A 72,089-nucleotide genomic window follows, 5' to 3' on the forward strand; every position below is an offset into this window, starting at 1 on the left:
AAAGTTCAGCCTGACAATTTCCAATTCAAATTCTGCACTATAAGATTTTTTTCTTTTTAACTTAACTTTGTTAAACTTACTTTTCAATTTTATTTTTTATATTTTTTTATTGTTGGGGATTCTTTGAGGGTACAAAGAACCAGGTTACATTGATTGCATTTGTTAGGTAAAGACCCTCTTATAATTGTGTCCTGCCCCCAAAAGTTGTGTCACATACCGTGAACATCCCATTTCCTTCCCTTCTTCTCTCTTTCTGCTCTCCCCTTCACCCATCCTCCCCATGTACTAGGTAATTGAATTGAGTACATTGGATTCTTCATTCTCCATTCTTGTGATGCTTTACTAAGAAGAATATATTCTACTTCCATCCAGGTTAATACAAAAGATGTAGTCTCCATCTTTTTTATGTATACCATGAATAGTATTTCATGGTATACATATACCACAGCTTGTTAATCCATTCCTGGGTTGGTGGGCATTAAGGCTGTTTCCACATTTTCGCGATTGTAAATTGAGCTGCAATAAACAGTCTAGAGCAAGTGTCCTTATAGTAAATGGATTTCTTTTTCCTTCTGGGTAGATGCCCAGTAATAGGATTGCAGGATCAAATGGGAGGTCTAGTTTGAGTTCTTTGAGGGTTCTCCATACTTCCTTCCAAAAGGCTGTATTAGTTTGCAGTCCCATCAGAAGTGTAGAAGTGTTCCCTTCACTCCACATCTATGCCATTATCTGCAGTTCTGAAATTTTGTGATGTTGGCCATTCTTGTTGGGGTTAGATGAAATCTCAGAGTAGTTTTGATTTGCATTTCTCTAATAATTAGGGACTGTGAGCATTTTTTCATATGTTTGTTAGCCATTTGTCTGTCTTATTTAGAAAAGGTTCTATTCATCTCTCTTGCCCATTCATATAAGGGATTGTTGGGTTTTTTCATGTTGATTAATTTGAGTTCTCTGTAGATCCTAGTTATCAAGCTTTTGTCCAATTCAAAATATGCAAATATCCTTTCCCAGTGTGTAGGTTATCTATTTTCTTTGGTCACTGTCTCCTTAGCCATACAGAAGCTTTTCAGTAAAACAAAGTACCATTTATTTATTTTTGTTGTTGTTGCAATTGCCACAGAAGTCTTCTTCATGAGGTCTTTCCCCAGGCTGATATCTTCAAGTGTTTTTCCATGCTTTCCTTGAGGATTTTTATCATTTCATGCCTGAAATTTAGGTCTTTTATCCACCTTGAATCAATTTTTGTGAGTGGAGAAAGGTATGGGTCCAGTTTCAGTCTTTTACATGTAGATATCCATTTCTCCCCACACCATTTATTGAATAGGGATTCTTTCCCGTAGTGTATGTTCTTGTTAGTTTTATTGAAGATTAGGTGACTGTAAGATGTTAGTTTCATTTCCTGGTTTTCTATTTGATTCCAAAAATCTATGTCTCTATTTTTCTGCCAATACCATGCTGTTTTCATGACTATGGCCTTGTAGTACAGCCTAAAGTCTGGTATGCTGATGCCCCTGTCTTTGTTTTTATTACTAAGAACTGCCTTAGCTATAGGGTTGGTTGTTTTTTTTTTTTTTCTGGTTCCATACAAAATGAATAATTATTTTTTCCAAGTCTTCAAAGTACAATATTGATATTTTATTTTTTAACTGAAAAAATAATGATTATATATATTCATGGTGATATTTGTATACATATAATGTAAAGTAATCATAGGATAATTAGCATATCCATCACTTCAAGCATTTTTTTCTTTGTGTTGGAAACATTCAATAGCCTTCTTTTAGCACTTTGAAACTGTATTGCTTATAGTCATCCCACAGTATATAGAACAAGTTTATCTTTTCTTTTTTTAACAGGTCATTTTAAAGATTTTACAATGTTATCTTTTTTTTTTTTTGGTCCCAAATTATCCAAATTTATTGACAATGTAAACCCATAGATTTAAGAGACAACATGGTAGAAAGAAATTAACGAAAACCTAAGTAAGATATACTGAGTTGATAAATCAAAAGTCAGCATTATTATTTTTTAATTAATTATTTTTTATTAAATCATAACTTTGTACATTGATGTATTTATGGGGTTCAAGGTACTGCTTCAATATACATGTGAAATGTGTACATTGAACTAAGTAACACATCTGTCACAATTATACTCATTTCTGAATAGTTTTGAAATGTACAATTGCATCATGCGAGGTGAGGTCCCCGTATCCCCTCTCCCCTCTCTCTCCTCTTCCCTTCTACTTTTGATTCTCCTTTTTCTCATGCCAAAAATCTCTGATTCTAATAACACCAACATAATTGCTACTTTTATTTATACTAGAATATGCATCCCAAACGTACAGAATAATGATACCACCACTACCATAAGCAATTTTATGACAGAGAGCAGTTTAGTATTTTTTTATATTTTGCTACTGCTTTTTGTACTTAAGTTATATTCCACTAGGTTGTACAATTACATGATTGTGTTTAAAATCACTTGAATTAGTTCTCTATATATTTGGCCACTAACCTAATATGCAGTTATGTTTATTTATTTAATTTCACTTTCAATAGTTAGGGATTGCTTTTAATTTAAAATGTTTAATTATTGTATAAAGAGATTAAATGATTACAAAATCAAATCACCCAAGGAAGGTGTATTTTGAGAAGTCTAACTTTTATCTTTATTGCTTCTACTCTGTTTTCTCCCTCAAGTGATAAACTTTTAAAAAACGTTTTTGTCCTGGTACTCTGGGAAGCCACGGTGGGTGGATTGCCTGAGGTCCAGAGCTCAAGGCCAGCCTGAGTCAGAGTGAGCCCTCATCTCTAAAAATAGCTGGACATTGTGGTGGGCACCCGGCTACCTGGGAGGCTGAGACAAGAGAATCATTTGAGCCCAAGAGTTAGATGTTGCTATGAGCTGTGACACTACAGCACTCTGCCAAGGGCAACATAATAAGACTCTGTCTCAAGAAAAAAAAAGTTTTTGGTTTAGCCTTCTGTTTTAAGAATACATAAACATTTCTTTATAACCTCTTATCTTAGATAAATGTTAGTGTACTATGTATGCTTTTCTCCACCTTCTTTTTTTATTTATTAATATGTTCTAGCAGTCATCTTGCTATGTAAGAAATAAGACCTTACTATTACTTTTGAAATAGTAGTATAGCACTCCATTGTGTGGAAATATTACAGTTTATTTAATCAGTTGTTAGTTTTTATTTTTTAGTTAATAAAAATGAATAGTCTTCTGCACACATCTATCATTAATATTTTGTCTCATTTGATCAATCTTCTTTTTGAATTGAAGAAAAATACAGATTAAAAAATTATTTTGTATGTCTCTAAACAACTATAGTATGCTAAATAACCACAATGCTATTATCACATAGAACATAATTAACCAAATGGCAGTTGGTTTTCAGGAAGTGCAGGAAGAGAGAGCCATTACTTTGGTGATAAAGACCAAAAACTTGGGCATGGCAGTGTGTAGGGAAAATAGGAAATTTATTCAAGGGCTATTTACAGATAGGGTGGTTAGTCAGCAAGACTTGGTGGCATAATGAACATTTTTATTGTGGCTATTTTAAGGTGCCTTGAATTTTATTTACCCTTCAACAGGTAAATAAAATCCTGTTTGATCATGTACCCATTTCTTTTCTATTACTGTTCATATGACTTTTATTTTTAAGCCTATACCTTCAGGACAGAGAACTTTTGAGGGAACCAAAAGACAGGTAGAATATGGAACATGTACCCCATTTGTCACAAAGACTCTGGTCATACCAGCAAATTAAAGTAGAAAGACCGTAACTCAGGAAGTATGCAGTAAAATGATGGTCTCCAGCCTAATCCCCACCTTCTTGAGTAAGCGAAGTATGTAGCTCTGTGCATGACCAGTTCAGGCACTCTAGAAATTCTCATGACCAAATGAGTCTGTAATTATAAAGGCAGTAGTACACTGGTGTGTTTTAGAGAACTTCCACTAAGTTTGACATTAGCAGTAAAGGACCAAATGAATACTAAGAAATAGAGAAGAATTTTCTAAAACAAGAAACAAGAAACATGAATTGGCCATGTAGGTTATCACCTCATTCATTTACTCATTCTGCAGTTTTATCACCCAATAAAAATATGGTCAAGTGTTTGACTGAGTGTCAGTGGCTGTCCCAGATACTAGGAGTAAGACCAATGAGATGTGCTCTTTGCCACAGAAGAACTCACAGACTAATGGGGAAGAAAGCTATGCAGAAAAATCCCCAGTAGATAGAGTAGACATATGTGAGAGGTACAAAAGGAATCAGAGATTCCTTCCACTCACTCAGAGTGGGGTCGGCCAATGGGCCATGTAGGATGGTCTTCACTGAACAGGTGACTATGCGAGAGGTATATGAGGTGGATTTCACTTGATGGATAAGAGGAATATTGTGTTCTGGAAGTAATATCCTACATACAGGAAGAAGCTCTGAGAGATTGGCAGTGTGGATATACCACTATCTGGTTCCTGAGTGGAGAGTGAAATGGGAGTGGATGCAAATGGGGGGTGGGAAACTAGGTTGACTGCCACCTCAAGAGTATAGATGAGGCCCCCAACTAAAGAGTAAAGGAATAACAAGGGCAATTTAGGATGTAGAAGTAAAAGAACTTAATGATAGATTAGATATAAACTTAACAAGGGAAGGGGTCAGGAGTGAATAAAAGGCTTTTAGTTTTGACCATAGGCTAGGAAATGAAATACTGGAGAAAAAGAAGCTTTACTGGGGGCCAAGGCATCAATTAATGAGTTAAGCTTTGTGACAACAAATATATGCTTCTTAGACACAGGTGGAATGACTAGCAGGAAACAGGAGCAGAGAGGTGAAGAAAGCAGAGAAGAGAGGTTTTCTGTGTTTGAGAGGGGTACGACTTGTACTCAGGGGAAATGTCTACTTTAGAAAATGCCGACCATAGAGCTACATGCATACCGACTTTGGGGGAAGGCAGAGGAACTCTATGGGGACAAAAGAAACTTGGAAGTAGTAGCTAGCAAAAATATAGGGGAAGAATCAGGATGGAGAATTCTCTGAAGCCCAGCTAGGAGCAAAGAACCAGGGAGGAAGGAATCAGGTGTGACAAACACTGTAGAGGAAGAAAGATGGATCAGGAATAAAATAATGATTTTATTGGGCAAATGAGGATGTAACTTATGATAGTCACAAAATTTCAGCAGAATGTGGGATCAGAAACTTGATTTCAGTTTTTGAAACTGAGGGGTGAATGAACAATCAATAAGCCTAAGAACAATGGGTACCATTCAGTAAATGCCTTATCTTTCGAAAGGGTATTACTGTGCTATTTTACTCAAGGGCAGGAGACTTGCCGAAGGCCACTCAGATAGTCAGTGACGAGGTCTGCATTTTCTTGGGGGATTGTCCAGTTTCAAAGCTGGCACTCATCATGTTTTCTTAAAGATTGCCAATGAAAGGATGAGGAGTTGTTGGTGACCTGTTAGGAAAGAAGTGTCGAGGGAACGTGTTCTTTCTAGGAGGATAGAGACTTGAGCATGCTTTTAAGCTTATGAGAGAAAGCCAATGGAAGCAGAAGGGGATTAAAGTGATTAATCCCCTCAGGTTAGGAACTTGCGCCTCTCTAAGAATAAGCAATTCATATACCAGTACTTATTTTTTCAATTTGCTCTTCCTGTCTCTAAAAGGTAGCTACCAGGAATACCATTAATGTTTTAGTTCAATTACGTTTTATCTATGTTTAACTTTAGATTATAGCCAACAAATCTTTGCCAAGAGATAGCTGACTGAATCTATGTATAGAAATGCCACCTCCACAACTGCTGTGTCTGGAGATGTTGCATTGGGGCAAAAAAAATTGCCCCTTGAGCTGTCTAAACTTGAACAACCAGTTTGGGAACTACCTCCCCCATTCATTTATTTTGATTTGATACCGTTTTGAGGGACTCCTCCCAGCAGGTGTTCAGAAAACCCTCAAGAGGCCAATTTTTCCCTTGTCTGGGGTATTGAAAAGTACATTGTTTTGAACTGGAGTTCTTCCAGACTGTCTGAAAAGTCCTATGTAGCCACTAGACAGTTACAAGTTAAATTTTGGAGGGGGGAGTACTAACAGTTAGGGTGGAGATTTTCTTCTTTTTGTCAGTTTTTTAAAATCTCTTCAGTAGTAGTAATTGTGGGCTATTTTACTTACTGGCTCCAGCTTTTGTTTTGATTTTCCTTTTTTTTTTTTTTCATTTGTGCCATTTTTTCAGCTTTTTACATTCCTTTTTCATTTGGGGGACTATTACCATGCTAGTCTGGTACTCCTACTGTGTGTCTCTCTGTGCCTTTCCTCAGTGGTCATTCCTATGTGTGGATCATGAACATTTTCAGAATGCAGAAGGACCTGGGGAAATTTTGTAGCTACACATGCGCTCACTGCTTTGAAGAACCTCCTAATACAGCCCACAACCAAATTGCCCCATCTCCTCCAAAGACAGAGGAAATTGTGCTTAATATCCATGGGGAATCAAAGGTAAGAGTGTCCTGTTGGGATATTATTTCCCCTGTGTTGGTGCCATCATGAAGAATCATTCACTAGAGCTCAGGGAGGTAAAGACCTGTGTATTTCCCCTCCTCTGTATCCCCTCCCCCCCGCCCCGGGAAATGCATTATTTTTTAATCTGAAGGCTAGATTATTTTTTACTTCTGGGGCATGAGTGATGAGAGGATGGGCAATGTTCTTTTGTGGAAAGCATCTTCATCCCGCACCTGTCCACAAAGATCCACAAAAATCTTCTTTGTGGAAGATTTCAGATGTTACACAGGGAAGACTGAGGCCAACAGCCTTGAGCTGGGCCAGTCTTCCTCTAACCTTTCTAATCCCATCCCCTTCTATGTTCACTCTCAACTTCATCATGCCTTTCTCAGGGTAAGGCGTTGGTTGTTTTTATGCAGGTCCGAATCAAACCTTTGTCCTGTGACCTTCATCCTGCCTTCTTCCATTTCCTTATAACCTTGCTGCATCAGTTCTTCCCTCTCATATATATTTTCAAATACCTGCATTCTTAAAAAAACAAAAATAGAATAGAAGTCTCTTTCCATTTCCGGTCAAGCTCCCTGAAAGAATCATCTACACATCTCATCTCCTACTGACTCCTCAATCCACTGCAGTGAGGCTTCTGCCTCCCCCAACCTCCCTTTTCTGGCCAAACTGTCTTGACTTTGCTGTGTGTGGTTCCTAAAACCTCTGACCCCTCTCATCTCCTTGAAACTCTTCAATACCTCCAAGTTCTCCCGTCTACATCTCTGACTGAAAGTTTAGCCTCTTTGGCTCTCTTCCTTCCTTGCTGCCTCTTGCGTGGTGTTAGTTCTCAAGGTTCTATCCCTGCCCCTTCTACTTTCCCAAGTCTATAGGCTCCCTGAATGTCAATATCCACATCCTCTGCTCTTCCTATTATCCATACACTGGTGACTCCGAGGTCCATCCTCAGTTCAGACCTCTCTTTCAAGCTCCTGGTATTATTTGGGTGTTTCAAAAGCACCTCAAACTCAAAGTATTACAAGTTTATTAGCTTTTTGCTAAGTTAACTGATTCCTCCTCTTCCTGAGTGAGAAGTCCCTTGTCTCACCCAGTCACCCAAGTCAGGTCCTCAGGAGCCATACCAACTTCCATCATTTACCAGCCTCACATCCTGATGCTCTTAAAGCACTGGCAAATTTAGTTCCTTTGTGATTTCATAGCCAACTCCTTCTCTCTATTAGAAACTTAATGCCTCACAGATTGTTGTGAAAATTGAATCACATATACCTGGCGTTTGATAGAAATGTTAATTAGATTTAAAGGCAAGAAACCAGCATTTCCAGGGGCTTCTATAGCTTGGTATCCATTGGGAATTAGCATTTCCTCTTCTAAGCTATCAAAATCTATGTGATTCGTGCACTACACTGAAATAGCAAATCACTCAATCCAGTCTGCTGGCTTGAAAGATTTATATCATTGGGCAGCTCTTGAAATCAGAGGATTGTTCTTCCTCATGTGACTCTTGATGATGACTTAAGTTTCCAAGGACCTGGAAGCAAGGACCTGAAATGTATGGATTTTTTGTTTTGTTTTAAGAGCTCCACTGTTTTTAAACTACGTTTTCTTCCCCATGGAATCTCCCTTTTCTGGATTTTGTGCACTAAGTAGATGAACACTATCTAATACAAACTTTTATTCTCTCTCTCCTATAAATTTGTCCTTTCTGTAAGGAGAAGAGCTATGTAAATCCAAGTTTTATCCCATCAAGTATTCAACCATGTGAAAAATGCAATAATAATGTAATTTATTCTATTTGATGTTCTCAATATGATGCAAATTGTCTGACCTATCATGTATTTATCATGCACTGAATTTTGTTGCATTGCTATTAATAGAGAAGAGAAATTTGGAAAACGCATTATTTTGGACCCCATTGATTGCAAGTAACAGAACCCCACTCTATTGTCTTAAGAATACAGTAAATTTATGGGTTCATGAAACTGAAATTCCAGAGGGAGGGCAGGCTTTTCCTCTCTTCAGTTCATTCATTATCATCCTCTTTCCCACGTGTCATGAGTCAGCAGCAACCAGAGCCACATATTGAAAGAGAAGGAAGGAGGGAATGAGACAGAGATATATATAGAGAGAGACACTTTTTTCCCATAATCATGGAATAACAATTGCAGTAATTGGACCATGCCAGAACCAATGATTGTAGTATATAGAATACTAGGAATGGATTGACTTAGATTTGGCTATAAAGGAAGTGGTTTTTGAAAGAGTGGCACTCGACTGACAGAGATCTCACAGACCACCAAGGCTTGTATGAAAGGTCTTTATCGGTGAGGGAGGGATGCTGCAGAGCAGCACCAAGGAGGAGGGAGGAGAGAAGAGAAAAGAGGAGAGAAAAGAGGAGAGCAAAGAGGAAAGAGAGGAGAGCAAAGAGGAGAGAGAGGAGAGCGGAGGGGAGAGAAGAGGAGGGAGAGAAGAGAGAGCACACCTTTAGCACCCTTATATAGTGAGAAGAAATCTTAGAATGATGACAGGATGGTAAATAGTCAATAAGGAGTTACTGCTGTGGCGGAAAGAACCATTGGGGGCAGGCCATAAGTTTGAAATTTTCAGTGGGTACTTGGGACAGGGAGATGAGATAAGTGGGCCACTCCCTGTTGGTTAGAAGGTAACTCCCTGTGCTTGGAAAGGAGCTGTAACTTTAAGAGAAAGCAGGAAGGGACTTTTCTGGAGCAATTACCTAACAGTTTTAAACTGGGAATGAGCTAGGGTACTTAGGTGATAGCAATAAAGCTGAGAAGAGGGCTGACTTGCCCTGAAGTAGCTATGTTGCCTAACTAAACGGTAGGAACCTATATGGAAAGAGGCCATTTAATTAGGAGGAGGAAAGATATAGGAAGCCAACCAATGTCAATTACACGAAGCATAATTGTAAAGGTTGGGAGGACACCTTCCCCATGAGCTCCTTCAGTGTAATCAAGAAGACATCAGTTAGCTTCCACAGCTGGTGGACAAGGGTGTGGAATTGAGCAACCTCCCAAAGTCTATTGTGCCAACTGGTGAGACCCTTAACAATAAATATCATCATATTTTCCAGCATTTACTGGCAAGATCTTTGTTAAAGTGATCTCTTCAATTACAAACATATTAATAACAGTCTCTCACTTCAAGCATTTGGTTTTCCAAATTTCTACTTTGGTCTTTCACAGAGAAGAGCAGACAATGTCCACTTATTCACAATAGTCATTTCATCTGCTAAAGAGATTCAGCCTTTTAACAGCTAATAAATGAAACTCGGAAATTTCAGAAGACAATAGATAAGTGTACAGGACGCTGAGGGAAGTACTTCTGATTCCTGGCAACTGTGAACAGTGAAGAGGCAAGCAGAGCTGGCCTCCATGGTAAATAGCGGGGGCAGCATCTGGTGTATCATTTAAATGACACTAAACTCTCAGTTCCAGACATTTCTTCCCTTATGGATTTGCTAAGACAATAAATATTTATGCTTTGATCAAGATTTTAGGTTCAGAGTAAAGACTTCTGTGAAATGAAAATGCTATACAATCCTAGTTATGCCATGCAACTTCCTTAGCCCTTCATAAAGCCTTTATACTATAGCAATGAAAGCACACTTGGAGCCAGGGGAGGGTGTGCAACCCATCTTTATCTTTTTCCTGTTAGTGGACAATGCATTTCAAGGGTCTCTGCCAGTCTTTCCCTCCTTGTTTTTCTTAACCTTTTTCTTTTCTACCCATCTCCTCTCTTCTTCTCCAAGATCCTGGACCCTCTCCATTTATTCTTCCTGTCAGAGGTCAAGGAGACCCAGTGGACCTGTGACTGGGAATTCAAGACCTGTGCTGTCTATTACAGTAGCTACCAGACACAAGCAGCTATTAAAATGTGACTAGTGTGACTGAATTTTAAACTTAGTTTAATTTTAATTAGTTTGGATTTAGAAACTGAAGCTATTAAATACCATTAAACCCAACTTTATTGTTTTGGTAGACTGCATTTCACTTTAACCTTTGAAAATTTTCCTTTGAATTGAGCGGTACTAAAAGTGTCAAATACACACTGGAATTCAAATACTTAGTATTAAAAAAAGGATATAAAATGTCTCATTAACAATTTTTATGTCGATAAATGTTGAAGCAATAGTTTGGATAATTAGTATAAATGATATATTTATTAAAATACTAGAATATTTTAAATTATGTAGATAACTCTCATACTTCTAATAAACAGCACTTTCTGGATCCCCATATTCTTTAGGAGGGAGCATGTATTGAATACAAATAAGCTATTATCTTTGTTATGTAGGTCATTTCTCATAGATGCTAAGTGACTCCTCTTCCTCTGGGTTGAGAAAAACAAGGGCTAAGGAGCAAACCCCATCCAGAGTCCACCACAGATGTAGTGTTAGATATTTTCATGTCCAATCCCCTCATTTTAAAGATTAGAGAGAGACAGAGATATTAAAAGAAAGAGAGAGAGAAATTATGGGCCTTTTTTTAAGATTAGCCACTATCCAGGATTAGTTGAAGCCACAAGAAACAGAACTGGGATTGGGTCCTGGTTCCTGAGTCCTAACTGATGTCTACCACACGGTAGTATGTACCTCAGTTTCACTGATGGTATCATGCTAAGTGTAACTTTTAATTTTAATTTGAGTTTTCTGCAAAGCCCAGCAGGTTCTGGGCTTCCTTGTAGACTCCCCATGTGTCATGATAATCTAGTGAAGATTACTGTTTATTTAATCCAGTACATTTTGAAATTAAAATATGTTCTTGTCACAAACTGTTTTTTAAATTTTTTTATTAAATTATAACTGTGTACATTAATTTATTTATGGGGCACAATGTGATAATTTGATATCCAATGTGGAAAGCTTACATCAGACTTGTTAACATAACCAACACTTCACTTATTTGTGTGGTAAGACATTTATACTCTACTCTTAATAGTTTTAAAATGTACCATTGCATTATGCACATTAGATGAGGTCCCACCAAATACCCTACCATCACAGGCAAACTATTCTTTGGAATATTTTTAAGGGATAAAAATGATAGTAAAAATTCTAAGTGAATAAGCTTTACAGTAAGCAAATATTCTCAAAGGACATTATTCACCTGTCATTCATTTTAGAGGTTTCCTGGCCTGATCATCAGCCATGAGAAAAAGAAGACATTCGGTAAATAGAAGCCGTCTAAAAACTAAATAAAATGACTTAAAGTTAAACATTGTTTTTAAAATGCCAATTTTACATGTTTCAGATTTAGAACCAAAAAATAACTTGCCTTGGTGATTACAAGTCAAGAGTAGCTTCATTCAGCAGGCTAAAGCTGTAAGCCAAGCTAATATACGAGAAAAGTCACATCCATAATTTCTCAGAAATATGAAAAAGTTTTACAAAGGGAACTGTTTCTGTAAGGAATGCAATACACATTATATAGAAACTGTCTATACACCGTGAACGCTGCAGTATCATAATATTTCATCCCTTTCTCCAGCGAAAAGAGAGAAGTACACTAACTGTTTTTATCGGTAGTGCCTTTTTATCCCATTACCAGGAGTAAATGGAATGAACAGGCTCTCTGAGGATGGATTCCATAATGTGTGTGATTCATGCCTGCTATCTTATAAGGAGTTATTTATATATGAAATCTTCTAGACATGATATTGAGAATGTGTGATTTATAAGCAAAAGAAAAACATCGCTAAATCCTCATGCCCTGCATTTCCAATATCTGACTGATTCATAGACCTTCCATGGCCCAGGCTATTAAGAAATTCAAAATTTCTATGGTGATACATGTTTCACTAATATAAACTCCTCAACTAGCCACCCTGTGGCATTTTGCATGCTATTCTTCATTTTTTCCGTCTATATTTTTTCTCATCTAGCTTTTTCAGAAATGTTATTCCTATTTCGGTCACACTGTCGCCTTTTAGTCTGTCTTGCAAGAATGTAACATCAGCAGCCAAATGAACCTAGGAGAGAAAAAAAGGGGGGTCATTTAAGTAAAAAAAAAAAAAAAACCTCTTAATTTTTCTCCATATCTTTTTCTTGGCTTTCTCCACTTTCCACGAGGAATGATAACAAGGAGCTTGTTCTGCAGACACAGGACCCTTTACTGTGTGTCCTCCAGAGATGGTCTGGCTGTGTGTCAGCTCTGCAGTGTGACTCTCCAAAGAGAAGGGCAGGGCAGGTCTGGAACAAGTAGGATGACCGGGATACCCAGACATTTAGGCCCAGGCCAACCTTAGCTCACAGTGCAGGAATGAACTATGGATCCATCTCAAGAAGAAAACAAATTTCGAACTCAAAGGTAGCCTTGACTCAGTGTTCTTGGCCACACAGAACTCCCTGGGATAAATGGATACTGTAATGATTCCTCTCAAACTGATGTGCCATCGATCTTTCTTTCATTAGCTGAACAACATAGTCACTTGTTCTAACAACATTTAGCAGTCACTCATGGCTTGGAGAGCTTTGAAAAAGATCAACTAAATAAATTATAGATATTAAATTAAAGATTGAAATTACACACATGAATATTTAATACTCAGACCTTCTTTTCCTCTGTAAAGTATTTCCCATTTCCCAGACACTGAAGTACAGCCTTAGAGCTTACCTCTCTGTTCATTAAAATGTAAGAGCAGCACCCTTGATAGAGTATTTGTTCAGGGTTATTTTAAGTCATTGGGATAAATAAGATAAAGAAGTGAAAGCACCTAGTAAAAGTAAATTATATGTAAAAATGCCTGGGTCTGATATGCAATTTATTTATGGATTCTTATTTGACTCATCTCATCTCTCATTAAGAATTCCTTAGTCAACTAACCTGGATTTGTTAAACCATTAGTGTACCAAATTATCTGGCTTATCTAGGGTACAAACCTGATGTCTACCATGCAACAGAAGGATGTAAATTGCATTTTGAAATACACAAGCTAAATTTACTCTTAGCTTCTTTTTCCATAAGATTGTTTATGTTTTTGGCCAGGTGAGGTGGGTCATATCTATGATCCTAGGTTTCTGGGAAGCTGAGTCCAGAGAACCACTTGAGTTCAGGAGTTCAAAAACAGCTTGAGAAAGAGCGAGACCCTGTCTCTATTAAAAACAGAAAAATTAGTCAGGCATTGTGGTGGGTGCTGTCATCCCAGCTAATTGGAAAGCTGAGGCAGAAGGATCACCTGAACCCAGGAGCTTGAAGTTGCTATGAGCTAGGTTGACACCACTGCACTCTAGCCTAAGCAAGAATGAGATTCTGTTTAAAAAAAAAAAAAAATACTATGTCTTTGTGAAAATTTAACAGAAAATCAATTAAAATAACAAGGAGACTGGGTTGAATATGTTGAAGCCATTTGGATATTTGTGGTCATGTGGGGTCTGATACCTATCTGTCATGTGTAATCCGGTGTTATCCATGAAAGCTAGAGAATTCTTTATCTCATTTTTGACTTAGTTTTGTGGTTTCTCTTTGTCTGTGGGCTCCCAGAACTCTTCCCTTCCTCTTCCTGGATCTTCTGGCCACTAACAAGCCTAAAAAGGTGCTAACAGAGGAGGATCTGTGTGAATAATACATTATTGTTTTACACTTTCAATTACCTGTTACTCTATCTTATTCTAATTATCACAAATAAAATTATATGCATACTTCATTAGCAAGGTTAATACTTGTTTAGTATCTGGTCCCACCATTTTTAATAGCAAAGTTTCTGGAAAAATAAGGCTTTGTTACTGTTACCTCTTCCCAAGCTACACTGGCTCATTAGTCTAGGACAGATTGACATCTTTTCCCTGCACTTTCCCGAAGAGCTTTTACCAAGACCCTCACTGATGTTTGGTGCCTAAATGTTCTGCATATTTTTTCAGGTCTCGTTTTACTTAGATTGTGCAGTACTTGGTCTTGTTAGTTACTCCCTTCTTCTTGAAATACTCTCCTCCTTTGTTTCTAGAACTCCTTTCCTAGTATTTTTCCTCTGATTATTCTTCTTATTATCTTTTGCAGGTTCTCCATTTGAACTACTCATTGTATTTTGTGGCTTCCTCGGGCTCTGTCGGTGACTCCCTTCTCTCCTGGCTCTCTAGACTCTCCCTCAGCCTTCTCGGGCAGTTCCAATGCCTCTTCTTCAATCTGTATCTCTCTGTGAGCCCCAGACAGGTCCAAACAACCTTGCTGGATATCCTCACTGGGTGTGTGTTCGACTTCTCAACCCCAGTAGGTTCAATATTGAACTCTTCACTTTGTCTCTCCTAAGCCCCTATGCACTCCTCTGGGTTTGAACTCCAGTTAATAGTACAGGGTTGCTCAGATACTTAAACGTCATTCTTGAATCTTTCCCCCAGTGTTGTCCCTTTCAGCCAGCTTATAACCTTGTCTTATCTGTTCCACTGCAGCATGTTGTTCAAATCAGTCTGCTTCTCTCCGCTCCCATGGCAGGGAGTAGGGACTTCTGCTTTTACTTGCGGTTATCACAGTTTCCTGACTGCTCTCCTCCCTTCTTTGAGCCTTATTCTCTCCTTTATATGTTCACCTGGCTGATGAGAAATGAAATTCCTAAAACACAAATTTCAGTATACCATGCCCCTATTTGTAAGCCTATACTGACTCTCTGTTGCTTTTAATGTAAATGTCAGAATCCCCAAGCTTGTCACATGCATCCCTTCTTTTCTCAGGCTTCTGTAAGGAACATTCAGCCCTCTTTCATGCAATAATCCCTTTCTCAATCTACATATCAGTCAATCTGAACTATTAAGTAATTCAAGTTCCTTATTCCTTGAAAAAAAAAATTCTTTTTATGCCTTTTGACATTCTGATGCTTCTGCCTGGGATATTACTTTTCCCTGCTCTCCTTACTGAAGGTCTTCACCGAACTCATATTTTTCCTTCTAAAGCCAGCTGGAATTTTCTCCTGGAAGCCATTCCTGCTGCAGGTCCTCCCATAGTCCTCCGTGAAACTTCTTTACGTATCTGATTTTTCTACTTGACGGAAGATTCCTTAAGAGCAGTGACTGCGTGTTGTTCATCTTCCCATGCTCATGCCTGATACTTAGCAGATACTAGTAGTTGTTTTATTTAAACCAATGACTAATTCAGGCATGGAAGCTAGTCTCCAAAATGGCCTGCAATGATCCCCACCTCTGGTTATTTGTTCCCTCAGGTAATCCCCACCCACGCTGCACCAGTGTTGGCATCTCAAGCTGCCTGCCTAAGATTATAGCCACAAAGAGGTCTATGAGGCCAGCAAGGTACCAAGGCTGTGTGAATGAGCTTGGAAGGAGATTATTTAGCCTCAGTCAAATTGTCAGTCACTGTAGCCCTGGCCAAGGGCCTGACTGCATGTGTGTTAAGTAGTTAAAGACTACTTTGAAGCAGTGAAAGACTGAGCTACAACCACCCAGCTGAGCTGCTCCCAGATTTCTGGTCCTTAGAAACTGGGTGAAATGATAAATGTTTGCTGCTTGAAGCTACAACATTTGGTGGGTAACTTGTTACACAGCACCAGATAACTAATACAGGGTGGCCATAAAGTGTGTGCAATTTAAATAGTGTAACTAATTGCACATGAACTTTATGGCCACCCTGTATACCCAGCAGAATGAATTACGTGCTTTACCATTTCCAGGGCGCCTCTGATAATCCCGCAGAGCAAGTTGCAGTAGCACAGAGAAGATCTCCCGGCAGGGAGCTCCTCCACAAACTCCACCAGAGGATTCTTGTCTAGAATTAGGGAAAATTCATTTCTGCTTGAATTGTTACAGGTCACACTGGGTGTAATTCCCAAGTACATCTTGAAGGCAACCTGGAAGAGCGGAAAACAAAATTCACTAGAACTAGAACGTGAACAAACGTTCCGTTAGTTGAGGGACCGGGCTTGTTAACAGGCACTGCTGCGTGATGGTTGGGCACGCAGAGTCGGTAGTCAGGAAGTCTGGGTTCACACTTGGCTTTGCAATTTTTTGGCCCTAAGACAAGTGAAAGTCTGAAGTCCTTTTATTTTTATGGAACATCTTAAGGGACTAGTTTTCTGTGGAAATAACAAGGTTTATATAAAACAGCATTAAGGTACTATTTTCAAAAAACTTTTAAAAAAAGACATATTCTTTAAGAGGATAAGAAATTAACATATTATATTAGTGATTAATATGTCAATATGACATTTATCACATTGATCCTAACAAAGGATAAATTCCTGCATTGAAGGGGACCCAGGACACATTTGCCATAATGGAAAGGTGATTATCAGAGCAGATGCACAGATTAGACCCAGGAATGTGTTTTGGGAAGTTGAGGAAATCATGAAAGCATGGGAGTCTCCTCAAGGGTTCAGATCTCTGCAGCCAACCATGGTCTGAAAAATATTAAATATATGCAAAATATTAAATGGAAAATTTCATAAATTAACAATTCATAAATTTCAAACGGTGCTTCTCGATGCCATAATGAAATGTTGCTCACTGCTGTGCTCTGTCATGCTTAGAACGTGAATTATCCTTTTGTCCACTGTGTCCAGCTACTGCCCATGAGACACTCGGTAGTCATCTCATTTATTTGATCAAAAAACATACTTATGTATACAGTTTGGGTTCAGGTATCCACTGGGGGTCTTGTTTTCAGGCATGCCTTGTACAAGTCTCTGAGAAGAAGCAAGGTGAACTAGTGAAGTACTGATGGGAGGCACATAAAAGAATAATAAAGTAACTTCTCAAACAAAAAGTCTGCTGTTTTACAGGGCTTAAAGAATTTTACAAAGTAGGAATGGAAGAAATCTTGGAGACTATTTCTTTTAAACCCCTACGTTCACAAATTAGTAAATTGGTGTTCAGAGAAGCAAAACCTTACCACAAAGGCCATGCTGTAACTTAGTACCTAGGCTCCTCAAACAGGGCAATTTCTTTCCATAAAACACACAGGCCTGGACTTTTGAAGTTCATTAATGAAAATGTGTCAGCTTGATATGCTGCCTCTTTGCAAGTGCCTTAATCAATTTAATTTTTAAAATTAAGAGCAGTGTAGGAAATAAATGAAAGTAATTTTCTCTAATTATATATATTTAGAAGGGTTAAGAGGTTCCTCATTCGTGCGTTTATTCACTCAACAGGTCCTTACTGAACACTCTCTGTCTAGCACAGTGCCAGGCACACACTGGAAGTTCAATAGCCATTTGCAAAACAAAGTATGGAATAAGCATCTATTCTGTGTTTTATACATGTACAGACCCAGAAGGCATGACTATAGAGGGAGTGTTGGCCAAGTTGACAAGATTGGAGAGGAGGTGGGGCAAAGACATTCTATGTAGTGGGCACATGTCATAGGCATGGAATGCAATAATGGGGTTCAGGGAGGTCTTTATCTATCAACTTGTGGGCAGTAGGAAGCCCCCAAAGTATGAAGAGGCTAATGCAGAATTGGATTTCTGTTTTAGAGTACTCTTCTTGTCAGCATATAGGATGGATTTAGGGTTGTGGGTGGGAGAAGGCATGGATTCAAACGCAAAGATACTAATCAAAAGTTTGCTACAATAACCTAGGAAGGAAACGATAAAGACAGAGCCCTTCAATCAAACCCTCACCAAACTTTTCCATATAATTCGGATCTTTAAAATCTTAAAATTTGGTTCAAGTCTCTAACTTTAGCCACTTTAAGAAGTACGAAATGAAATTCTTGCCCTCTGAATCTTAAGTCATGTGGCAAGAGAAAACAAACCATAGTGAAATTCTAGGTTTGGAGATTTGATTTGGCTCCCGACCAATCATCTGAAACCCCTTTCTGCTAATGTTGATTCCTCATGCTGGAAAATTCCTAGACCATTATTTGTAGGAGTGAGAATTTCTTTCTGATTTTCTGTCCAAGCCACATGGAAAGAATGTAAAAATGAAGCCTGTGCACTTTGAATCTTCTCAATTCTCAGCATCTAGGCTGCAGTATTGTGGCCCGATATTCACCAGTAGGAGGCATTATCGGAACGCTGTTGGGAAATTCTCATTCCTAGGGAATGACATTGTTTCCTTATCTGGCGGAATTCCCTCTGAGAAGGAGGACTGTTGTTTCTAATGAAGAAGGAGCTCCACCCTCAGCCGCTACCACAGCTGCTCAGTGGAAAACAAGGACAAAGCATTTCCCCTCTTTCTGCATCACCAACATGGATGCTTTTCAGAGCCTTTTAAAATTCTTCCTTAACCAGAAAACTGTGATTGGGTACAGCTTCATGGCTCTGCTGACCGTGGGAAGTGAGCGCCTCTTTTCAGTGGTGGCTTTTAAGTGCCCCTGCAGCTCTGAGAATGTGGTCTATGGGCTGGTGTTCCTCTTCGCGCCTGCCTGGGTGTTACTAATCTTGGGATTCTTCCTGAATAACAGGTCATGGAAACTCTTCACAGGCTGCTGTGTGAATCCCAGGAAAATCTTCCCCAAAGGCCACAGCTGCCGCTTCTTCTATGTCCTGGGTCAGATCACTCTGAGTTCATTGGTGGCTCCAGTGATGTGGCTTTCTGTGGCTCTGCTCAATGGAACTTTTTATGAATGTGCCATGAGCGGGACAAAAAGTCCAAGACTCCTGGGACTGATTTGCAAGGATAAGCCTAAAGAATGCTGGGAAGAACTTCACAAAGTATCCTGTGGCAAAACCAGGATGTTATCCTCCAACGAGGAAGAACTGAAATTGTCCCTTCAGGCCCAGTCTCAGGTAAGAAAGGACAAACTTACTTTTTTCTTGCTGTATGAGCTGAAAGTATTCTCACTGCCCTCTCCTTTCAGCCAGGGCTGAGTCTGAGTACTGCCAGGATATTTTGAAACTAAATGGAAATTGGAACAAGATGCAGCATTAGGACTGTCTCAGGAAAGGCTTCTTAGAGGCTGGGTGGTTCAGTAAAATTGCTGATTGGTGTAGATGTCCTTTCCATTCCCCAAAACCTAATAGCCTCTGGATTTTGCATAAGTAAATATTTAAGTACTTTAAAACAATCTCTTTGGTTTGACTTTGCAAATAAATAATGCATAACACTCATTCATAAATGGGGTGTTAATGGCAGAGCTGTAATTACAAATTACTGCCTTCTATCAATCATTTATTTGCAAACTGGTTTCTCAGATCAACACACAGACATTGTTAATCTGTTAAAATCTAGCTGAGCCAAGTGAGTTAATCATTTTTAAAGGCATGTGTGGTATAATTAGTAGAGATTTCCTTGAATGATTTCTGGCAACTGCTATCTCTGTGTACCATTATTGTCAAGACGGAGAAGAATTTTCCCATATAAAGTAGGGATCAGCAGTCTTTAAATAGCCTTCTGTGAGAGTGACCATACCCTCTAGGGAGATTATGTCATATACTCTTGGTGCTGTGCAGCTAAAAAAAAGTTCTTACATTACCTCAGAAGCTCAAGATTTGGGGCATTGTTTAATTTAACAGAAGGAAATCATAGCTTTACCTAATTGATGCAAGGAAGTAACTAGTCATCTTTCCAGGTATATGAGCAAAATCCAGATGTACAGCCTTGGGGAAAGACTGACTTCCTGCTTGTGAGTAGTAGGAATTGCATTCCCCAAATCAAAACAAGCAGTAAGAGTAAGTCAACAGATCTCAAATTTGTTAGGAATGCTATTGTTTCAGAACGAATGCCCTTTGTCTTTGTAACAACACGTCAAAGCAAAGTCTGTCTTTAAAATCATACATTGCTCTTATCCCCTCCAAGGGTACAAGTGAATTTTTCTAGAACTAATATAGATAATCTATAATCTATATAATCTATAATATAGATTATACTATAATCTAGTATAAATGTTTTAATACCATAAGTAAATGACACAAAGTCTATGTTAACCAGTGTGATGAAAATATTTCAAATTGTATATGAAAACACTACACTGTACCCCATGTTTGCATTAATGTATACAGCTATCATTTAATAAAAAAAAAATCATACATTGCAAAGCTAGTTAGCAGTAAAGATATTCTTCATTAACTGATAAGGCAAAAAAATGCCCCCAAACAAGGGGGTAAAACACATCTTAGATAAAACATGGTGAGTTTGTTTAGTGAGTAAAACACATCTTAGATAAAACATGTCAGGCTCCCAAGTGGCTTGCATCTTTTTAAAGGACAATATAAATTACAGATTTTTTTATGGCAGAATGAATGACTTACAGCTTATGTCCTAATGCACCAGGCCTCATTCAGACAGTGCCAGGTCAAAACACTTAATCACTGTGCCAGCTTCTTTTCTCTAAACACAGGCACAAGGAAATCACACATATCCTGTTACAGTTTAGAATGGCCACCCTGCCCTGTTGACGTTTCATTAGAATGGGAAGAACCTGGGCTGATTCCCAGTGAAGGAGGCATGAGGGCTGTGGACAAGAGGAGCTGGCATTGTATCAACAGCAGGTGCCGACCACACAGGTTCAGGCAGGCAGGAGACAACATGTAGTCCAGACCAATAATTGGGCACATGGGGGAGGGTGGAAAAAGTACATTCATCCACAGGTGGGGCAGAGAAACAAGAAATCCAGCTGGATGACTCTCCATTCTTAAGGAAGGTCAATGAAGCAGTAGAAAGAGCTCAGCCTTAGAATCAGCTGGCCATGGGTTGAATCCTGATGGTATCACTCATCAGCCATGAGACTGAGGTTAGTGGTCTGACTTCTCTGAGTCCAGCTTTCTGGGGTGTTGTTGGAATGTTTGGAGATAATAGACATAAATGGGCATAAAACTTCTGGTACATAGTAGATTTTTCAAGTTGGTGAGGAAAACCGGCAGGGTTTGGGGGAGAAGAATCGTGCAAAACAGGACACAATTAATTGAGGGCTGGATTTGGGAACATATACCACACTCCAGTGCAACTCTGTGTGCAGTGAATTAGGGGGGGAAACCAGAGGACTCACTGCTCAGCACTCAGGTGAGGGGAGGTCCACTCTAAAGTCATGATGAGAGAGAAAGAAGATCTGAAGCTGATCAAATAATTTATATTATAACTCAGCAGGAACTGGCTCAGATACTGAGGGGAGAAGGTCCCCAGGAGGCCCAGCGGTAGGTAAATGGAAGGATCTGGGGCAGCCAATCACAAGTGATTCCAGAGAAATATGAGGACTTCCCCAGCATAGTAGTGGGCCTGACACATTCATCATAAGTGCAGAAAGGTATGAGTTGAGTAAAGCTTTTACATAAAGTAATGACCATACACTGGAAAAACAGCGGCATGTCCTAATAATTAATACTCACTGAAGGCACCTGTGTGTCTAGTATCGTTTCACTGGATCTCTAAAATTACCTCTGAGGTGGGTAACCCCCATTTTATAACTGGAGAAATTGAGGCATGAAGAATAGCCACAGTAAAGGAAAAGGTGTAATTGAATTATTTTTTATTAAATCAAAACTGTGTACATGAATTCATTTATGTGCTAATTTTATATACAATGTGCTGATTTTATATACAATTTGGAATGCTTACATCAAACTGGTTAACACAGTCTTCACCTCACTTATTTAATTGTTGTGTTAAGACACTTATACTCTACTCTTAATAGATTTGACCTGTACCCTTGTGATATGCACAATAGGGAAAGAAAAAGGTGTAATTGAAACCAAGCACTGCCCATCCAGACTTGGCGTTCGTGCAGAGGCTCCCACCCTTCATGATAACTTCATGATAACTTTGTGTCTGAGCCAGAGGTCGGGAACCACCAGCTTAAAGCTTAGGTACTTGGATACTTGCAGTTTTGTAATGGTCTGAATGGTTTCATTTGGAGACTATCGTTTCTGTTTCCAAATAGGCCTATCTGCTAAGGAATACTAAGGGTTATTTAAGCTAAAAGTCAAGAGACACTTCAAAAGAGATCTGTTACTTGTCCAAATATAAAATTAATTCCAACTGTGAAAAAAGGACAACAAAACATTTTAGACCATAGGGTGGTACCTGGCTCAAAGGAGTAGGGCGCCAGCCCCGTATGCCAGAGATGGCGGGTTCAAACCTGGCCTGGTTAAAAACTGCAAAAAAAAAAAAAAAAAATTTAAACCATAAATAGAAATGTTAAACTTTTGCTGTTAAAATTCAGGAAAAAAAAATACCTGAACTCTTCATATTCAGAGAAGAGTTTATTTTTTCTAATTACTAAAACTCAGACCAAATAACCCTTAAGGTATGAGCGAATTTTCTCTCCGGCTTTAAATCCTTCTAGTTTCAGCTTCCTGATTGTGTCATGTGCTGTCTCCCTTCACCATGGATAGTGAGGAGTGACACTTCTCTCTGAGGGGGTCTGCTGCTCTCTGAAAACAATGTCAAAGTCACACGAGAAAAACTGGTCACTAGCCATGTGTATGGATTTATCAATGCCTCACAACACCTGCTTGAAGAACTGGTGGTTTGCTAAAGTGACCACATTCATTCATGCACCGAGTTCTTTCCTCTTATAGCGAATACTATTTGAGGGATTGAGTTTTCCAATTCTTGGATAATCCATACCTTTTGCTCTTTACCTCTAGCCCAGCTTCTGGTTGTTTCTTTGCATGCCAGCAGTGTTGGGCAAAAGAATAGAGATTAGGTAAACATGAACTTCATTTTCACTGTTAAAAAATAGTGCTTAAGAATTAAGAAGAATGATTTCAAATGAGGTATGGCCATGATGATGGTATGAATTTCCCATTCTGCCACCCCAGCACCCCGAGAAATGACTTTGCTCTTCCATGCCCTCAATATTTCTTTCTTCCTAAGATTCTAGGCTGGTGCCTGATTTGTTCGGCATCTTTCTTCTCCCTGCTCACCACTTGCTGTACTCGCTGCCGGTCTAAAGTTAGCCATCTCCAGCGGAGGTTTTGGAAGACTTACGCACAGAGGGAGAAGGAGCATTTGGAAAACACATTTCTGGATTACGCCAACAAGCTGAGTGAGAGGAACCTGAAATGCTTTTTTGAAAACAAGAGGCCTGATGCCTTTCCTATGCCCACTTTTGCCGCCTGGGAGGCCGCTTCTGAGCTGCATTCTTTCAACCAAAGCCAGCAGTACTACAGCACCCTGCACAGGGTGGTGGAGGATGGTCTGGAACTCAGCCCTGAGGAGGACGAGACCACCATGGTCCTCGTGGGTTCTGTCCACAATAAGTAACTCGTTCACCGTCACTGACCACGGTGTCGAGGGGCACATTCATTCCAAGATCCTCCTACTGTATGGGCAGCAACCTGTGTATCTCCATATTTAAGATTTCTTTCTTTCTTTCTTTTTTACAAGACAGTGACACAAAAGGAATTGCTTTGGAACTCTCAAGGACAGACAGTGCCAGGACATGCTCGCATTGACTCTGCCTGGTGGAGAGGTGGACTCATTTGGCTCAAATACTACACCATGTTCTGAGATTTTATCATTAACAGAGATACTTCTGAACAAAGGTCTGCCGGTCTCTGTAAATACCGGTCACAGAAGCTAGAGGGAGAAGCAGTGGCTTGTGTGTAAGCAAGTTACTCTTCCCACTGGTTGCCCTACCTGGTGGCAGGTGCTGTGTAGTCAGTAGGAGTCTTTGTCCTGCAAATCTGTCCTACTGACTTTTTAGGATATATGAAATTCTACCCTTTGAAATTCATTCCCTTGGAATCTGAAGATGTCAGTTCTCAAAATGAAAGAACATGATGCCTGAAATTCAGTTCTTCACACGTTTTCAGTGTTTACTTGAAAATATGCTCCTGGAGGCCTGGCCACGTCTTTTGCAGGCCCGAGGCACTTTTATCTCTGTGGACCATTTCTTACATTCTAAATAGCAATAAAAATAAATAAATATATACACAAATATACATGTTTATGAATGCATTGATATAAAATGAGTATATAAATATTACATATTAAGATACTTTCTTCAAGCTAGAAGCTTATTTATTTCCTTCTAATTTTAAAAGAAATGAAAAATACTTTTGTGGGCCCCTACAAGTACTGTGGGCCTTAGGTGCCCTATTCACTCTCGGTATGTCTTAGTCTGCTTGGGCTACCACTAGAAAATATCATTGTTTGGGTGGCTTATAAATAGTAGAAATTTATTTCTCATGGTTCTGGAAGTTGGGCAGGCCAAGATCAGATTGCAAGCACGCTCAGCTTCTGGTGAGAGGTCATCTTTCAAGTTGCAGGCTGCTGACTTCTCACTCTGTAGAAAGTGCAAAGCTCCCTCAAGCGTATTTTATAATACACTAATCCCATCCTGCAATTTCCACCCTTGTGATCTAGTTCCCTCTCAAAGAACACCACCTCTTGGCAGGTGCAGCGGATCATGAGTATAACCCTAGCACTCTGGGTAGCCAATGAAGGAGGATTCCTTGAGCTCAGGAGTTCTAGACCAACCTGAGTAAGAGGGAGACCCTGTTTATATTAAAAATAGAAAAATTAGCTGGGCATTGTGGTGGGTGCCTATAGTCTCAGCTACTCAGGAGTCTGAAGGAGGAGAATGATTTTAACCCAGGAGTTTGAAGTTGCTGTAAGCTAGGCTGATGGGACAGCACGCTGCTGGGTGACAGTTAGACTCTGTCTCAACAAAACAAAACATAAAAAAACCCATCTTTTAGTCTTCACCTTGAGGGTTAAGATTTCAACATATGAATTTGGAAGGGGGTACACAAACTTTCAGAACACAGTAGGATCAATTGGGAGTCTGCATGTAAGTCAGGTTGGTATCAGAAATGAATTGAACACGAAGTGTCCCCAAAAGTGTATACACATTTTATAAAAGGAAAAAAACTGCATTAAAATTGTAATAGTTAATATATACCAATAATAAAAGATGAATACAGCTCATGCTTGAGCACCTCTTGTGATTGGAGAAGTCAAATATGACTTGAGCATTATAATTTTAATGCAGTGTTTTTCCTTTCTAAAAATGTGCCTAATTTTTTTTTGGCACCCTCTTTTGTGGGACACCCAGCTAGCAATGGAGAATTGGTTAGTAGGAGAACACTCAAACACTTGGTGGCCAAGAACATTCAGTATTGAGTTTGTTTTTCCTACATACAGTATCCTTGGGAACTTAGAGGTGCAGGGTCAGGGGTCTGTGGGGGTGGTGGGTGTCAGGGACAATACAGGGATGAGGGACGCCTGGGGCAGAGGAGTCAGGATGAAGGGATATAAAAGTTAACAAAGGCAAGTGTTCATACCACAGGTTTTCACCCCACCTCCTGGTCCTAAATTCTTTTAGGATAGTCCTTTACTCAGCAGTAAAACAAGACCAAGAAACCTTATCTCTCCCATGAACAGCCTTGGAGCAGATAGGTGAGGACAGGGAGAGCAAATCGCTGTCTGTTTCCGGGTGTCCAGAGGGAATGGGATGAGCCAGTTTTGACAGGGAGACTCTAGAAGTGTGGACAGTTAGTTGTCTCAGTTGGGCCCCCTAGAAGCAGAGCTTGGTATAGGAAGCTGTGTATAAATGATTATTAAAAGGCAATACTCTCAGGAGAAACCTATCAGCAGGATAGATGTAAAAAAGAATATGTGTAGTTTCAAGTGAAGTTTCAGCCTAATCAATGCCACAGTTCTGAGACACCTGCCTCCCCCAGCTTGACCCGCAGGGGCTCTAGAATATCAGTCTTGGTCTGATCCCAAAGGGGACTGTGTCTGTGAGTTGTTCCAGGGGTGAAAAGGACATTTTCCAGAAAACTCTAGGAAATGAGCCTCCAGTGGCCCTAGAATCATCCTCTAGAGGAGGATGTGCTGCAGCAGCTGGGGGATGAGCACCCTGAAATTGGATATCTGGGGAGGGCCTCAGGAGGGACGCACTAATGAGTGTCTGTCATAACAATCTCTTATAGGTGTAGAATTGAAGCATATGGAAGAGATCCCTGGACTCGAGCCAACCCAAACCCAGGCTGACTCCTCCCTTTTTAAACTTCCCATTTCCCCTAAAGTTGAAGAAAACCAAATACAGCTGTCAGCAAGTCTTGCCTTCCACCCACCACTACTGCTCTGTGACATCAGAGGAGAGGGTTGGAGAAGGCTCTTGGAAATAATTCAGTGCTTTCCCATACAAGGAATATATGCAGTGAAAAAGTTCATAGCATGTAACACCTATTCTGTCAAATTCACCTCGTGAATAAATTGTGTACATTATATATATGAGATTCCTTTTTTTTTTTTTTTTTTTTTTTTTGCAGTTTTTGGCTAGGGCTGGATTTGAACTTACCACCTCCAGCACATGGGGTTGGCACCCTACTCTTTGAGCCACAGGTGCTGCCCATATATGATACCTTTTTTTTCTGTGTAGTTCCTACCTTTCTGTTTGGGTTCAACCAGTGAATTCAGTTTCAAGGCACATTTAGCTTATTCATATCCAGTGTAAAATAGGAAAATAGATATTTAGCAAAGGTTATAAAACTAAGGCATTAGTAGACAAAATAATTACATAAATCTGTGCATTATACTTTTAAGTAATATATTATTAAATATATATGTATCAAAAATAACATATGAAAAATATGTATGATTTTCTCCTTGGGATCTTTGAATCATCCCTGAAAATGTTTGCATCTAACAGGAAAGTTGGGACAGTATTATTTCAAATTAGGTATTTCAAAGCCTTATAATCCACTGATTTACTATAAAAACTGGTTAAAATAATCCAGAAATCACTAGGTATCAGAAAATTGGCAATTGCTGAGTGGGGTGGCTCATGCCTATAATCCCAGCACTTTTGGAGGCCAAAGCAGGTGGATTGTTTGTGACCAGGAGTTCAAGACCAGCCTGGACAACCAGATTTGGGCACCCCAAATCCATATAAAAAAAAGAGAGAAAAAATTAGCTGGGTATGGTGTACACCGATAGTCTTAGCTAGTCAGGAGGTTGAGGCAGGAGGATTGTTGGAGCCCATGAGTTTAAGGTTTTAGTGAGCTATGATGACACCACTGCACTCTAGTATCGGTGACAGAATGAGATACTGTCTCTAAATAACAATAACAGTAATAATGGAGAGAGAAAGAAAAAGCTACTACTTCTTATATAATGACATGTATTTCAACTCTTAGCTGTGCTATTCTACTTAGACTTTAGTGGTTCCAAATTCTCTAAGGCAAGTATCTTAATTTTCTAATACTTCCCTCTGTTTTTTCTCTGGTGTACAAGGCAGGGGATATTTCATTTCCTTTACTGCAGTGCTTGCACCTTTCTGTTTATATCCCAAAGTCTTTAAGGAAAATCTAAGACGTTGGCATGAAAGTTCAGATGGAAAGCTCTCAATATTGGCTGCACATTGGAATCACCTGGGGAGTTCATCAATCTGAATGCCTGGCCACCCCCTCAAGATCCTGTTCTGAGTTGGGGCCAGAACATTGGGATTTTGTTTTTACAGTGGGACTTTTAAAAGCACCCTGAGCAATTCTAATGTACAGTCACAGTGCAGTACTAATTTTATATAGGAAGCTGGTAAGGGCACTGGAGGAGTATGAGGTTGCAATGTTTGAAATGCGATCTGGGTTTTAAACAGTGGAGAATGATAAAGGTTTAATAAATGTCTCCAGGAAAAGCCAAAGTCCTAATATAAGGAATATGCCAATTTGCATGATGCAATTTCACGTTACCAAGGCGATGTCACTGAATGTGCAGTTAGGAAGAAATATTAACCAGGGTTTTCTTGAGCTGGGATGAGCTTTTAAAGAAGGTTTTAAAGTTAACATACTTTTTTTTAATATTTAAATTGGTTTGAGCCAAGCCAACTTTGAATCATCTGGGTCTCATTTTAATATAACTGAACAACAGTGTATTAGTTAGGGTGCTTCTGGGAAACAGAACCAATTTATTAAATATACGTGAGAGGGGATTTACTGTGGGAATTGGCTTTCTTGATTATGAAAGCTGAGAAAACCCCTGACATGCCATATGCAAGTGGGAGAATCAGGAAGTGGGTAGAGTAGCTCAGTCCAAGTCTAGAGGCCTGAGAAACAGGAGGTTGCTGATGCAAGCCCAACAGTGGAAGGCAGAACAATCCGGAGTTCTCAAATCTAACTGCAAAATAAAATTGGTGTCCCAACGCCAGAAGAGAGAGAGTGAGCAAATTTGCCTGTCTTCTGCCTTTGTGTTCTATCCGGACCCTCAGTAGACCGAATGGAGCTGCCCACATTAGGGGAGGTAAATCTTTCTCACTCAGTCTATTGATTCAAATGCCAATCTCCTGGGGAAACGCCATCACAGATGTACCTAGAAATAATATTTTACTAGCTATCGGGGTATGTCTTAATCTAGTCAAGTTGATATCTGAAAGTAACCAGTCTACTTGATAAATTAAATACCGTTCAATGGCTCCAACTGAGAGGTAAGGCCTTTTTCTTCTCCCTTTGAATCTGACTTTAGTGAACAAATAGAAAGTGTCAGAAGTGAAGCTGAATTGTTGACAAGTGTTGCAGCTTATGCCTTGATTTCTGGCAGTGTTTAAACAATCTGGTAAAAAGAAGCTCCAGTGTAAGAAGTCCAATGACCCAAAGACCACTAAGCCTTGAAGAAGCCTACCCTAGCCAGTGGAGAGAAAGTTGTTATAATCCTTCTAGCTGAGGTGTCAGACCCGTGAGTGAAGAAGCCATTGTAAACATTCCAGCCCCGGGATACATGAGGTGCGGAAGTATCAGGTAGGCCTTATAGATCAGTTCCTACCGTGTCCTGTCCAGGTCTCTGACCCAGAAAACATGAGCTTAAATAAATGCTTGTTGGTTTAAACCACTACATGGAGGGACAAGAAGAAGCAATAAATAATGCAAACCACTATACTTGAACATCTGCATTTCTAACAAGATCTCAGATGATGCTGATGCTCTTGGTCTAGGGACCACAATTTGAGAACAATTGCTCTAAAGCACAGAGCAGGCCCTTCTGGGGAAGGCAGCCTTGATGAAATTCAGACTCTTGGGCTCCACCCCAGATCTATCGAATTAGACACCTTTGTTATGCTGTATCAATCTGTTCAAGAACTTGAGGGCCTTCTTATTTATTCAAGTATACCTTTTGGTCTTTCAGGAATATTTTAAAGTTTATCTCACGTAAGTTTTGCCTGTTTCTTGGAGACTACATCTGTAGGAATTATTCTTTGTTGTTATTGCAAATGATTTCCTTTTTCTACTGTATCTTCTGAGTGATTGTCATCTGAGCATGTGAAAAGCTAATGTTTTATGCATATGAATTTTATATCTCTCTACTTTGCTGATTCCTTTATTGTTTGTAGAGCTTCTCAGAATTAGAAACATCTTGTAATTCCTAATAACATAATGGATCTAGAAAATAAATAATGGATTCAAACTATTAGGTGGAAGCCGGATGGGATCAGGACCTGTGCAACTTGAACCACGCCTCTACACTAGCATCCCTAAAAATGGCAGCCAGATATCATGTGCCTTATGACGCAAGGCAAACGAGCACACAATACCACCTGTAAAATATTGTTTCCTAAAAACCTTCACCTAATCAAGCATCTAGACATACTTGTTTATAGGAAATAGGAACAAAGTTGACACCAGTTAATACAACCGGATCAATCTAGATGAGAAGACATTCTATTTTACAGATTGCTTAGTTTTCTTCATCAATCAATGAAGAGTATTTAAAAAAAAAAGAGAGAGAGACATAAGAGACTTAATGACCAGAAGCAACATGTGGACAGTTCTGTTTCAAACAATCAACTGTCACGAGATGCCTTTGAGATATTTAAGGATATAACAAGTTTTAGGTGATTTTGGAGAATTATTAATTTTGTTACATGTGACAAGGGCACACTGGTTTATATTTTAAAATAAAGTTCTTCAATGAAAGATGCATATTTGAATATTCATATGTAAATATGATGTCTAGAATTTTCTTTAAAATATTCCAGCAAAGAAAAGGGAACAGGAAACTGAAAGATGAAACAAGATTGGCAAACTAGTGGTACGTTTTAAGTTGGGTGGTCGGTACACAGGATCATTATACAGTAAACTCCCTGTTCTCTGGAACTCAAGCAACCTGCACTCTCAACAACCAGCACAAAATCAGACCAGGAAAAGTCTCTGTAAGTTTTACTTGGAGTTAAAAATATATGGTAGCAAGATTGAAAAGTGTATTGACTACCATTGAACTAAATGTATACACTGCATTTACAAAGCCATTACGTGTATAATACAGTAAAACTGTTGCAGTAAATGAAGTTTGTCCTCACTTCTCTTAATTTGCTTTTAATTAGTGCATTTCAATATTAGTGTCAAGTCTGTAGATTTTATGGTTATGGTATGATGTAGTATAGGGTGTAGAATTTGTTAGGCCTATTTTTTTTTGTTGTTTGTTTTTTGAGACAGAGCCTCAAGCTGTCACTCTGGGTAGAGTGCTGTGGCATCACAGCTCACAGCAACCTCCAACTCCTGGGCTTCAGCGATTCTCTTGCCTCCACCTCCCAAGTAGCTGGGACCACAGGCACCTGCCACAATGCCCAGCTATTTTTTGGTTGCAGCCATCATTGTTGTTTGGTGGGCCCGGTCTGGATTCAAACCCTCCAGCTCAGGTGTATGTGGCTAGCGCCTTAGCTGCTTGAGTGACAGGCACCGAGCCTGTTAGGCCTATTTTTAATAGTAACTCCCAAGCAACAGGAAACTGCATTTTCTGGAATCTACCAATCCCATTGGTGCAGGATAATAGGGATATGACTATTTTATTCTCTTTATACTTGTGTATGCTTTAAAACTTTTGTAATAGCTATACAATAAAAGAAATGATACATTCATCTCAGTTCTTTTCCTGAAGTTTTAATAATCACTTTCTGCTTGGCTAGAGTTTACCTTGTAATGCAGGAATGCTATTTCCTGAATTCGTACATATTAAGAGTTGGCCTGTTTTGCACCTGAAGGACTGCTTGGTTCACACTTGCTTTACTTGAGTATACCATAGCATTACTCCATTGACTTTTATCAACAACAGAATCAATGGTCAGAATCATTGTCTTCTGTCAATTGAGCAGAATCCATAGTCTATTGTCTGATGCCATACTCATTTTTCTTTACTACTGACATGAAATTATTGTCTACATTCTCATAGGATCTTTTCTTTATCTTTAATGTATAATATTGTTGCTTAATATGCCTTCAGATGGGTCTTTTAGGTATTTTTTTCCTGGTACAAGTTATACCCTTTCTTTATGGAGAATCATTTTATGAAAACGGAGTGTATAAGTTTCTCCCTTATTTTCCTTCCTACTGTGTATGATTTTCAAGAAAATATATAGTTTGGGGTTCAGAACTAAACCACTCTATGTTCCTATTGGAATTTAATTAAGTGAATTAAAAAAAAAAACTAAATGAATCTTGTAGTTTTGGTTCTTGTTTCATCTAAATTTAGTAAGCATACTGGGAGGGAGGTATTATTATTTCCATTTTCATAAATATTAATAACACTAAATTTCAAAAAGGCTAATGTGGTTAAACGACTTGTTAAGTTATAGAACCTAAATTTGGACCCAAATTTGTCTGACTCCTAACTTCCAGCACACAAATGCTGCATCATACTGGTTTATTCTTGAGTGTGTATTTAACAAAGTATGTTTTCTCCTTTGTGAAATGAGGATGTTGAATTAGGACATCTCAGAGTCTCTTTCTATAACCCTGTGGTCCTAAATCTTATACAGAGTAACACATGAATTCCCAGTCAATGGGCTTCTTAGTGAACTCTTGGGAGTAGACATCTATTTCTAAGTTTCCTGGCCTCTGTCTGGACCCTTGGACTCTTTCTCAGTCTGAACAGCTTTTTCACCCTGGGCTTCTGGATATTTTTAATAGTTATACTTCAACTATGCTTCTACTGTAGTAATGAGAATATTCCCCATTTTATTTTTATTTCCTTAGAAAAAATGACATTTGATAAGAAATTTTTAGATGGAAAATTTATAACAGATTTAGAATAGTCCCCAAACTTTAATTTTTATAGATTTTAGAGCCCGTCTTTCTGTCTGACCAGCTATCCTTTTATAGTTTCAAATTTCCTGAACCTACAGCCACATCGATGCCAGAGAAAAATATTTACAAGTTTTTAGTTGAAATTTTAAGTAATGAAAAATAACATTAAAATGAGAAAATACATTAATTAATTGACCTAACTACACTCACTGGATCATTCAAGTCAGAACTGGTGAAGTAAGAACTCATGATATTAAGACATTTTGCATAAGAACAGTACCTCAAATATACACCCATACTTTGGCACAATACATAACTTATCCAATGGTGACTAGTTACATTGTTACAATATTCTGTTCCTACATTTTTAACATAGAGGGATGTGCTTCTGCAGTAGTTATGATTGCTAATGGCTTAACCAGAGCAAGATTATTTCTCCCAGAGGTTTTGTGTCACGGAGAAAACATCAGGAATAGTAATCAGTGTTTTAAAAAGCCTTGCTTCCTTAAACAGTGGGATAACTGTGAGTTAGTTTCACTGACCCAGTGCATGAGGCAAAATAATTAAAGACATATAGGATTAAAAACTGGTGTTGGATCAATTTCCATCTTCTTTGGAGCAAAAGTCCTCAAAAACAGCTTCTCTTTCTACTTCTTCCAAGGTAGTGTTGGTTATCTCAACTAACTGGTGGGATGAGCTTCGTTGCAATGAAAACTGTTCAATATTTATCAAATCTCTCTGGTGTCCTCCTCCCCCCTGTTTTTTTCAAGTGATATGTTATTTTATTTGAAACACTTACATAAAAGGAGAAGCAACTCTGGAAGGATGTGGAGGGAGGGCTACTGGCCTCACTTCTACAGCTGTCACTCCAGATTGTCTCAGAACAGTCTGAAAACCCTCACTCTAAACAATGGGTGCCCATTAGGATCATATGGGAGGGCATTTAAAAAGTTATGATGCCTGCACCTTATTCCCAGAGACTGTGATTTAATTGGCCAAAGGAATGCCCTGATCACCAGGATTTTTTGACCACTCCAGGTGATTCATGCAGCAGCTAGGATTGATGCAATTGCCTTGTCACTGAGAGGTCAGCGTAAGTCTGGACCAAATCCTATTTCTGACAAGAACAAAAATCACACCAAGCAGGGGTGACTCAGTGTGGTTGGCCTTCCCCTTGTGTCTCTGAATTCTTAGGACCAAATAGATCTTGCTTTAGGGTTTTGTTTTCCAGAATGTTTACTCCATGGTTTTCTACTCCTGGCAACAAACTTCACTGTAAATAGTTGTATCAGTGAAATGTTTCCAAAGCCCCTGCTATTTTCAATCTACACACTTAGGTTGGTTTTGAATGAATTAAGAACATGCCACCCCCAAAATGCCACTCTGGCATATTGACTATTTTGAGTTAAGGGCTCTTCTGACTTTTGCACTGTTTCTTGAAAGTAGGAGATACAATTCCTATGTGAAAGAGCTCCTCCCTGTACTAGAAGGAAAGCAACATTCTTATCACCAAGGACAGGCAGTTGAGGTTGAGAGAATTCTGTCTAGACTTTATTAAAATTAATTTTTATCTTGAAGCCTCTTTAAATAATTCAGTTGCTTTTGTACAACTTACTATTCTTTGTGAGTATTTATGTTTTCAACTCTTTGAGTCTCCATGTCCTTATGAATGTTTCCATGCTATGTAGAACTTTTTTTTAGGGGGGGGAGGGATGATTCTCACTCTGTTGTCCTGGGTGGAGGGCCCAGCATCATAGCTCACAGCAACCTCAAACTCTCAGGCTCAAGAGATCCTCTTGTCTCAGCCTCTTGAGTACCTGGGACTACAGGCACCTGCCATGATGCCTGAATAATTTTAATATTTTTTAGCAGAGATAGGGTTTTGCTCTTTGCTTAGGATGGTCTTGAACTCCTGAAATCAAGCAATCCACTTGCCTCAGCCTCCCAGAATGCTAGGATTACAGTTGTGAGCCACTACGCCCGGGCCCTAGAAATTCTATAAAGTAATTTTTTATGCTTTTCCTTTGTTAATCTGTCTTATGTCCATTTATTTCTTGGGCCCAGCTTAAAAAAAAAAAAGACACTAAGAAAATAGAAGTAAAGTTTTGCCAGTTTCTTAAGTCAGTTTCTCATAAGTTACATCTGAATCTTGAAACTAATAGAAATAAAAATCAAGAATCTCCAATGCAAAGTCAGGGCAGCCTAGCTATTTATGAATTGGGATATCTGGAAGTTTCAAAACTTCTCCTCTGGAGCATCTTTGGTACTAATGCCAAGGAGACAAGATGCCTAGATAAATCCAGATTGCCTGTAAGTCCAAATTATAAATAGAAGTGGAAGATGGACATTGATAAATAAGAGTCAGTGCTAAGTTAGTCTAGTGACCCCCAGGATTTACTAAGAATCAAGCCTTCATAGTCTTCTCTGTGGCATAAAGAAAAATAATGTTATGCAAATTTAGTCATAACAAAAATTTAAGGGTAACTACCCCCCAGTTTTGCCTCCACATCGGAATGCTGCCATAAGCAGTTGACGTGGTCTTTCGGATTTGATCCAATGAGTCTCAAAATCCACAGACCTTGTGGTCGTACACACATGGTTTTCCACAAAAAGGATATTTCTTACATTTTTCCTCTTTTGGCCCTCCTGGAGATACAAACCAGAACAGATCAAGTGCATGGGTGCTTTACATAAAGTGGTTCTTGCAAACTCAGTGGAAGAAACAGGTCTAAGTGATTATGTTACTTTAAGAAAATTTTCTTAATAATTCATCTGCTGTATTTCTGCAAATGGTAAGAGTTCTCCAAATAATTTAACATTCATCATTTTTTAAATATTGAGAGTTTTATATCCCCCAAGAATTTTTCTTTCCTTTGAATTTATTTCCACTCCCTCTTCTCCACTCAAAAAGGCCCTAAATTGTAAAACGGCCTGACATTCAGCTCGCTAGATGTCAGCCTTCTCTGGAATGCTGTGCTGCGTTGGGCTGGTGACTTCCATGGAATTCAATTCCTGTTTGCCGAGGACTCCCACTTACTCTATTATCCCATGTTGGAAAGTGAAACAGGAAAATAATTCAATAGATTCCCACTACTAGGTGTCGAATTCGCCTTTGAACAATATTAACTGCACAGAAAGACTCTAGTTGGGCTCAATCTGATTAGCTTCCCTTTTTTCAGTTGAAGAATTAAAGGAAGCAGTAATTCTAGAATTGGGAATGGCCCCTAGGCGGTGCGTTAGCGCTCGGGTCCTGCCTGTCTGCGCCTCGCTGAGAACTCTCCTAGACGTCCTCAGTCCCTGCCCCATCCCCGGCCAGTTCTGCGTTCTGCACATCTACCTGTTCCCGCCTATGTGATTTTCCCCAGTCCTTGTATCCAGTAACAAAGAACTGAAACCAAACGCCAAAGTGGCAAAGCCTAAGCAGCAAGTTTTATATAGTCAAGTGACGCCCCAAAGAAAAGCAGGGGGCAAGTACGCTCCGAAGGGGTCTGAGTGGGGCCCTATCTGACAGCGGCCTGGGTCTCTTCGGGCTTCCTTTTTATTACCCTCTTTTGCGTTGTTGTTTTGTTTCCCCAGCCACTGAGAATATTATCCCCTCCCATCTGCGCGAGAGGGGAGAGGGAGTTTTTTTACTTCTTTGCTCCGGATGTGTCAAGGCTTCTCAGCCCACTCCGGGATCCTTTTCCGTGATGAGAGTCTAAGGAGGGACTTGAGGACGCTGGCGCTCTCCGTCTGCGGCAGGCTGCTCCTGGGGGCTTCTCCGAACTGAAGTAAACCAGGTGTTTTTGCAATGGTTACAATTCCAGCTCAGCTACAGCTTTTGTTTTCATTGAGCCCTAACCCAAATTCTGTTCCTGTCTTCTGCCCCGTGAGTGTTTCCCGATTCTGATCTCCTGCGTCCTGCCTAGACTCTTCCGATTCGATTCGTAACTGAGACTCTCACTTGGCCTCTCCGCACCCTTCATCTCCGTGCACAGTAAGGAAAGCCTGGCTCGCAAACCCGACCTAAACTCTGAGGACCACTCAAATACCTCCGTTTCCTACTTTAATCTTTTGGTTGAGAATAGGAGGCACATACAATAACGGATACCTTTTCAAACATCTGTTTACGAATTATTCTAGGATAAGACGGTGGCAAGATATCCAAATCTTTTAGGATTGGAGGATCTTTGTAACCAATAGAGTCACAACTGCTACAGGTGAAATAAATGGTAGCCACCCTGCACCCTCCCCCTTCCCACCCTGCCCTGTTAGGGATTTCCTGGCAGGTTGCTCAGGCACTGAGTTGCTGGAGTAGATTAGAGTTAAGTGAAAGTTGTCCTTTCTGTGTATCTGCCTCCAGGACCTGGGTGGGAGTCCCCAGCCCTGCAGAGAGGAAAGCGACATGCATGGCACACATCAATCCTCCACAACATCAGCAAGAGATGTGAATCAAGTGAGAGGCAGAGAGTGCCGGGAAGGAGCTTTCAGTTCTCCTTCTGGTCCTTCAGGCTGAATTTCTGAGCTTATCCCTTAAGAGAATGAATGTGTGTGAGTTGGGGGTGGGGGTGTATGGAGATTGGAAAACCACTCTAGGATTGAAATTTAAATGTTCATTCTGGTAAATGAAAAAATATTCAAAGAACAAGGGGAAAAGTGACTCCATTTTGTGCCCAGCATTAATCACAGCAGCACAATTCAAGTAGTGTGCATCGGACCGGTGCCTTACATTTAGGCTTATGCCGAGAATTGTGAAATATGACTTTTTTTTTCTTTTTTTAAATAGGCAAGTTCTTGTTCTGTCACCAGAGCAAGAGTGCGGTGGTGAGATCATAGCTCTCTAGAATCAAACTTTTGGGCTCGAGTGATCCTTCTGTCTCAGCTTCCTGAGTGAAATATGATGACTTTTATGAAAAGTGGTTGGTTTTAAAATGCATATTATTTAGAAAAATGAAGGAAAACAAATATAATGAGAAAAAAAAAGATAGGAGGGTAAGTTGAATAAGAAAGCATAGGGAAACTCCCCCTCCTTCCCAGAAAGGAAAAAATCTACCTAAGGTATGCTGATGTCGCTGACTTGAATGGCCTGGATCTAATTCATCCGGGCAGTTTTCCTATTCACGTTAAAAATCACATCATCTCTGGTAACACTCTTTGAAAAACCACAGAATGCCAAGAGAAAGGACTGAAGAAAACTTAGAGAAAAGGTAAGAAAAGAAAAAACACCAACAAAAGAAGAAAAAAAAAAAACCCATGGGATTAGAGAACCAGCACAAGTTTTTATGACTGGTTCCTTTAAAAGAATTTTAAAAGAAAACCTCAGACTGTCTTTTGTAGCACGACATTTTTCTCAGGAGAATTTGGTTATCTTTCTTCTACCAAAGCATCTCTCTGAGCTCACTATTGTGAGAGATATCTGCCCCACTCCTGCTAATGGCCTGAAATATTTACTTTGAACTAACAATGCGGTTTCACTTGGATTGCTTCCAAGGGAAGCATTTTGGTTTTGAGAGCTTTGCTTACTTGATTATTATTTGCAAAATACATAACAGAGAGTTTTTCTATTTCAATACTTTATAGTTAGTATACTAAAGGGAGTCTAAAACCCTATTATTCTCCCCAAGCTCTCAAACAGAGAAAAACAAACACCAGCATCAGTAAGATGAGTAAGTTTAATACAGCAGAAGATTCATAGGTGAAGTAAGACATATTAATGGTACTAGTTTCCTAGACAGGAAGAGCACACTGTTTGCCAGTTTTCCCAGTTTGGGGAAATCTCAGAATGTTTTTCACACTCCTATCACTGTCCTAAAGGGTCCCTGTGATTGTTGTGCTCTGTGTCTCATTACCCTGTCAATATGGCCACAGCTATAGTGGACTGTAGTGGGCAGTTGACAGCCTGGCCTGTTAGTCCTTAGTTGGGCTTTGGCCTTAGAAGTGTCCCAGCATGAAAAGTGTACCCTTCACAGGGCTAGTGATGAACTGGGCAAGTTAGACACTCTTTTTTTGGAGCTTTGAATATGAGACACAGAGAAAGTCATGGTTTGGATCATTGATTGGGCAGAAAATGAAAAATACTCAGAGAAAAGAAAGTAAGCAGAAGTTAAGAGACAGCAGAAACTGGGAATGAGGCACCAGAAGTACTGAGGTAGAGAGAAGAAAAAGAAGAATATTAAGCTATTAGTCCATAGATGCAGGAGCAAAATAATCGGGGAGTCAACCAAATGGTAGAGAAAGGAAGTAGGGAACCACAAAGGCTTGCTGCGAGATGGCAAGATAGACTGAAATTGGAAGGATTTCCCCATTTTTGTTCTTCCATGAAGCCTGATTATTGGGTCCCAGAATGCAGGTATCCTTACAATAAATCCACATGACCTGCCCAAAACCAAATGCTGGCGACCTAGAGGAGTCATCCTAACATGGTTTAGCTCCATGATTAAATTCAGGATACATTTCAAACATTTTCATAGTAATGTGAAATGTAATGTATAATGATTTAATTACCTATTTAACGTTTGCATTTGAAATCACAATTGCAGTAGCAGAATAAATTTCCTGCTTCTGAAGCCTTCCATCTTCATATATAAATTGATAATGGGGAAAGTGAATATTTCAGCAAAATTATCCAGTTGAGTTCCACCTACCCAAGGACAGGTATATAATTGAGGCTTGATGCTTCCTTCACTCACGTCTGTCACTTCTCTTCTAACATTCCTCTTATTTTATGAAAAAAGTAGATTTCTTGGGTTTCTCAGGAACGTAACCCCTTTGCCTCATCAGCACCGCCCCTGCACTCCCTCTTCCTTCTCTCTGTGTGCCTCTAAGATGCTGAAGCTTCCAACTTCCCCTGAGGACACCTCCTCAAAATCTTGCCCTCATAAACCTCCATTGATTGAGATGTTCGCCTCATTAACTTGGATCGACATCTATTATTAATAAGAATCAGCAATTTCCCTGTTTGGGATTGATCCTATTGCAGTTCAAATCTTGTTATTTTGGATGTTGTTTGGATTTTAGTGTGAAGAGCCAGATGCTTTTAGAGCTGGCATTGCAACGTAGTAAACATTGCTTGAAATAAGACAGCTTCTTCCACATGTGGCTGGAGGGAGTGTGGAGAAGCCTTAGGAGTCTTTAGAGAGGAATGTGGACCACTGCCCTCTTCTGGACGGAATAGGAGCAACAGTTTGTAGATGCACGAAAAGTTCTTCAGTATTTTCAATGTTGGCTTCAACAATACTGTATTTAATAACCATCTATCTTGTGCAAGCTGACTATGTATTTAATGACTATCTATCTTGTGCACAGTGGCCCAAACCTCAGGAATGCTTGACATGATCTGTCCCCTTGGAAAAGCTTACAGACGTGACAGGAAATGAAATTCCACAGAAATGAAGGGTAACTTTACAGGTTAATAAAATAAAATATCAATTTACAAGAGAAAAGGGAGTAAGCATTAGCCACAAGGTAGCAGCAACTGTGAGGCACCGGAAGCACTGAGGTAGAAGACAAAGCAGTTCCCACGTATTACCTTAACTTGGGGAAATGGCATTATTTCCGTTCTTGGTGAGACACTTTTGCTTTAGTTAGATGGACAATGGAAATCCATATAAAATGCTCAGAAGACCAACAGGCACAAAACAATAAAACTAGATTCCACAGACTGATACAAAATCAAATCAAAATGCAGTCTTATGTCGCTGTATTTTTATAAGAGATGTTTTAAGTAAGACAGATCATGTGTCCCTTATCTGTTCAAGGTTGGTCTGTCCTTTTGGCTTACTTATCTCAACACTGCATCTCCTGCCTCCCGCAGTGCCAACTGGCTTTCACCCTTTACCAGTAAGACCTACACACAGTTCAGAAAGTGGACCTGGTTGGTTTAAAGCCTAGAACACTCTCACACAGGCTTTAAGTCTAAGGCCCAAACTCTGGCTGCATCTTTCACTGTCCGGCAGCTTCCAGGTCTATCTGCCACTGTGCCTTACAAATCACTGCCTTGTATCTATGGGGAACAGAGTACAAGTTATCGGCCAACGATAATCTGCAGTTCTTGGACTTAGGGTCACTTAACAGCATTTCTAACAGTACTAAAACAGACAGTAGATTTCGTCATCAGGGGAAGGATTGACAGAGAGAGTATGGAGAAGGTTGCAAGAGTTGAAAAAATTTGTAGGAAAAGAGGGAGTGGCTGTATTTAAAAAATTTCACATGGTATTTAACAGAAAGTCTTTATTTCAGAAGAAAAGTTTGCACATTGAAAATTATGCTTTTCCCTTAATTTTGTGTCTTCCGTTGCAGGAAGTTGACATCACCGTAGTAAGAAAAGAATGTGTTTTTCCTGCCCTATCTTTCTTCCACCAGCCAGCTAGAGTTGGGCCAAGAAGTTGGGATAATTCCAGCTTGGGCAAGCGGTGGGGGGGGGGGTATGGTCAAACACAAGGCCACTCCAGTAAAAGATGGCCATAGCATGTAAGTAACAATCAGAATGGCTCATGCCTTCCATGCTGGGGGACAGATTATTGCCTCTCAGCTCAAAACCTGCTCTTCAAGGCCCTGCTTGGTCATGCAAACACTTCTTTGCCTGTAGAAGGTCTTGCAGGCACCCTGTAGGAGGAAGGGGCTTCTCTTCTGGCTGTAGGGTGCCTTTCCCTGGTTTGCTCTGTATGTGATTGGCAGTGCGTGGGATACCTACTTCGGGCCTGGAGGTTCTTTCACTGCCCCCTCAATCCACACATACTCCGGTAGGGGCTTCCTGTTTTCTAGTTCTGGTCCATTGTTCCCTGCCTGCCAGCCTCAGCGTGGCAACACAGTGGCCTTCTCCACCATCCATGGTCTGCAAATCATACATTCTCCATTGAGATGTGACCCCAGCCTTGTGAAGAGGAATCTCCCTCCAAATGTGTTCCTCTTTAGGACTCAGCCCTAGATTCTTTAATATGGGTGAGTGTGTGTTTCTTTCTAATAGTGAATCCCTTGTAAACAGTTAATAATTTTCCATATTCAACCTTCCTTGTTGAAACTGTTGTGTGGTTTCTGTCTCCTGACTGGACCCTCCCTGGTTCACCTTCTAAGCCCTGGGACTCCTCTCTGAAAATGTTTAATAAAGCCAGAATTGGATGTCCCTGTTGAAGAGTCAAAATGATGCTTCTCAATACAAATTTGTATCGGCAGATGAAATGCTATGACCATAGAGCTGTCCCCATCCTAATGTGGTTCAGGAGCTTTGGCTATGTATCTGTGTATTCATCAGAAGCTGAATCAAATATATGACTGGTGTGATTTGCTGAAATCTTTCTGTGTAGACTCAACTCTAATCTTAAGTGGGCCAATTTATTGAAATAAAAATGATTCATTCAGTTAAAAAAAGGAAAGAAACTTTTAGATTCCTCTCTGGATTTTGCCCCTACATCTTTTGCCTAGAATTTATGCTTCCCATAGTCACTGCTTTGATTTCCTTCCCTGCTTTAGGCATCTTCATTTATATTGGCTCCTATGAACATTTCCTTTCCATTATTCTGTTGATTTCATATCACTTGCCACCCCTCCAAAATTCATTGGTCATGTTATTTATTTATTTTTTAGAGATAGAGTCTCACTTTGTTACTCTTGGTAGAGTGCTGTGGTGTCACAGCTCATAGCAACCTCCAGCTCTTAGACTTAGGCGATTATCTTGCCTCAGCCTCCTAAGTAGCTATGACTACAGGCACCTGCCACAACGCCTGGCTATTTTTTGTTGCAGTTTGGCTGGGGCCAGGTTCAAACCCATCACCCTTGGTATATGGGGCCAGTGCCCTACTCACTGAGCCGCAGTCGCAGGTGCCACCCTGGTCATGTTATTTAATGAAGGTTAAATTTAAATTTATGCTGTAAAAGGAAAGGAACTCATTTTTGATTTCCAAAATTTATATGTACAGTATATTAATTAAATTCCAATTTTTAAACTAAAGATCAGAGCTTCAAGTTTTATAAGTCTTCTTACACTCTACATTTTCTCAATTTAAAAATCACTTCTTACCATGACACTCCTGCTGATGTGATGTCTATGCTGAGAAATGAGAAATTCCCCCTGTATCCCTCAGAATAACCATCACACTGACATTGACCTGATGGCAAAGAGCTCTCCCTGCTTTGACAGTGGCCTTTGTGGAAGGCCAAGCAGCTGTAAGCATTGTCAGTGACTGGAAGGTATGAGTGTCTGGGGGAGACCTTGGAAGCTACACTTACCACACTCAGCTCTTTATGATTATAATTTCGTGCCTTTATTTTAGCTAGGCAAAGCAACATCTGAAATTCAGCACTATAGCTAAAAGAGGTCTCATGTGACAAACAGTGAGACTGAGTTTTGGATGGGCTAAACAACCTGCTTAGACCTGTGGAGTAAGAATGTGGCCAAGCAGGACATGGACTCTTCTCTTCAATCTCCACTCCATTGGACACAGTTGGGCTAATGTTCACCTACTGCTGAGGATCAAAGCTCCTTGTGTTTAGATTACTTTGAAAAGGCAACATTATAATACTTCTTGTCAAGCCCAGCCTTTATAATATTATCACCTTGATTTAAATCAATTTAATCACCTTGATTTAAATGATCAAGTTTACTTCTAATTAGCTTCTCCTAATGTTTTTTTATTATAAATGTGTTGGAAATCCTGAAATACATATTTTTGTACAAATAATGAGGTTTTTTTTAGTTCTTAGTTCAAAGACAGGTACAATTATATTTTCTACTTTATCTTATAATAAACTTAAAGCTATAGATAGGTCTGTAAGTAACAGCTATTCTTAATATTTCATTACTACAAGTAAAATCAGCTCTGGTAACTCTACTGCAAATTACATATCACCATTTAGAACAACTACAAAATTTTTCTCAGAATAATTATCATAGTAGAAAAAAATCTTTAAAGTTAATCTTCAGTGTTACAGAAACAATTCATTTGTGGAAAAAGCAGTAGAATAAGGTCAGAAGAATTAAATTCTAAGTTGGCTTTTCTTGCTATATGTCTGTAGGGATGTTATGTAAGACTCAATTATACCATCTGTAAAATGGGGCTAATAATTGATGTCCTCTTTACTTCACAAGGTTCTTGTAAGGAAAATATAGAAAAAGGTGGGAACTACTTTGAACTTTTATGAAGAAAAACTCTATACTATTAAATTTTTGCAATGTCATGTTATAATATTACTGTTTATAATTTTTGGCTTATCAATTGATATGTCTCATTTAATATTTGTAGTTTTATTTTGAGGAAACCACCACAAAAAGTTAACGTTTATGTGATAAAATCACGTTTTAAAAGTGGGCCCATTTTAATGTTGTAGGAAGTTGACTTTAGAATTATAATCGCAGGTCATGTCCTTCTTATGTACAGTGAAAAGCAGACTACAGATTTTTTGGATCAATGATTCAGACTCTGTCATGGAATTTGTGCAATTTGAAGTCTACTACTGGCTAAAAGAATTTGTCAGAGGCTTAGTGACAGAATGACCTTCCCTTCAGAAAAGACTAAGTGAGGAAAATAAGAGAGACATTTTATCAGTATCTGCAATTTTATAGTCCCTCTCTTCCAAAGGCAGAGGTGCACAGGGTGGAGGGTAAGTTCAGGACACCTGTTCCCACATGCAGTCTTTTTACTAACTCACAGCAATCACTGAATCTACCTGACATCGGTTTCTACATTTGGTCCATTCTCTTCAAATGCATTCTCTGGAACCAGGACAGAGATCATGAATTCTGTGGGTGCCATGGCATACTGAAATGTGTTCAGTACTGAAAAGGCTGGTGACAATATTCTGTACAGTGTGTACTTTGAGAGGGCAGCTAAACAAAATCCACAGCCATTAGGTCCTATTCCTGACTCTGCTATGCTCTGGGGGCAGCCTGTGACTATAGTAAACTTCCTCTGACCTTGCCATAGTTCTCCATAAAACTGACTCTGTAACACTTGACATCTGCCTCCTCTGAGCAGAGTTTACAAGGACTAATGAGACCATGCTGTCAAAGGCCAGACCTTTTAATAAAACCTGCTTATAAGCAAAGCATCAGTGGGTAGGTCCATAATTAAAGTCTGACCCTTCAGCTGTGTCAAATGCTCCTGAAATGGGTGACATCATTGCCACATGTAAAAGAATATTTTGCTGGAAAACTGAAAATTATTAAGAAGGAGGAAATGAGGCCTTTGAAGAAAGAGACAAGGAGACAACAGCTCTACAAGGAGAAAGCAGAGCTCTCTCTATTGACAAGAAAGAATCTTGCTTGGAAGTGGAAGTGAACATGCGTCCACTCCACTGGGGACAGAGATGCAGGTAAGAATCCATCAGCATGGCCGACACGACATGAAAGTTTAGAGAAGGGATACTGGGAAAACAGGCACTGTGCATCTTTTTAGGTTTATAAAACAGACTTATTTCTAACTTGGTGACCATTGTACAGTCAGGCAGCTATTGTCTTTAGAAGCTGCTTTAACTTTTTTAAAGGTAAAATATCCTTCACTTTCTGAAGTGAAGGATATTCAGAGAGGATTTTTTGGGGGGGCCTCTTTCTGCTGAGATGAATCCTATTTCCTTTCTTACTTATACTCTCCATATAACCTTTCTCACTAGATTCCTCTACTGCCTTCTAAAAAAAAATCTGGTTCATAGAAAGAACTCTTGCTCTATTCCCACACACTGACAATTTCACTGTCAGGTAAAATGCATAGTTCCTCATAGAAAGGACTCTGTGTGCCCTTAATCGTACTGGGCAGAATGAGGAACATTCCCAGTCCGCCTCCGGCAGAAGGAAATCTCTTTTTCCAAGGGGCCTGAATAGAAGACAGCTTTCATTCCTCCTCCTTCTCTAACTTTTCATCTCTTTCCCTTCCTCCTTTTTTTTCTTTCAACTAATTTTTATTGAGTGTCTACCAAGTACTAACTTCAGTGCTCGGCCCACGGAAACATCTGCTTCATGGAGGCATATTTAATGGGGCTTTTAGTTTTGTATTTTTCTGGTGGGTCATAGAAACTGATAATATCCCAGGTAAGGGCACAAGTAATAGGAATGTTTTATGTGAGATTTCCAATAATTTTAGCCACCTCTGGGAAGCATTTTTCTGTGGTATTTGTTAGCAGTTAATTTGAGATTAATGATACTGGTAAAAAAAAAAAAAAAAAGAAAGAAAGAAAAGTTACTGCTTTTATTTTCTACTAGAAAAGGCTTGTTCCTTTATGTCTCTCTGATTAAAATGAATACATGGAATCATCCATTCTGGGTTCCTTCTGAAGATTTTTAGGGAGTTGGACTCTGCCTTCAGAGCCAAGAACAAACCACGAGAAAGAACCGGAGAGTGTGTCCATGTCACTGCACCACTCTGCGGGAACCACAGTCTGACACCCAGCGGGTGCTCTCCAAGCCAAGAGCATTGAAAGCATTGAGCACATTTCAGGTAAGCTCTGATCTTCCAATGTGTAGTGACAATCATTCCAGGTTTCTAGCACTGAGGTCATACAGGCCTCCACTTCCTGATGTTCACTGACCTTTTGTTCACAGATTTGTTTTTTGTTCTGTTAATCATCTCTTTTAAAACAAGTGAATGTATTATCAGATGAAAAATATGTGTTCCATACATATACAAACAGATCTAGTGGAATAAATCAAAACTTCCTTCCTTTCTTTTTTTTCTCCCCTCCATCAGGCTCAGGCAAGATTTGAACTTCCCACTGCAGGTTCACCGTGCCAGCACTCTCACTGCTGAGCTGTAGCATTCTAACTACTGAGCAAAGAATTGAAACTTTGATGATTGTGCTGACATGTCTTTAGAATGGAGTCTCTGACCAGCCCTTAAATTATTTTCTTCTTCAGATGTCCGAAGACTAACAAGCAACCTTAAGTCCATGAGTCAGGTTTTATTTTCCACATTATGTTATTTTGCAAATTATCTGTCTGATGTTCTACTGCCTCGAGAACTTTTAAGCCTAGCTTTCATATTATGTGTCTATACTAAGACAATTAGATGGATTTGAGCAAAAATAAAGAGGGAGTCAATCTCAAACCACTCCCTCTTACAGGGAGACAGGGCTTTACACATCAGAAGGCCTAAGAGGGCTACCGACTAGAAATGTAATAAAACACAACCATCTACATTTGTATTTCAACAATAATATTTAATTTCTATTAAAACAGCTAGTGTTTTTTGGAGTATGGCCTATTGAATCAGTCTAGTGAAAAAATATTTATTTTTCAACAGATTATTTCAGGATCTTACCTATGTTCTGCCAATATAGAAAGGGACTTTAAAAAAAAAAAAACCTGTTTGGGCTCGGCACCTATAGCTCAGTGGCTAGGGCGGTGGCCACATACACTGATGCTGGTGGGTTCAAACCCGGCCTGGGCCTGCCAAACAACAATAACAACTACAACGAAATAATAGCCAGGTGTTGTGTTGGGCACCTGTAGTCCCAGCTACGTGGGAGGCTGAGGCAAGAGAATTGCTTAAGCCCAAGAGTTTGAGGTTGCTGTGAGCTGGGACGCCACACCACTCTACCAAGGGCGACATAATAAGACTCTTGTCTCAAAAAAAAAAAAAAGAAAGAAAGAAAAAGAAAAAACCTGTTTGGTGGTATTGTAAATTCACTGTGCTGAGGTTGGAAGACACCTGGATAACAATTTCAACCATGTGATTCACCAGCCACACGATAATAAAAGTAATGATATCAATAAGTGGAAAAATCTTTCATTTTGATGGTATTTTTTTAATGCAGAATTTTTTTCACATATGCCTTATTCAATTTCTATCGTATTCTTTTCAAGACTCAGTTTTCTTAATCTGGAAAATGGGGGTAGTAACTCCTACTCTGTTTACTTACAGGGGTTACTGTGAGGATGAAAGACAAAGAGTGTGGAAAACTGTATTTAGAATCTGAAAGCACGAGTAGCAGGATTAGAGCCCTTCATGGGAAGAGCCAGTCTGGCCTTGTGTTAACAATACCAGGGGTCAGGAGAGAAGAGAATGGGGCTGACTTAATTTAGTCAGTTGCGTGAACCTGGAGGCAGCACAGCAGGACCTGTCCATGCACACTTTCGAGGTCTCCCGCAAATTAACAACACTAAATTAATAGCCATAGGCCTAAGATTAAAGAAACGCTGGCTAAAGATGCATTTGCCAATCTGATATCCTATAAATATGAGCTTGTCCTGGACGATTCCAAGTTGTCTCCTGTACATCAGGCTGGGGAAGTTCTCAGAACACGTTTATTTACAGGAAGCTCTATCTTTTCTCTTGGGAGCACGTTGCTCTGGAAATGACTACAACAGTATTCTGTGATACTGCCAAAGACTATTTCCTTCCATATGCTGAAAATGGTTACATAAACTGGTGCGGGGCATGAACGTCACAAGTTGGCCCCAGTGTGCTCCCCTTCTAGTTACCTTCTCCCCGTGTGAGCTATGCCCTCCACATGCTCCGGCATTCAGGAAGATCTACAGATGCTTAAATGCCCCACGTGTTTCTTTGTCAGTTCACAGTAGCTTTATCTCTGTGCTGAAATAAAATGCTTTTCGACCAGCACCCCCCAACAATGAATACAGATGGAGTCTGTCCAATCAGAGCAGACAACGTCAGAAAAAATCAAGAGATTTTTTTAACGCACATTGGCAGAGCTAAAAATTCATTTACCTGGGCAATTATGTCTGTAATTTCGGAATAACTATGGCATCTTCCCACGCAGGACCGGGCCAAGAAGTCTTCCACCAGCCGCGTTCCGATGCCATAACCCCTGTGGATGGAGGAAGAGAGTGGTCTGAAGATAGATCTGAGTAAGAGTCTCTTGGTATTTAAGAACGGAGTCACCAATTCAGCACTAGGTGGATAACAAACTAAAGCGAACATGACAAAGCAGATGGCTTTAGGCTGTGGGCTTCTTGTTGGTCCCACAGACCCCAGAAGCAGAGAGCAGCGCACCTGAGCAATATTGGCTTCTGTTCTGTAAGCAGAGGCGTCTGACCAGAATCAAGAGTGGCTCAAACTTGACAGTGTGAGTTAATTTTAAGGAGGCTGCTGTTTCCTTAAACTAACTTCCTTATCATTCGCTATTGACAGAAACAGAACTGAAAGTCTAGCTACTGTGTTTGCTGCAGGGCTGTTATCTGGATGCTCACTGTCCTCTCAGCTTTCCTTGTCATGGTACAAAGGCAGGCATTTCCATGACGGGTTTGGAAAGGAGGGGGGGAAGGGAACAGAAAAGAAAGTTTTTGTGACTGATGAAGGCATTGCAAACTTCACCAGTCCCCCAAACAAACAACGAACAAAAGTCAAGTTCAAAAAATTCACTTTTCATTCCAGGGTAAATAAACTGTGTAACTTAGGGGAAGGTATTTTTATCATCTGTTATCTCCACCCCCAGCAAATGGCTGGGGTAGCTCCTGAAGTGTGACCCTGTAAGCCTTTATTGAGCTGTGACACTGCAGCTGAGCCTGTGCCTTCAACAAGATAGGCAGAGAAACTACTGGATTTCCAAGAGAGATACAAAGAAGCGTCAGCCTCTGCCTTATGAGAACTTTCAAGCTAGTTGGAGAAATCTGACCTCAATGGTGGAAATAAAAAGGAGTACTGCCTTTGCCAACCCTCTGACACGAAACTGGGCTTCTAGTTTCACAGACATATTGTACATAGACAAGTGAAACAATTTCCCTATGGAGCCAAAACAGGCCCAAGTCACCATAGTTTTTAGAAGCAATAATTGCTCCAGAGTATCCAGAAAGGGGTAAAATTTGTGATGACTGGGCAGTTGGGGAGGGATAGAGGGGTGTCAGAGTGCTTATTAATTTACAACTCTTGTGAGATATTCCATTTGTATTTCTGAGTATATAAAAATATACACCTTTTGTATTAACCTGGATGGAGGTGGAATACATTCTTCTTAGTAAAGCATCACAAGAATGGAGAAGCAAGAATCCAATGTACTCAATTCTAATAGGAAGGCAGTAGATGAGCTAATACAAGGGAGAGAAAGGAAATGGGGGAGCGGGGAGAGGGGAGGAGGATGGGGCATCATGGCGTATGGCACACCTCTTGGGGGCAGGACATAATTATAAGAGGGACTTTATCTAACACATGCAATCAGTGTAACCTAATTATTTGTACCCCCAATGAATCCCAAACAATTAAAAAAAAGAATAAATATTCAATTTATCTTTCTTGACTTTGGAGAAAACTGGTTTATAATTGTCCCCAAAAGCTCACACTAAAAAGACTTCCAACAAACAGAATGTCAACGTTACAGAATACCAGGATTTAAAAATGTTTCGAGTGTTTTCTAATTATCACTATAAATATCTGTAGGCGCAGCCACGGGGGCCTGAGAATGATGATAATAAGCCACAGTGTGATAAGCAGTACTATATATATGTACGTACACACACACACACACACACACACACACACATACACACATTTATGCACTTTGTATCTGTGTATATATTGCTTTGGTCAAAGGGTATGTTTCTACAAAGTAGATAGTTTATAAATTAAAAATGTAAAGTCTTTTAGCAGAAGTTAGTAAATAAATCCAAATGTGAACTATTTTTCTTAAGGAGAAATTTTTCTGCAGCCTCTCAAAATTTGTTCTTTAATATTTTATTCATACTTGTTAAAATGTCTACTCAATTAGCTGATCTAAGGTACTTTTTAAAGCCAGACAAATGAGCTTCTGTATTTTCTACGGCTGTACCACAAAACAATGCATATCGGACACATGTCAAATAAAATGACCTAATTTTTGGAAATGCTGTGTCAGATGTTTAAGTGAGACCTAAGTGTAAAATGGCTGTCGCAGCTCCTGCTGTTACAGACGGTTCAGGTGAGGAAGAAACAGAAAAAGACAAAGGTGGGCGGTGGGCAGTGGGCACTTTGCTTCTTTGTGAATGCTCCTAAGAAGAAATGAAACAAGGAAAGATATGTATACCTAAATCAATGACAAAAAACTTTTTAAGAGAAAAAGAATAGCAATAAATAAAGAGAAGAAAGCAAGGGCTAAAAAAATCTTTCACTCTTTCCTTTATATTGCCTTTTTTTTTTTCTGTATTTTAACTGAAAATACAGTGAGCCCTTTTGAAAATCTCTAAAATTTTAGGCTTAATTTCCCCTCGACCTGCCTAAATAAATGTTCTAACCAACACACATTTGCTAGTCATTGCTCTGTGTGAGCCCTTTTTAGACTTCATAATTAAGAGGTTCAAAAATTTTGACATGTTTTATTGTTTGGCAATAATCCCATGATCATAAACTTATGCTTTTCTTATGTGAGAAAATTAAGTAGAATTTGTGCAGGAAGAATGTCCAGTCATGAAGACAAGAAGGATGAGCTTTATTTAAAAAAGAAAGAGTGGCTCTTTCTATTTAATATACTTTTAAGTAAAGCATGGTAATGGTAAAACATTCGAGAAATAAAAATGCTACAGGAGAATGAAAATCTCCCTCCAACCTACAATTCCCAGTCTCTCAGTCTTCCTCTTGGGCAATGACCATTGGTAGTTTTTTGCATGTTCCTTTTTTCTTTTTTTCTTTTTTTTTTTGTTGCATTTTGGCTGGGGCCAGGTTTAAACCCACCACCCTTGGTATATGTGACCAGTGCCCTACTCACTGAGCCACAGGCACCACCCATGTTCCACAGATGGTCTATACTTGAGTAGGCATGAATGTATATCGGAAGGAGTTATGTTAGAACAAAAGACTTCCGAAAAAATACAATTTGCCCTTCTATCATATTGCTAAGAGAACAATTTCAGTTTTGCCACATCTTTTGCTTGTGAGCGACTAGCAAAGAAATGATTTCTAATTAAAAAGAAACATTGCACACTTGATATTCACGGGGAGGAAAAAAGTTCTCTTCTATTACTTTATGCTGTGAGCCCATGTGGCACTTGTGAGAAATTACGTTCATCTTTCAGATGTGATTCATTGAGATAGAAGAAAAGCTGGTAAAATGGAGCTACAGAAATCGTCAGGGGAGGAAAGGGCAGGTGATGGAAAGACACAACAGGAATTACACAAGAATGAAAGACTTCTACTTACATTTTATCTAAATATTTGTTCACGTCTTCATCTTTTTCATAATCCTTACACAGTTGGGCAACCAGAGCTCCATAGGTGAGGACAAAGAGATCTTTGTTCTGGATAGAAATGAATGGTTTTTTGTTCATTGGCAAATTTATGATAGCATGCAACTGTACTTTTTTGTATTTACAAACTCTCTTGGTTGGAGATATCCTTAGAGATCATCTGTCCATTTTTCCACCCTTCTATTGCCACAATTTGCACTTTTGAGAACCAAGTATACTCACATATGGATACATTGTTTGTGTGGAGGGGAGCACTGTGAAATAAAATACATCTCTTAACATGAGAACATCTTTCTCTGCATCAGTTTACATTAAGCAACTTGCCGTGTATTTTCTCAGAGGAAGGCTTTTTAAAGATACTAACTTCTAACATCAATTTCTGTTTTTCTAGAATAGTTTTACATCTGCTGACCATGATTTCAGTCAGAAGGGAGAATTGGATGAGAGTCCTCATGAGTCTGCACAATGCCTAATGGGTCCCAGATCTACCCAGAAGACCTTTAGGATACACTCAAATGCAGCAACACATTTACGAGATTGTTTTTCTTTTTACTTAGAGAAAAAAGGGGAACATGAGCTTTCCTTATACATCAACAAAATTTGTCTCATTGTTAGAGTGACTTATAAATGAAAACTAAAACGGAGGGCAATTTAGGTTTGATTTAGCACAGGCATGTTGAATACATATATACGAGAAATAAAATACAAATCTCAATCAATCCATTTCGAACACCCTGTCAGTTTTGCTTCTGCTGTTGGATACTACCCAAGAAAAGGAAGGGACCCTTGGAGAAAATTCATTCCAATGCCCTCAGTCCTGCAGAGAAGAGAACAAAGCCTCCGAGGGACTAAACGACCTGCCCAACTAGCCAGCGGTTGTTCAGAATGGCATCTCGTTCAGGCCTCCGTGTGACACAGCATTTATCTCTAAGTGTGCAAAGGAGGACACTATTCAGAGTAAAGGTGGGCAGGAGTGGGAGGTAGGAAGCGGGATCACTATTGAACACAATCTTATTTTGTGCATGATCTTGTATTTTCATGAAAGGTCAAATGTGGATTCCAGGGTAGAAGAGGGGTCCTTATCTTTTGGCCCAGGTTTTTTGGATAGTCTAATATATAGGGGAAGGTAAGGTCTGATAATATATATTCTTTCCTTTAACCTTGGGCAGAAATGGCTCCAAAAAACCAATAAAAATGTCGTATTTAACAAAGTGGCTTCTAGAAAATATGATAGAATTTTCATTCAAGTACTTCCAAAGTTTCTCCAATATCACAGCGTCCCCTTCCTTATTTATGGGTTTATATCACGACAAACATGCTTCTTCACAAGGTAAAATATTTATTCTCACAAAGTAAATTTAAAATGAATAGAATATAACTATTATATGATACATATGAACATAATTCATATGGAGAAATGTAAATCAAAGCGTCTTAAATGTATTTGGACTATACAGTAATTAACATTATGTTAAGGACACTAATATATATGATTTAAGTGTAGGAAAATGGGGAGTATGTTACTATTTTTGCCAGGAAACAAAGGTTGTAAGCAATATGAACAGTGATGTTGTTAAAACACAGAAGGGGCACCACACATTTGATTTTAATTTCATTCTTATCCCTTAAATCTTCCAAGAACTTAATTATAAATCACAAGAAATGCTGTAAATTATAAATGAAGCATCTGCCTAATATACAGAGCAGGAGACAAAGGACTATCATTGTCCACTGCTCCAGCATAAAAATACACAAAAGAGAAAGAAAGAGAATGAAAAAATGTTTGTTGCCACTAGCAGCAAAAGAAAAGAATTCAAAAAAGACAAAAAGAAAAAGGAAGAAAAAAAATCATACCCTCGTATATACCATAGCTTCATCATTCTTAAGGCCAAAGTGATTAACGGCATTTTTTTTTTCTCTCTGTCTTTCTCTCTCTTTCTATCTTGGGGCGGTGTGGAGGTACTGCTATATTTTTAAATATTTTACTTCCAGCTGAGTTTTGAGTTTAATGCCCAGAAAGGCCCATTTTCTCCATTCTGGTTCATAGCAAGGGCTGTAACTTGAACTACAAGGTCAGAGTCTCAAATCCACCATGGATCCCAGGAAAGGTCCACCTAAATTTATGGTTTTTAAAACAATAAAGAGTGTCACTTCTATATGTGAAAAAGTAGAATGCCATTAAGTGTTTCAGGAGGTTTTAGATGTATCAGGATAAAACTGTGTCTTCACTGCTAGATAAATCAAGTGATACAGGTACAATACGAATTTGTACAAAATTTTTTAGCATTTGAGAGCCTCACAAGAAAATAAATCAAATTGCCAGAATATCAGACAGCGCCTCTACAGGCATTTCAAACTGGGCTATGCCAGTTGGTCGCTATAATTCTAAGTGCTGTATGGCTGAAATTACTTAATTATAGCAAAAGCCCATCAGTTTTTGGGAATAATTAACACAACTTTAAACTTGATGAATTTTTACCTCTGTTACCTATGAATGGCTAAAACTATAAGAAAGGATGAAAGAATACTTACCCAAGTGTAATCTGCAAAAAATTAAGTTGTAAAAGTAACTCTGAACTTGGAACACATAGGACAGGTAACATCACATACCAAATTACAATAGTAAAGACTTACATTTAATACTAAGAAATACATTTTAAATGCAACCTTTTAATACCTAGTTTTAAATGTCTGTTCTTATTTAATTTTACACATAATCAACTATTTTACACACATTTCCTTTCCTATTTCAGGAAGTCTCAAATACAAAGGATTGCTTGACATTTTCATATTTTTTGTCCATGACAAAATACAAATTTGATACTTCATGGATATGATTAGTCAGAAAAGACCCTAAAATCTGTATAAAGAATTGGCTATTCTTTTACAGTATGTAATAGATCATTATAACACTTCCTGGAGGTATCGTTTACGATTCACTTCACTGAACACTCTTTGCTCCAATGAAAAATTCTTATAGCATCACCTTTCAAATAAATCAGTAATAATTCAAAAAAACATTTTCAATGAAGTAGAAAAAAGTCTCTTTATGAAAAGATCTTACTATTTTATGGTATTCTGGTCTTCTGTGTGCAGGGCGAGACATGGTGCTTGATAGATGAAGAATATGATTCTGAATTTCCTTCCTTGCCCCTTGCTTTGAGACGAGAGTGCCACTTCTACACTCTACTGCTTTTGAGCTTTGCTGAACTGAATAGGGAAAAAAGTTGCGAACAACAGGATGGTTTTATAACCAAATGACTTGCCAGGGATCAAATAACTGTTTCATTGGTGAGGATGAGTTGTAATCCAGAACGATAAAAGCTGATAGTGTGAAGTCAGACCAGAAACATTGAGACACTAAAAAATTCTTTGGCCCAAGGGAGTTCAAGAGTGGTATTTTGCTCTCATGCCAAGGCATTATTTTAAAATCACCAACAGAAACCTTCACAATCCAAGACAGATCTAAATGTTAGCATTATTCCATCTTGTATTGATTGTTGTATGAATTGGAGAGACAGGATCAGCAATCTATAGGTACTAAATATGAGTTCAAACTTGATCAACACTATCAGTGGGTATCACATTGTCCCCCAAATCCACACCTCCATATTGTGTGATTACAATATTCAAATATATCTGGTAACCTTTTTGCCCCCTTTCTCTTAGTAACAATCGGGGAGCAATTTTAAAGAGCGATAGAATGGTTGATATAGTCTTGCAAAACTATTGCTTGAAATGGGTACTCTGCAATTTAATAATGTATGCTGATTCTGGCAGACACAGCAAGCCCTTTACTTTCTTGCAATAATTCCTAAGACGTTAGCTATGGAAGGCTCTCTTCATTTATACAGAAGTCTAGAGATTCAAAGTTCAAACAAACAAACAAAAAAACATCCGTTTCATCTTGACAACTGTAGGATGCAGAGGATTAAATTCCAAGCAGAAATAGAGGAACAAAATTCAATTTAGGAAAGTATTTTCCTGCTTCTTACGGTTTGAGTCAGGAAGTCCTATTTGTTCTGGCTAAAAAGTGACAGACCAGCGAATACTTTGAAGAAAAGTTTTGTGTAATTGAAGAACATAGGAGGATTTGGGAGGCTCGGGGCAAGTTGCAGTTCTACCATTTACCAGTTCTGTGACCTTGGGCAAGCTGTTTTATTGTTCCATGGGTCAATTTCCACATCTGCAAAATGGCAACAATATTACTCATTTCAAAGAATAATTGTGAGTATCAAAGAGAAAATTTGAGTTATAAAGCACATTATAATGCACTGCATAAAAATTATTCACTGTAGGTTATTCATGTAGTTGAACAGACTGAATGGAATTCTATAATACAGGGTGTCCATGAAGTTGGTGTGCAATTTATTATACAGTAAACCAGTTTAAATTGCACACGAACTTTTTGTCCACCCTGTACATAGATATTCAAGGCATTTTCATTTGTACCTAAGTTCTCTGACACTGTGATCTCAGGAAAATCAGTTTTGTTGGGTTGTGCAGTGGGGGTGAGGGGCTTTACAGTAGCAATTAATAACAAATTATATTTACATAAACTTTACATTCTCTCTTTTTAATTGTCATATGAAAGTTAAGTTTTATTTACTGCACTATTCTTTTGTCAAATCATAGCTGTGTACATTAATGCAATTATGGGGTACAATGGGCTGTTTTTATATACAATTTGAAATACTTTCTTCAAACTGGTTAACATACCCTTTGCCTCATTTTCTTAGTTATTGTGTTAAGGCATTCATATTCTACACTTAGTAGATTTAACATGTACCCTTGTAACATGCACCATAGGTGTGTTCCCACCAATTACCCTCCCTCCACCCATCCTCCTCCCTCCCTGCCCTTCCCCTCCTCTTTCACGTTCATCTTGGGCTGTAGTTGGATTATAGCTTTCATATGGAAGTGTGAGTACTTATAAATTGGTTTCATAGTAGGGCTGGGTACATTGGATACTTTTTATTCCATTTTTGAGATACTTTGCTAAAAAGAATATGTTCCATCTCCATCTATGTAAACATAAAAGAGGTAAAGTCTGCATCTTTTTAAGGCTGCATAATAATTCATGGTGTTGTGTACATATAGCACAATTTATTAATCCATTCATGGGTCAATAGACACTTGGGCTTCTTCCATGACTTAGCAATTATGAACTGGGCTGTAATAAACATTCTGGTGCAAATATCTTTGTTATAAAGTGGATTTTTGGTCTTCTGGATATGTACTTAGTACCGTGTTTCCCCAAAAATAAGACCTACCCCCAAAATAAGCCTTAGCAGGATTTCTATGCATTTGTTAAATATAAGCGCTACCCCAATAATAAGACCTATTGATGGGCATGGCTATGCAGCGTATCTGCATAGCCACGCCATGCATTTTGGTGCGGAGCAGTAAGGAAGACTGGAATACCATTTATCTGCCACAGCTCCTTTGTCTGAGCCATTTGCACTTGCTCGGGTGCGCATGTGGTAACCGCGGTGGCAGGCATCCTATCCTGCATGTGCGAATGGCTAGGGGAAAGGAGTTCCTGCATCACTAGTGCCAGCCCCACCAACAAGTTGAGCTCCCTCTGTCAGGTTCCAGAAGAAGATGACTTAACTGTATTTGAATAAATGTAGATTGTTTTCTTATACTTAATAAAAATAAGACATCCTCTGAAAATAAGCCCTAGTCTGTCTTCTTGCAAAAAAATAAATATAAGACAGTGTCTTATTTTCGGGGAAACACGGTAGAGGAATTGTAAGATCCAATGACAGGTCTATTTTTAGATCTCTAAGTGATCTCCAAACTACTTTCCAAAAAGAATGTATTAGTTTGCATTCCTACCAGTGCAGTGCAGAAGTGTTTCTCTTTTCTCCACATCCACGCCAACATCTATGGTTCTGGGATTTTGTGATGTGGGCTAATCTTACTGGAGTTAGAGGATATCTCAAAGTGGTTTTGATTTGCATTTCTCTGATCATTAAGGATGATGAGCATTTTTTCATGTGTCTGTAGGCCGTGTACCTGTCTTCTTCAGAGAAGTTTCTCTTCAAGTCCCTTGTCCACACTAAGATGGGATCACTTGTTCTTTTCTTGCTAATATGTTTGAGTTTTCTGTGGATTCTGGCTATTAAACCTTTGTCAGAGACATTACCTAGTAATATCTTCTCCCATTCTGAGGGCTGTCTACTTGCTTTACATACTGTGTTCTTGGCTGTGCAGAAGCTCTTTAGTTTGATCAGATCCCAGTAATGTATTTTTGGTGTTGCTTCAATTGCCTGGGGTCCTCCTCATAAAATATTCTCCCAGGCTGATTTCTTCAAGTGTTTCCCCTGCACTTTCTTCTAGTAGCATTTTTATAGTTTCATGTTTTAAGTTTAAATCTTTAATCCAGTGAGAGTCTACATTCTCTTTACCTCATTTTAATTCAGCTATAATCGGTTCAGTAGTCAGTGCTATAATCATGGCTATTTTATGGGACAGTTATCTAAAAGTTGAAAGGTAAAGAAATTTATTTGAAGTTCCCTGGATAGTAGGCAACAAAGAGGGATTTGAGCTAAATTTGCTGACTCTAAGTCATTTTTTTTTCCTAGTGTATACACTGAAATTATGCTAGAACAAACTATGTTAGAGGTAGACTCATAACACCCAGTAAGGTGCAGGGACAGCATGTGTGCGTGGTGGGAGGGGACGGATGGGCTGGTCCTGTGGGAGAACTTGGGCAGCTGGGTAGAGACTTGGGGAGACAGTAATGAAGGAAAACATCCACTGACCTGCTGGCCGCGTGACCTCCATCTGAGATTATTCACAACTGTCGGAAAAAGCACAGCTACTTCTGGTCCAGCGACTTACCTTATTGCAACTTCTTTTTCCCTTTGAGGTTGCCTTTGGTGCGTATCTTAGCCTGCTATGCTAACATAAAACAGGTGTGTGATTTTTCTCTGCACCTCCCTCACCCTCACCAAGGACAGCTGTGGCGCTTAGGTCTGAGTTTCTTTATCCACGTGCCACACATGCTCAGTGAATGAGCTGGGGGGTCCCTGCTGAGAAGGAGGTATGTGCTAACTGTATATGGAATAGATGGGTGACATCAAGCTATCTTTAATAAGAGGACTATAAAGGCTACAATGGTCAACTGTCCCCCAAAATTCACGTGTTGAAATGTAATCGCCATTGTGGTGGTATTAAGAAGTGGGGCCCTCTGAGAAGTGACTAAGTCATGAGGGTACTGCCCTCATTAATAGACTAGTGTCTTATAAGAGGAATGAAAAGAATTCATTTGGGTCTTGTTTTTTTGCTTTTCTGCCTTGTAAGGACAAAGCATCCACCCTTCCTGGTCCTTCTGCCATCAGCCACATGAGGACATGTCAACAAGGTGCCATCTTGGACACAGAGCAACCCTGACCAGACACCAAGGCCAGCTCCTTGATCTTGGAATTCCCAGCCTCCAGAACTGTAAGAAATAAATTGCTGGTTTTAAACAAATTACCCAGTCTCAGATATTTTGTTAGAGCAGCACAAAAAGACCAAGACAAGGGCCCAAATAAATTGGATGACTCATATATATAATCATCACAGTCATTGACAAGTTACACACTAGTATTGCAAATGAAGCAATTAGTTCTTTCTATAGTAAACAATCACAAAAACTTAGGTATTGGTCACCAAAAACCTACCTTATAGCAAGAATTTGACCCTCCAATAGTGACTTCTTATTGATCAACCAATTCTTCATCCTTTTCTACAAAACTCCCTAAATAAATGATCTTCAATTTCCTTTCTCATGTCCTCACCATATGCAGATGCTCCTTGACTGGCGATAGGGTTATAGACTGACAAACTCATAGAAAGCTGAAAATGCATTTAATACATCTCGTCTACCAAACATGAAAGGTTGGAATAGCCTGCCTTAAACATGCTCACACTTACATTAGCCCACGGCTGGGCAAAATCACCTCACGCAAAGCCTATTTTATAATAGAGCATTAAATATCTCAAGTAATCTATTGAATATTGTACTAAAAGTGAGAAATGGAATGGTTGTATGGGAACTTTTAGTATGATTTCTACCAAATGTGTATGGCTTTTGTAATATCACTGAAAACGATTTGTACTCTAATTAATTGGTTTTTATATTTGAAATTATAAATGTAAGGAAAGATAGGGTCCTTACTACCAAGCTTTACTGAACACATTGCTATATACACTTCAGGCTTGTTGTAATCAGTAAAGCAGTATTGATACAACTGCGATTCTTATACCCTTCTTAATCCTGTGTTTTCCTCCTCAGTGGCCACCATCACCCAGAACTTGAGATTTATCGTTCCTATGCACCTTGTAAAGTTGAACATATATTAGTGTCCACAAAGAATATGTAATCTTATTTTGCATGTTTTAAAACGTTGCATAATATTTCTCCTATTGCATTTATCCTACAGCTCGCATTTCTCTCTCAAAGTTATTTGCTAAGATTTGCTCATATCCATACCTGTCACTGTAGATCATTTATTTTCACAGATTTATAACAGGATTCAGCAAATTTTTTCTGTGAGGGGCCAGAGAGCAAATATTTTAGACTTTTCAGCCATGCAGGCTATCATAGCAACTCAACCCTACTGTCACAGTGTAAAAGCAGTCACTAACACTTAAGGAATAGTGATGTGGCTATGTCTCAATAAAACCCTGAACACTGAAATGTGACCTTCATGTAATCTTCATGTCACAAAATAAATTTGTAAGAATTTTCAGCTGTTTTTAAATGTAAAAAACCATTCTTAGATCTCAAGGCATACAAAACAGGCAGTGGGACAATTTGGTCCCTGAGCCAGCTTACCCCTACTTGATAGCATTTATTGTTGTGGTTTCTTAATCTGTTCCTTGTTATTGGACATTGATGTTGAAATATTGAAATTTGAAATATCGAATATTTTTGTGATTGCCTACATGACCAATATATTTTGGTAAATAATTTGGGGGAAACTTATAAAAATGTGTATTTTCTACTTGTAGGGTATAGACTACTACACACACACAGACACAAATATGGGACAAAAATTTGCTAAGTGTATTCTTTACATTTTTATGTCCTTTCTAATCATTTTATTTCTAATAAAGTATATTAAAATCTTTATGATTACAGGAATTTCCCCTTACAGTTTGATTATTTACTGCTTCATATATTTCAAAGTTTTGCTACAATAAACATACCAGTTCACCATTGTCACATCTTCATAATGGGTTGTTGCTTTTATTATGATGGAGTTTTCAAAATTAGCCCATTTGACACTCTTTGCCTTTTGCACAGATTTGCCTTCTATGCATATTCTTGTTCCCAGTGATACATATTTTAATACCTTTCTTTTCAAGCTTTGTATATGGTACAATTTTGGGAGTGTCACTTATCACCAGCATGAGTCTATTTTTTAAATGCTTTGTAGGTGGGTTGAATCCAACTCTGGCTTGGTAGTTAAAAGCACATGCCAGACCACCTGGGTCGTACTCATCTGTGTGTGATCCTGGGCAATTTCCTTTATCTTCCCACACCTCAGTCTTCTCATTTATAAAAACACTGAGGATAACTGTGGTACATAATCATAGGGTTAAATAAGGAATAGGAATTAAATAACAATTAAATGAGAATTAAATAGGATACAGTTCCTAGAACAGTGCCTAGCATGTAATAAGCACTCAGTAATTATTAGCTGTTTAAAATTTTTTGTGTGTGATTATTGATGTATTTGGTTTCACTTCTACCATTAGTTTTCTCTTTACCATCCCTTACCTTTGGTTTACTATTATATCTCTTTTTCTGTCTACATTCCCTTTTTCTCTCTGCTTTTTGAATGATCTACATATTGTATTTCTGTTCTTTTAGTGATGATTCTTAAAATATGTATGGCTTTATTGAATGTGATTGATAGATAGCTTGACAAGTTTCAAACTACTACTGAAGCCACCAAAGCAATCACTATAATTAACATGTCCATCACCCCTCTTCTAGCTGTGTTTTCTCAGATTCTGTAAGTGTCTATTTGGCATCATCAATTACAGGGCGAAATAATGGCTGAGTTGTTTATACCTCCTCTGTGATCCAGAGCCCAGACTCTGAACCACTTCCTTAACTAGGTCTCACATACCAAGCTAATAGTCACCCTTCCCTAAATCAACCATGGCCAGGTAGCAGTCAAGTGGGGACAACCTCCATGCCCCCAAGCCAGACAGAATTATTTAAACTAGCCAATCATAAATGTTTCCCCCTCCCGGCCTTGCCTTTCCCACATAAAGCCTAATAGAGGCTCTGGCCTCGGCTTTCCCTGCCCTTTCTGCTCCTTGGCCAATTCTGATGCTTCCTCCTATGACTCTGTGTAGTGTGGCATATATGACACCCACTCTTGGGAAATGTAAGTTAATCATTTTTCTTTCAATGGCATTGTCTTTTTCACGTCATTACTGTCATCTCCATAAAGTAAGATCCTGCTGATACAAGTTGACACAGCCCCCCAAATTTTCTCATGTCCTTTTGTAACTTCTGCTTATTCCTTCTCCTAGACTCCCCAGGCAACTCCTGGTCTCCTTTCTGTCAGCAGAGATTAATCTATATTGTCTAGCATCTTACGCAAATAGAATCATATATTATACAGTAATTTTTTGAATTCTCTAATGCAGAAAATTATTTTTTAATTCATTCATGTTATTGTATATATTGTATATATCAATAGTTTTGTATTTTGCTGAGCAGTGTTTTATCATATGGATTTATGATACTTTGTTGATTCCTCCATCTACTGGCTAACATTTGGGTTGTTTCCAGTTTATGGCTGTGCTACATAGAGTTGGTGTGGGCATTTACATACCCATTTTCATGTGGACATGTGCTTCCATTTCTCTGATGTAAACAATTAGCAGGTGAATGACTTGAGGTATAAGAGGATGAAGTACCACTAACTCTTAAATAAAATGACAGTTTTCCAATGTGATTGTTCCTTTTTTCATTCCCACCATTTAACCAACATTTAACACGGTTAATCTTTTTAATTTTAGCCATTTTAATGGGGATGTAGTGATACCATGTTAATACCCTAGTTGTATTATTTGAAATAAAAAGCAGTTATTTATACAGCTAATTATTAAATAAGGAACTTTTAAAATGTCTCACAGATGCTCATCATTGTTTCTTGTTGCCATATCTTTCCTTGGGCCTTATTTTTCTTTTTACCAAAATATATCCTTTTGCAATCCTTTTAATAAAGTTCTGTTGGGGGTAAATGCCCTTAGTCTTTATGTATCTTTATTTTTCTTGTCTGAATGACAGTTTAGCTGGCACTGACCACGCTGCAGGCACTGTCAGCTGTTTGCTGTGGATGAGAAGTCTGCTGTCAGTTTATTGATATCCTCTATTTTTCACATTCTGCAGTTTTACTCTGTGTCTAGGAGTGGAATTACCTTTATTTATGCCGCCCAAAATAAAAAACATTCTTCTGACATTGCCTATTACTATTACTATTTCTTCAAACATTGCCTCCCTGCCTATCCTTTTTTTTTTTTTTTCCTGGAAGTCCTATTAGAAAGCTGGTGGAGTTGCTTAGTCTAACCCCTATTTCTCTCAACTGCTTCTAAAAATATTTTATTTCTTTGACGTTTTGTACTGCATCTTGAATGAATTCCTCAGTCCTGTGTTCCAATTCACTCTATGTATTTAACCATGTCTAGTTGAAAGTTTGAGATGAGAAATTTACATCAGAGTCACTTATTTATAAGCCTAAACCAAGCCTAGTCCAGTGCCTTCATATAGAAATTATATAATTATCATAGTATTTCCTGGTTAGCAAACATAGAAAACACATTTCTTGCTTATAGATATATAACTTTATTAAAAGCCAAATATCACATTTTCACATAACAAAAAGATATAAACAAAATCGCAGGGCTGGGCCACCTGTGGCTCAACTGGCTAAGGCGCCAGCCACATACACCTAAGGTGGCCGGTTCAAATCCAGGCTGGGCCCACCAAACAATAATGGCAGCTGCAACAAAAAAAAATAGCTGGGCATTTTGGCGGGCGCCTGTGGTCCCAGCTACTTGGGAAGTAGAGGCAGGAGACTGGCTTGAGCCCAGGAGTTGGAGGTTGCTGTGAGCTGTGATGTCACAGCACTCTACCCAGGGGGATAGCTTGAGGCTCTGTCTCAAAAAAAAAAAAAAAAATCGCAGGTTAATTTTTAAAGCAAAACCATAATAATCTGTTAATACAAACAGATTTTAAATTTTTATGCAAAGTTGGAATGTTTCTGTTGGGATTTGGCTTTAGGGGCAGCTTAGCTTGTTCCTGTTTCTTGGGCTCGTCTGGCAGAAGCTTCAGGCTAGGGACATTCCAGCCAGCCTAAATTTTGCATTGCTCTAATATTTGATAATTTTCATCATTTCCTATATTTTTTTTAATGGTGACAAAATCCTGGTCTAGTCCAAGAGTAAGAAGGTCTCTGTTTTGCTTCCAATGCTTAATTTGCTGGTGCTCAGCATTCTGTGTTGTAGAAAGATGGGGCAGTTGGTGTACAAGGCCGCATCCTCTTTCAGGGGAAAGATACACCACAGACGTTTCCCCCTTCGCACATACAAGAGGTTCCTCTCCCTCAATTTCTTCCTAATATGAAGTGCATTGATTACCTCAAGGTTCACCAAGTGCACAAGGAAGATGCTAGAATCCTTTAAACATGTAAGGATGTTGGGTCACCCGATACAACCAGTCAGACCAGTAAGATCCCATAAAATGGGGACAGCTGGTGGAGTCCGGCGACCAGAAGGGGCCCTGAGCTGATGTGAGGAAGAGCTCCCCACGATGAGCCGGACTCTCCACAGCATCGTGTCTTCACTGCAGAGAAGCGGAACATTTATCAATTCTTTAATCGCAGCATTGACTATTTGTGGGCAACAAGCCTTCTCGTCCTTCACATTCAGGTGTCCCTGTCAAGTGGGGAAAAATTTCTTGTACGGTTCTGCTTTCCTTGTCATGCCTGCCTTGATCCTCCTGGTAGCCGGCTATGCCCTGAGAAGGCAGATGTGGACGATCACCGGAGAGCACTGCTGCAGCTGCGCCCCTGGGCGCCGGAGGCTCAGCCCCCTGGAGCGCAGGCTGGCTTGCCTCGGCTGCTTCGGCATCACTGGCAGGGCAGTTGTCGCTCCCCTGGCGTGGCTGGCGGCCACCCTGCTGACCGGCACCTACTACGAATGCGCAGCGAGTCAATTCGCCTCCGTGGACCATTACCCAGAGTTTGCTAACTTCAGCGCCAGCGAACGAGAAGAGATCCTGGCTGGGTTTCCGTGCTCCACGCCCCCTCCTTCTGACCTCCTCCCAGTGAGAGATGAAATAGTTCTTCTGCACAGATACCAGTCACAAGTAAGGTTTTGATTTCCCCCCTTCCTATCCTGTAGTAACTATGTTCCCTGGAAACATTTCTCACCTTGCTGGATCTCACATTGTCTATGGAACACATCCTGGATGTCATTCATCAAAGTGAGTTCTCAGCAGCCCTATAAATATAGTTAGGGTGTTGGGCTTTGAAGTCAGCAGACGCGGGTTTGAGTCTTGCTTTGCCACTTATGAACCTGTAAAACCCTGAGTAAAATGGGGGTATTAATAGTGCCTATTACATGGGGCACTAAATAAAGGAGCAATGCATCTTAAGCCCTCAACAAGGCACCTAGAATCTATATTGAGAACAATAACCCTTAGATATGAATATTATTACTGTATTACTAAATCCCATCTTCTTACATATATGTATTCTTAAATATGTATGTTTATATATTAAATCTCATCTAAAATTACAGACAGCTTAATTATGATAAAAAAGCTCCAATTTTGATTCTAAATATAGTGTCTATGGATAGGTTTGTGCCAGAAAGTATGGTGGAATGAGAGGGAATCCCCTGGATTTATTGGTTAAATTTTAAAAATGTAATTATGCACTTACTGCAAAAAGAGCTGTTCATTATATTAGTTTTCATCAGTTTCTCTAAGGGATATGAGGAAAAAACATGTTTCCAAACCTCTGGAATACAGTAAAAACATGTTATTTTTTACTGTAAACTTTATTACCTGTAACCTTAAAGTAATTAAAATTTAGAAAAGATAATGCTCTTTAGTTGAAAGAAAAAAAACCCCACTACTAGCAAGACACAAAATACCAAAGGATTGCAATACATCCCGTTTAGGAAAAGCTAGAAATCCCATCAAGGCTGAGCGTGGTGGCTCCTGCCTGTAATCCTCACACTCTGGGAGGCTGGGGTGTCACGGCATGAGCTGGAGTCCCAGCTACTTGGGAGTTTAAGGTTTGAAGTTGCCCTGAGCTATGAGATGCCACTGCACTATTCTACCCAGGGTGACAGTGAGATTCTATAAAAAAGAAAGGAAAGAAAGAGAGAGAGAAGAAAGGAAGGAAGGAAGGAAGGAAGGAAGGAAGGAAAGAAGAAAGTCCTATCCAGTATATGCTTTATTTCAATTTTTTTTATACTAGCCCTAAAGCTCAGAGGATGTGGAGATAAACAAAAATTCAAAAAATCAGTGGGAAATTATAACTTTAAAAAATGTTCTTGCTGGCAGTGCCCATAGCTCAGTAGGTAGGGCACACGTACACTGAGGCTGGTATGTTTGAACCTAACCTGGGCCAGCTAAACAACAATGTCAACTGCAAAAAAAAAAAAAAAAAAGGAAAAAGAAAAAAATACCCAGGTGTTGCGGTAGGTACCTGTAGTCCCAGATACTTGGGGGGCTAAGGCAAGAGACTCGCTTAAGCCCAAGAGGTTGAGGTTGCTGTGAGACTCTGTCTCAAAAAAATAAAAGGTTCTTGCTTATGAAAAACTAAAATGTAATACACCACAGTCAGATTTTCTTAAAATAAAAGTAAAATGTCTTATTAAACATATCCACAGACTTCTGTAAAAAGACAGTTTTACAGTTTTGAGTACATCACCCATGCATTTTTTAGTTTTGTGACAAAACTTACACTTATTGAGATACTTATTATATACTGTATATAACTCTTAACTCTAATTCTCATGATACTGACAGACACATATTATTAACCCCATTTTACAGGTCAGTAAATCAAAGCTCAAAAAGTTTATGTAACTTGTATAATTCATAGAGGTGATAAACAACTAATCAAGATATCCTAAAATCATGCTATTTCCATCTCATCAGGCCACCTTCTGCAACAATCTCAAACTTCAGTTACATTTGAGGCTGGGCGCGGTGGCTCAGGCCTGTAATCCCAGCACTGTGAGAGGCCAAGGCAGGTGGATTGCTTGAGCTTAGGAGTTCAAGACCAACCTGAGCAAGACCCCACGTCTAAAAACAGCTGGGTGCTGTGGCAGGCACCTGTAGTCCCAGCTATTTGGGAGTAGCTCTAAGGAGGTAGCTCTCTCTTGGCTGAGGCAATAAAATGACACTATGACACTCTACTGAGGGCAAAAAAGTGAGACTCCGTCTCAAAAACAGATAAATAAGTAAATAAAATTACATTTGAGGAGTACACACGTTTTTTCAGCTGGACTTTTCTGACTTGACCACAAGATCACATTAAATTCCAGGGCAACCTGGAGCTCAGTAAATGATAGTTTATGAATTAATGGGCATCAGGGGTGGCTTTTCCTCTACATGCTGGTCTCTATAAAGTTAAATTGTGAGGAGCATCACTCTGTCGGTTTTAGCCCCCACAGGCTGCAGGTATCCCATCATGCACATGCTGGTAACTGCCCCAAGCTGCAGAAGAGGCCTTCGCTGCCCAAACCGTGGCTGGGTACTGCTGGCTTCCCTAAATGTGTGGAACTTGTCTCTCTCACTTTACAGAATAGCTATAAAACATTCCAAAGAGAATAATAAGAAAAAAAGAGAATTCTAAACCTAGAAAATAGCCATTTATGTCAGTGCTTAAACTCTGAGACTAGATAATCTCAAATAAAAACTAGGTTATTCTCTTCTCAAAGTATGTTTCCAAGACACATAATAAAACTGGTCATCAAATGACTATTTGAGGACAAAGGAAATGAACAGGAAAACACTAAGGTACTTTAGGCACAGTGGCTACTCCATCAGTGATGCATGGAGACATGAGTTTGCTCACTGACTGACTTGTCTGGCCGCAAAAGATGAGAGGAAAGAGCAACTTAGGAAACAATGTCAACAAATGTGTGAAGGCACAGCAGAGAAGACACCTTAGGAGACTACTATTACTGTGCCTTATACCACCACCTTCACGACTATCGTTATCAAATACTTTTTTAACATCCAAATAACGCACAGGCCTGTACCTGATGGTTGAGAAGTAAGGTTTAGGGAAAAGCAAAAGAAAGCTGTGTATCTTGTATCAGTTAATTGGTGGGTTATAGTATCTGTCACTTTAAGAACATACTTAGAATCCATTCCGATTAACTGGTCAAATTCCTTTGCAACCTGAAAATCAGCTTGAAATGGCTGGGCCCATCCCCTCCATCAGACCAATTTCCACATCAAATGATCAGCAACTTGTTACATAGGAAGTGTCCCAAAGGTCGCCATACATAGGAAAATTAACAAACTCATATTTTCTATCTGTAATATTTTATATTTATATGACAACATGTAGGGAACTACTGGTGAATATTTTATAAAATTATGTAATGAATATTTTGTCAATAAAGATACATTTAGCTACAACTTAACCATTTTCCCTATGTGTGGGGACCTTTGGGAGGAGATAGGCCCAGCCTGTACCTAATGGTTAGAAAAGCAAATTCCTTACCCACATTTTAGTTCTCAGTTTTATGGGAATTCCTCCTCCCATTGCTGTTCTTAGATATTTGATGTATTGATACTTCCTGGGTTTTGTTTGTTTCTTAAATAATGATGTGCAGATGCTGGGCTGGATTTTGATCACCTTGGCAACCATCACTATCCTGGTCTCCTCCTGTCTGGCGAGGTGCTGCTCTCCCCTCACCTCCCTGCAGGACTACTACTGGAACAACCACCTCCAGAATGAGAGACAGCTCTTCGAAGAGGCGGCAGAGCAGCACTCCAGGCTCCTCATCACGCAGCGGATAAAGAAACTATTTGGCTTCGTTCCCGGGAGTCAGGATGTCACACACATCCGTATCCCTTCATGTCAGGACTGGAGAGATATTGCAGCACCCAGTCTTCTATGCATGGGTGATTTCTTGCAGGGCGACTACAGCAGGGTGGATGAGGATAATGAGCAAGACACATCAAGAGGCATTGAATTAAAACCTTGATTGTAGCACCTGTCAGAATTCAGGTTGTGTGACAGATACTTGGTTATTGATCAATGTAAGCTTTTGTCTCTCTTCTGACATGTGTTTACATAGGCCCAACTCAAATGTTGTTTCCAAAATCACGTTACCTGATAAGTGTGCCTGCCTCTCTCTGTGAAATTTCACTGATGGTCTGGTAATGCCTAGAGTATCCTTCTGGTCTAATTAAAAACCGGATGGAATTTGAGGTTATACCAAAGTTTGCATCTTATTTCTGTTACTTCACAGCTGTGTAAAAGTTACCATTTCTGAGTGCCATTTTGTCACCTGCACAGTGTATCCCACAGAACTGGTGTGAGGATTGAATGTGATAATATAATCAGTGTTCAGCACACTGCCTCTCATAGAATAAGTGCTAATGTCACTTTCTTCCTTTCTCCATTGCTATTTTCCTTCCCTCTAATTTCTGGTTTTTCTGTTTCTATTTTTACATAATATCCAGGAACTTTTCACGCCCTCCTCTTCTTTCTTCAAATCTAAATATCTGACCTATTAGAAAGCAGGGCACAAAGTCCTGTCTAGACTGGTAACATGAGGGAAATTGTCATGTAGGAAAGTCTTGAGTCATCTTGTCATAACCAGGGGAAGATGATGCAAAATTATACCATCTCATTAGTATCATAAATGATATTTGTAGCACCTCCATACTAAGAACCTTTTTATAGCGACCACACAAGTTTATTCCAGAGGGCTTCCCCTCTGTGCTCCACTACAGAGACACCCTCTCTGCCTTTTCATTATCAAATTGCACCTTTGCACTCAAAATCTATTTGGGGAACCTGAACTGTAACCTCTACTTGTGTATCCATTATTTAGAATTCAGAAAGGGGATGGCATTTGCCTGACCTTTCCCTGCTGGATACATTAAACGCTGCCTCTAATAACTGACCTTATTATTCACCTTATTATTTCTGATATGTCTCATGCCTGCCTTTTCCCATGTTTACTTAAGTAACTGGTCTATTGGCCTAAGTAAACAATCTGAGAGCTTTTATTTCTTTCTTTAGCCAAAATAATCTTACTGGACAGTGACTCAATTGCCAATGGTCAATTTGACTTTCAAGATTCACTTTCAGAGACAAAAGAACTTGACTATCTAAAGTGTCATCAAATACTTGGTAATCTATTTTTATGCAAGTATGGCATATTCTATTTTGTGTAAGATTCTCTTTCATTCATTTATATTTTTATAGTCTGGGTCTTGCTCACTTGCCCAGGCTACAGTGTAGTAGCACAATCATAGCTTACTGTAACCTTGAACTCCTGGACTCAAGTTACCTTCCTGCCCCAGCCTCCTCAGTAGCTGGGACTGCAAGCGTGTGCCATCATTCCTGGCTAATTTTTTAAAGATATTTTTTGTAGAGAAGGGGTCTTGGAATGTTGCCCAGGTTGGCCTCAAACTCCTGGCTTCAAGCAATCCTCCCACTTCAGCCTCCCAAAGTGCTGGAATCATAGGTGTAAGCCACTATGCCCAGCCTATTTTGTGTAAGATCCTTTTATACAATTATGGAAGACAGATTTATGTTTACCACTATTCTTTCAAATTTAGGTAGCTTGAATTTGAGAAAGCTGCCTATATAATAGGCATCTTCAATCCAATGATGATTTAATAGAGTCTATGAGAGCCTATGAGAAAAGTCTATATTTTGTGAGTACGACAAAGCCAAAAGCAACAACTTAATGGAAATAAGCAGAAGATGAATTTTTAAGGAAATAATACTTTTTGGGGGGGGGGTGTTACTTTTCTTTTTTGAGACAGAATCTCACTCTGTTGCCCTGGGTAGAGTGCTGTGGCATCATCAAAGCTCACTGCAACCTTAGTCTCTTGGGTTCAAGTCACACTCTTGCCTCAGCCTCCCAAGGCACCTGCCAAGATATTTGGCTAGTTTTTTCTATTTTTAGTAGAGACAGGGTCTCACTCTTGCCTAAGCTAGTCTTGAACTCCTGAGCTCTGCTGATCCTCCTGCTTCTGGCCTCCAGAGTGCTAGGATTACAGGTGTGAGGCACTGCGCCAGCCTTGGCTTATTTTGTTTTTCAGTAAGAGACGGCACAGTGTAGTACTTTGCTGGGACAGGAGCCCGGTCCTGCTCTCACCATCGCTTATTCATCATTGATCCTCACTCAAGCCAGTTCTTCTTTCTGGGCATTGATTGTTTCATCTACAAAATGGGAATACTGATACCTTATCTACTAGAAGGTAAAAAACTGAACTAAGTGGATTCTTGAAGTCTCTTCCACACCTAGGAAGATTTTTATGTTTATGCTTCTATATATACAGGCCACTTGTACACAGCAGTCTGAAGTGACAGTAGATTAGGCTGCCTCATTTGGAAGGCAAATATCAATGAATTTGAATCTGAGATATCTCTAAAGATGTTTATAGAGTTCCACTTTGAAGAACGTTAATGTACGGACCCTATTCAAGTGGCCAAGGACAGTTAGTCAGCTAATTCTGTATTCAGTGCTGACCTGATATTATAAGAAGGATATTAAAAACAAAAATAGAAGTATGTTGTGGAAGATAATTGGGGTTCTATTTTCCTTCCAATATACACAAATTGTGTAAGTACGGAAAGTCACAACTGTTTTCTTCCCATTTTCTTCCAGCTCTAAAATTCTATGGCTCTATATATCTGAGCATTTTTGAAATTCCTTAGTACTGGGACACACCAGTTAAACGAACACTTTATACAATACTCAGAATTGGTTTATTAGCTTTCAGGAACTACACCCCAGTAAATATTCTTCAGTAATAGTTTCAGTTGACAGCAAAATAAGAGAATGTTTGAAGCTATAGCATTACATCATCCAAAAGAATATTAACAGTTGTTTATACCTTCACACTGTTTCCACCAGCTTCTGAAGCCCTGTCTACATCAAACTCTTTCCGAGTGTGACATATACATTTTATATTTTGAGCCAGTTAATCACCATCTTCCACTACAGCTTTCTGGCAAAGGACTGTAAGGATTTTTTGTCTCTTCTACATGGCTTTAAAGTGTTTTATAGCCCCTACTTGAATATTTAAAGGGTAGTACACATCCTTGGGATTTCATTACACAGTATATTATCTATTTCAAATCAAATAAATTGAATTCCCAGTCTTTTCTTTTCTGGTCTAGAGTATTCTTTTGTTCCACAGCCAGACAACAAAACTTTTCCATTAAGAACATGGTACTTCCTCCCCTTTATGCTTAATGTATCCATGTAATTATAAAACACATAATTAGAATCAATTATATGCTAATACTACCTTATATTTTGCCTCCACAGACTTTTAATTGCCACATCAACTTCTGGGGCTTTGCGTATATAGATTTGCTCTTTTCTTAACTTCAGCTTTGTCA

General features: G+C 39.2%; 3 protein-coding genes across 3 annotated transcripts; 2 read left to right on the plus strand and 1 right to left on the minus strand.

Moving 5' to 3' along the window:
• Positions 1 to 11,923: 11,923 nt before the first annotated feature.
• On the minus strand, positions 11,924 to 54,584 carry TRAPPC3L (trafficking protein particle complex 3 like). Its single transcript, XM_003781610.2, has 5 exons — positions 54,509 to 54,584; positions 51,398 to 51,495; positions 48,002 to 48,101; positions 16,134 to 16,319; positions 11,924 to 12,500 (listed from the first exon to the last, which is right to left on the minus strand). Exons 1-5 carry the CDS (start codon positions 54,548 to 54,550, stop codon positions 12,381 to 12,383), a joined length of 546 nt encoding a protein of 181 aa, XP_003781658.1. The 5' UTR covers positions 54,551 to 54,584; the 3' UTR covers positions 11,924 to 12,380.
• On the plus strand, positions 18,640 to 23,613 carry CALHM5 (calcium homeostasis modulator family member 5). Its single transcript, XM_012804357.1, has 2 exons — positions 18,640 to 19,199; positions 23,224 to 23,613. Exons 1-2 carry the CDS (start codon positions 18,660 to 18,662, stop codon positions 23,611 to 23,613), a joined length of 930 nt encoding a protein of 309 aa, XP_012659811.1. The 5' UTR covers positions 18,640 to 18,659.
• A 9,689-nt stretch (positions 54,585 to 64,273) lies between the features above and the next one.
• On the plus strand, positions 64,274 to 68,703 carry CALHM4 (calcium homeostasis modulator family member 4). Its single transcript, XM_003781611.1, has 2 exons — positions 64,274 to 64,831; positions 68,329 to 68,703. Exons 1-2 carry the CDS (start codon positions 64,274 to 64,276, stop codon positions 68,701 to 68,703), a joined length of 933 nt encoding a protein of 310 aa, XP_003781659.1.
• Positions 68,704 to 72,089: the final 3,386 nt, after the last annotated feature.

This window comes from Otolemur garnettii, unplaced genomic scaffold, assembly GCF_000181295.1.
Source record: "Otolemur garnettii isolate 467f Iridium unplaced genomic scaffold, OtoGar3 scaffold00002, whole genome shotgun sequence".
NCBI lineage: Eukaryota > Metazoa > Chordata > Mammalia > Primates > Galagidae > Otolemur > Otolemur garnettii.

Excerpts from the sequence above, each read along its gene's own strand:
- CALHM5 (XM_012804357.1), top strand. The coding sequence starts at position 18,660 with ATGGATGCTTTTCAGAGCCTTTTAAAATTCTTCCTTAACCAGAAAACT. Across the intron at positions 19,200-23,223 it reads CCCTTCAGGCCCAGTCTCAG|ATTCTAGGCTGGTGCCTGAT; the intron begins GTAAGAAAGGAC and ends TTTCTTCCTAAG.
- TRAPPC3L (XM_003781610.2), bottom strand. The coding sequence starts at position 54,550 with ATGTCTCGCCCTGCACACAGAAGACCAGAATACCATAAAATA. Across the intron at positions 51,496-54,508 it reads GACCAGAATACCATAAAATA|AACAAAGATCTCTTTGTCCT; the intron begins GTAAGATCTTTT and ends ATTTCTATCCAG. Across the intron at positions 12,501-16,133 it reads TCAGAGGCGCCCTGGAAATG|GTTCATTTGGCTGCTGATGT; the intron begins GTAAAGCACGTA and ends TTTCTCTCCTAG.
- CALHM4 (XM_003781611.1), top strand. The coding sequence starts at position 64,274 with ATGAGCCGGACTCTCCACAGCATCGTGTCTTCACTGCAGAGAAGCGGA. Across the intron at positions 64,832-68,328 it reads TGCACAGATACCAGTCACAA|ATGCTGGGCTGGATTTTGAT; the intron begins GTAAGGTTTTGA and ends AATGATGTGCAG.